The sequence below is a fragment of the Centroberyx gerrardi genome, chromosome 21 (assembly GCF_048128805.1).
Source record: "Centroberyx gerrardi isolate f3 chromosome 21, fCenGer3.hap1.cur.20231027, whole genome shotgun sequence".
Taxonomy (NCBI): Eukaryota; Metazoa; Chordata; class Actinopteri; order Beryciformes; family Berycidae; genus Centroberyx; species Centroberyx gerrardi.
The window spans coordinates 15697478-15769566 of NC_136017.1; the positions used below are offsets into that span (position 1 = coordinate 15697478).

Sequence of the window (72089 nt, forward strand, 5' to 3'; positions counted from 1 at the left end):
ATCACTAAGCAGTCATCCAGCAGTCATTAGTGTTGTTTTTTTGATCTATTCTACACAGATTTCTGACTAGCTAGACTTAGATGAACGATGAGACTGCAGACTTCCTTGTTTTTCATTACCGAAAATCTACATCTGTATTCATCAAACATTAAACAACACAAACAAGCGCAACCCGAACCCCCGTAGCCTCCGACGTCCCTCCAACCCGGCCCGTCGATCTCGCTCCCCCTCTGTTTTTCCCCATCTGTCAAGAGAGGAGACGGTGGCATTTCCAGCCCGCAGACAGCTTCTCCCATCAGGGCTCGTGACTGACGGCTAAACTCCTGTGCATGCGTATGAATGCGTGTGCAGTGATCGACTATTCTTCGCTCGTCCCTCCGTGTGTCCATCAATCCCATTTGACTATCTAAACTGAATAAATATCGGCTGTTTAAAGCAGCCAGCGCCTCGGGTTTGAAATCACCGTAGAACTGTTTAAATCTTTGTTTTTGTTAGAATACATTCAGTTGGTTAATTATTCGAACATAATTAACTGTCTAAACTCATCATGTCTGCACAGTGACTGTTGACTCCATTGGTTTGGTGTGTTGCTGCTGAATCTTGCAGCACATGGCTTAGCAGGCTCTCAAAAGTCTTTCAGAGGAGACTATATCTGCAGATTTTGCACAGCTCCTCGATTATTTTCAGTCCCATGACGTAAGTGAAGGTGCATTACAGTGTAGTCTGAGAGCAAATACTAGTCATGACCTTATTGTGCAGCATGTTGCAGTCTGAATGTGTTTTGAGGCAGAATTTAAAACGTCCACATGGCTGGTTTCCCCCCTCCGCTGATATTCTTCATGACCTTTTTGAAGGCATTGTACCTGGAGAGTTCAGAAGATTTGTCTCATATACTTTGGAATATTTGAACAGGAAAACAGCGTCATTCCCATATGGACGCATAAGACCGGACTGATAAACCCGCAGCCAGTCCGGAAGATATTTGCAGGAAAAGGGTATCATTGGTGGCAGTGGTGGTGAAAATGCCACATGCTGCTCTCTTTAATGGCTGGCAGTGTAGTTTCAGAGGTAGACGGAGTGTGGGCCGTTTTGATGGATTTGAAAGGGAGAGTAGAGCTTGTGCTATCCCCAGAAATTACCTGATGAAACGACACAGTATTTATAGAGCAAAAGAAGGGATCGCAAAAAGTCTTCTTAAGATGTTTTCATGGCTCAGGCTTGGCTCCAAGCATCACTACATTGAACACTAGCCAGGGCTTATTCATAAATATGGTGCCAGCGATTAAATTAATAAGAGAGTATGCATGTAGTAGGCTTGGTCTGGAGACACCATGTATGAATGGATCGAGCGAGTGCTAACAGCCAATGGGCTAATAGTGAATAACTCTTAAGTACAAGCTGCCAACAAATTATGAAACGTTGTTTGACTGTGGTCCGACGTTTTAGAACATAATTTCGCCAAATAGCATTTTCATTGATAGAAGAAAATATAGCGGAGGGATACCATTTAGGAGAGATAGTTCCTGTTTGGGAGACCGGATCTACTACTACTACTAATTTTAGCAAGGACGTGCACAAGGCCGGGCTAAAGTTGCCCGAGCAACAGCCCATTTGCCCTCTTTGGCTGAGATGCCCCTCTGGAGGGAAAAAAAATATATATATTATTTTTGCTGTTGTGGCTGCATAAATACGAGTAGCCCATAATTGTTAAAGTTACACCAAATTAAATTGCCATATCATCCAAACTTTTATTACTTTTTGATAGGCATGCCTCCGCAGGACACAGAGATGGGGCGGCCCAGATCACGTCACGTTAGTGATGCCCTATGCCCCCTGTCATGTGACACTGTGGGGGGGCTCCGGGTGAGTCTTTTGAAGTTCAACCACAAGGCTCCAGACCAGAGAGTGAGGGAGAGCATGCTGAGCATCAGGAGACACATCAGACAGGTACATATGAGGGTGGTAATGGCCGAGTGTGAGAGAGTTACTATAAAAGGGCCATGCCAGTAAGAGTGGGATAAAGAGAAAGATAGATGCTGTGGACAATGGTATTCTTAAGGGTACATTATGGAACTTATGCAGAATTATACTAAAACGTTTCTTTCGGAGACAGCTCCATCTCCGAACTCTCCGCCGAGCTTGCACATACCTTAATAGTGTGATAAGGAGAAAGATAGATCTTGCCTTGAGCACAACAATAATAATGCTTTCATTATTTGAACACTGCCCTTTTTTCAGGTTAGAGCAACAGCCCCTCAAAATGTCTGTGCACGTCCCTGAATTTTAGTATAAAGCAAGAATAAAAATGCAAAATGACGATGGACCCAGCATGCTTTATTGTCTTAAAAGTGGGATCTGTTGTTGAATCCGTTCATGTTAAATGTCAGTTTTCAGTCTATTTTCGTGGTCTCATTCAATTGAATGGGAAGTAAAAATCTGAATGCTACAAACTCGTCCAGCTGCATCCGATCTTGATGATTATTTTATATTCTGGTTTTCATGGTGGTCAAGTGCCAAATAACCCCCATGTTAAAGCAAAGTGGAATATTGCTTTAAGTTTTCGGATTTTGTCAGTTACCTAACTCTATATCTCTGGACTTTGCAGACTGAAGGGAACCACAGCTTTCTCAAGAGTGTTGTACAGCAACGCTGTACAGTACATCAAAACTCATTGATGGTGTCGACTACGGTAAAGGAATGTTTGTGTCCGTGGGACAGGAAGCTTTGCAAACGTGAAGCTTTTGCAGCTTTTGAACAGATCGTCCTTTTCCCAAGATGATTTTTGATTGCTTTTATCGGATAGTTAAAAGTAGAGAGGGACTGGAAAGTCAGAGATGAAATGCAACAAATGTCCCAGGCCAGATTTGAACCCCGGACCAGGGTTATTATAATTTGGGATTTTATTTTTAAATAGTTTTCAATTTTTATTTGCATTTCACATTAGTTTTAGTTTCAGTGGGGGTTTGGTAGTTTTACTTTAGTTCTTTTTTTTTTTCTTCAGTTCTAGCCTTTTTTTGGGTATTTTTGGTATTTTTAACATCTAGTTTTCATCAACATGGTATGCGCTTTTGCCAACTGAGCCTCCAGGATGCCCCTCAGGTCTTTCTTGTTAACGGTGATATTGCCTTTATTAGCAGAGAACACAAATCCCTCTACACTGAACACCTGAGGTCCTGTGCACCATCTGCATGCAACCTGTCCACACAGTGCCAGAACTGACCAAAACATCCACCCTCTACATGCAGAAAGGAAGGTAAACTAGGCCTACTGTCCACACCCAAATGATTCACATTTCTGCACTAAAGTGAGTATTGTATCATCTTATTGTGTATGAAAATGAGCGATTGACTTAAATATTGCATCACAAATGACCTGTTGGCTTTAAGCGGTTGTATTTGTTGTTGGGGCGGCTGTGGCTCAGGAGGTAGAGCGGGCCGTCCACTAATCAGAAGGTCAGTGGTTCGATCCCCGGCTCCTCCAGTTCGCATGTCGAAGTGTCCTTGGGCAAGATACTGAACCCCAAATTGCTCCCGATGGTTGCACCAGCACCCTGCGTGGTTGATTGCTGCCATCGGTGTGTGAATGTAGGTATGTTGTAAAGTGCTGTATAAATGCAGTCCATTTACCATCCATTTGTTGTTATTCATTGGAAACATTGCATCAAAATTGTCCTGTGTGTTTTATTACAGTTTCCACAGGACTGGATTCAAGGCCTAATGTTCTCAAAAGGGTAGTGGATGTTATTAAAATTAATTCATTATTCAGTGTTTTGCTAGTCTCAGATGAGGGCTGGAGCCTAGAGTTTGGTGTTTCACTGAAATTTTCTGAAATGAGCAGAATGTCTGAAAATGCAAATACGTGCTCCATGCACAAAAAGTGAGAGAAATACGTTTTCCCACTACTAAAGGATTATGCAAAGGAGAAACAGGTAGTACTCTGACATTGAAATAGTGCAGTGGAACGTAAGGCTGTTGAGATCAGGGCGGATACATTTACCTTCCACTCCGACGAAACTGCGTACAATTCCGAACTCATTCCAAGAAGACCAAAACCTTACCCTAACCTCAACCAAACTGTTGAAGCCTAACCCTAACCCGTTTAGTTGTCTAAGCTTAACCTAACCTTAACCAAAGTTCTTGCCTAAACCTAACCATTACTTGACCTTTTCATGTGACGAATAGGAGAAAAAAGGATGTCCAATTTGTCCTATTGTCACAGAATCCTTTCGTGGAGGAACACCATCATCTGTGTTTCAGAGTTTGTGCCCAGTTCACAAACTTTTATGAGACTGTTGTACGTCCGCACACGGCCACGTAGATACAGCCACGAAGACGAGCCTGACAGCGCGGCCTCAGCCAGGGGATGGGCTGATGAACATAATAAGAGACAAGTTTAAGCCCAAACTGGACCGTGATTCCTCTGTACAGCACGAGGATCCTGATCTTGACGGGCAGCTCTGCTGTCTCTCGGACACTCAGGAGCTGCCACAGAAGGCTGTCTGGAGAGTCGTTTGATCGGCGAGTGATGCCAGCTCAACTGGAACTGCTGACACGGAGATACTCCCTCGTGTCCGCATGGCTGACCGCCTGCAGAGATGGCCTTTTCATATGAAGGAGAGTGCAAACTTGGACAGGCAAACACTATTTTTGTAAAGAAAAAGAAGATAATGGACAGCCACTTAACACTAGAGAGGCCAAGCTGTGGTCACTCGACTGCTGCTTTAGCATTGAAATATCTCAGCTTTCAAATTGTCCCTCCGTGACTTTTCCTAGACTCGATTTCTGCACAAACCAGTGTTTTGTATTTTCTAAATCATGGAAGGAAATAGTAGTTGTACTTATATTTACTCCTTTCAATTGAAGGCTTGTTGGCCTTCTCTTAGACCCCCAAAACACGACATTTTTGAGGAATATGTCGGTAACCATACATGGTCTCACTGCTTTACCCAAGTGACAGACACGTGGGTGAGGCAGCTGAGGCAGCCGTGTCTCAAAGAAAGCCGGGAGCGCTGGTGGATGGTACGGCTGGAAGGCTTGCTTAAAATTCAAAATGGGGAATTATAGAGCAAAGCTGTCGAGATCGGGATGTGCCGAGGTGTCAAGTTAATGCCGGGAAGAGGAGCAGAAGCGACCCTGACAGCAAGTCACCCCAAAGCAACATCAAGCAATCCAGATGAGCCGAAAGTGAGAGCTACCTGCCCAACTTTGAGGGGAGGAAGGCAAATCAGTGTGGAGCAGCTGAGACTACAGATAGTGTAAAAATAGAGAGGACGGAGGGGAAACGTAGCGATGCGGACCACCTTTGCCCTTCATTGCTGAGTGATTATGAAGGGAGATCCATTGGTGAAGGACTGGTTGGAGAACTGGCCTTCCTTTCATGTCTCTGTCCAGACTCCCCCATCTTTCCTTCATCTCGCCTTTGTAGTTTTCCTGTTTTCTCTTGCGTGTTTTACTCGTTTGTCTTTGAGTGTCTTGAGTGTCTTGAGGTTTATGCTGACTTCCATCGCATTTACGAACATGAACCTATAAAGATGGTTCTTCAGAGCTTGACCATCAAAGACGACTGAAGGCCTTGTACAGGTAGAGGACGGCTGAGAGGATAAACTGAAGTAAAGCTGAAAAAATCTTCTACGCATTTTACTTTTGGACAGTAATAGTCCAGACTCGACTATAACTCTTAATGCTGATCCTATCCAACCTCTGGACGTTACTTCTGGTTTTACGACTTTTATGGGTTCATCACTTAGGATATTCTCTTCTCTCACGAATTTACCCCATTTACCAAAGTCAAAGTACACATTTGGCTGCTTCCTGATTCTTATGACCGAGTCGGCCCACCAGTCTCCTCCTAATGCCGAGATTTTTTTTGTTTTTTTGTTTCACGTCTCCAGCTTGTTAAAATGCAGCAGCTATAGGATTTGAATGGGTACAAACATGAAATCACATCACTTCAACTGCCTGTTAGGTTTAAGGTTGATTTGAAGAATTTACTGATCACTTTTAAAAAGCACCGTTAGATCTGGTTCCAGGTTTTATCACAAAGCTTTTAACCCCGTATGTGCCAGTGCGTAGCCTCAGATCCTCAGTCAGGGCCTTCTGGTTGTTCCAGAGTCAAATCTTAAGACTTTGATCGACCTGCCAAGCAGAATCAGTATCATCTTTTAAATCACTTCTCCAAACTTGTTTTTATAGACTCGCTTTTATGTGATGGCTTTCATCCAATATTTTTTTTCACTATGTATTCTTATCCTTTCATCTTGTGCTGCCCTCTTGTTTTTGTTTGTTTTCTGGGATTGATATCTGCTTCTCTGAAAATCTGAAAAAGTCTTATTTTATTTCAGTTCAAGGTGTTAAGTTTTAAAATGTCTCAAATGCAGTTACAAGAGGTCTTAATTTTTTCACCATGAAATGACAGGTTTCTTTGTGCTGCATGTCCAGATCAGATCACTGCAGAACAAGATTAGTAGTACAATATGCATCCTATGTGCTAAACACTTAATGTCTCTTAATTAATTTACTGTTGTCCTTTTTCTTATTCTGCCCATTTAGTTTCACAACTTTCATTAGCCATGTTCAATCAGAAACAGGCTGCTTTTGCCAGCTTTGTTTTTTTTTTTTGTCTTGAATTCGATTGTGTGTTGCATTAAAAAGGTCTCGAAAAGTCTTAATTTGGCTTTTTAAAACCTGCACATTAGCCCCTGACTAATGATTACAACTTTAAACACACACATACTACAGGAAACACTCCCTTTGGAATGTAGAGGTGATTATGTACTTAATTAGTTAAAATCCAAGACAGGACACCCATTCCAAAAGGTGAAAGAGCTGGGCTGGATGAGGTGTCGATTATTAACAGATCAGAGTAGTTTTCACACCTTCCTCAGTACCTGGGCAAGCCCATCAGGCTCAACCACATCCTGCTGCTCCAATTAGCCTGATTAAGATCCCGGAATTGCAAATGTCCAATTAATGCTGTGCGTTTGTTCTCAAGGCTCTCGTTAAACCTAGACCTAGGGGTTGGGGGGCAGAGAGCGGAGGAGAAAGGGAGAGGAAAGTGACGAGAAAATGCCTTGCGCATGAACAAGTGTGGTGTGTAATATAAAATTGATAAGGTGCAGTATGTAAGTGCAGTATGAATTTTAAGGGCACGTTCACACCAAGCAGGTTTGGACAAAAATGCAACAAAGTAAACTTTTCCAACTGTAGGTATTACTTGGGCTCTATAGATTTCACTTTAATTTTGCAGCTATGCAAAAGAAAACCAAAGAAAAAGGCAAAAAAAATAAAGTTTCTCTCTGTCTCTCACACTGTTCTGTCATAGTTCACATGCTATTGTCTTCTACATAGAGACAAACCATATAGATTGAGCCCCACAACATGCACACACACACTAGGTAAACAGGTAAGCATGGCTCCAGTTGCCACTCTATAGACATGAGGAATGAAAAGAAAGCCTTCATTCTTTTGATAAGATTCTCCCAAACACACCTGCTGCCAGAGATGCCATTAGATGTCAGCCGTTTGTCCCAGACTCGACACACACACATTTGTTTTCTCCCTCTCACTCGGAAACACTGTTCTAAAGTCATTGGACTGGAAATAACCCAGCATTTCTTTTTCCTAGATTATTTTAACGGCATTTCTGCTTTCTTGTACAGTATATCATAGAGAATAAGGGGCGACAGAGAAGGGATATCATGAATAACGTACTGTAATATTCAGCAGGAGCTACACTTGCGTTCGCAGCTTGGCAAGTACATGATATGACATGAGAGTCTGTCTTGAACAAAGCTCGTCTATTGCGATCGCTGTTGACGTCTTGGCTAGCGGGAGCTGAAATGGGGTAAAGTGCTGTCCTCACGGCTCCGCTGTTCCGTGAAAATTGTGTTGTTCCAAATGTAGCAAACTGTCCTGTTTTTTACTTGACTTCACAATTTTCGTGACCCTTTTTACGGGTTGGACATGTCTCATGCCCATAGGAGCCATGACACCCACGAGGAGAGAGAAGCCATGTGTGCTTGATAGTGTAATAATCATTGTACTAAATTTCCCTAAATTAAATGCAATAAAAGTTGCCATTATTGTAATAACATTTTTGCGGTTAACATTATTACTGCTTTATTGGGTTTTATTAGGAAAATCCCAGCCTCAGATACTACACTGTTACATATCAATCTGTGGTGTTCAGTGCATTCCAGAAGAAGTGTTGCAATTTACTTTTTTGTCGTACCCACTTTCCCTCAACCTGCCTCCTCTACTTCTACTTCAGTTAGGGATTTCTTACATTTCCCAGAATGCCTTTCGACATCCCCAAGAGAATGGGCGTTGCACTCAGCTGTGGGTTTTATGTGTAGGTGGAGAGAGCGATAACAATAGCTGCTGCAGGTATAATACACCACCAAACAACAAAATGGGCCCAGAAATGCTAAGTACATCGCCAATAGCTGTTTTTCTTACAGTGTTAAAGTGTTTCAGGGTGGAGTGCAGTTTTTTATTTTTTTTTTAAAATTGTAAGCCATTTACAATAATCACCTAAAGACCTCTTCCATACATATTGAGATGTAGCACCATAGCCATGTTTGTGAATGGGTGACAGTTGTTGATTGAAGTTGACTATTATAAACTAATACAGTTCAGTTATTATGCTTTTGAAAACGTAAGATTTCAGCCTTCTCTGTAATGTAATAATTCTATTTATTAATTTTATTGCACCATTAACCACAAATTGTTATTACGTTAATGGGACATGCTGTATGTCCACTGAACACCAGACAACACTAAAACCCCCTGCCTGGTAGGAAAAGGTCAGTATTGCAGTGTCATTACACTAATTTGTAACTGAATGAGATAAACTAGGCCATTAACATATTTTCCACATAACGTGATTTACCCTGGTTCCACAGTTTTGGTTATCTTTGACCCTGTGGTGGTCCTCAGCATGAAGCCCAATAGGTGGTTTCAAGTTATGGCTGCTAGCCTCACCTTGGTAGCCACAACCAGCTCACAGGTGGCCACGCCCACAAGAAATGGTTTACACCCCAAAACCTTCCCAACATCATTGAAAAGCCAATTACAGGCAAACAGGGGGACTAAGGCATGAACACACAGGGTCACACACTGATAATGTAGAATATATCCTATTTATTCAGTGTCATTTTAATGTCAAAAAAGTTCCATATTGCAACTTTAAATGCCTACACTACCTTACCAACCAAAAGACAATTCCAATGTTTACACTATTGCCTACGATTTTCATATGAACAAACACAGTAATAACATGCTCTACTTCACTTAGACCAACAGGCCTTGAGGTTGATCAAAGTACAGATGTGGCAGCCAGGAGGCAGCTGGATCTGCATGTCAGGCATTACTGAAGGTTCACTGCACTAGGGTACTGGACTAGGATGGACACTCTCTCTCACACACACACACACACACTTGAAATAGTTTGTGTGATTAAATTGAATTAAAGTGACCTGGGATACGAAATGTTGGGTGCTTTTGTGGTTGATTTTTGGAGCGTCCATTAGTCCTATAAGACTGTAAGCAAGTTGGCAAAGATATCCAAGGCTGCCAAATATCAGGACCATCAGATTACAAACACAACCAAGACCACTGGTACAGGCAGTAAGAGCTGATACTGGGTCAGTTTGGCTTGTTCAATAGAAAAAGTCAAAAGGGCAAAGCCATTTCTGCTGAGAAAAAAAATGACATCAGGGCTGCTGGGAATACTGGGAGAAATATCTTGAGCAACTGTGAACCATTCTGATATCACGCATGAATGCACCGACGTAAACAGCGGTTACACCTCTCTGACAGCTGTAGCATCCACATCATCATACACACACACACACACACACACACACACACACATATATACTTTGTCAGGACAGAAATAAATACACTCAGACAGAGAACATATATAGAAAGAAAGACAGGAAGAAAAACAAAAAGTGGAAAGTCTGTCTGTTCCAGCTCAGCAGTCATGACTCTCAGCCTCTTGGTACTCCGGCTTCCTAAATTGACAATTTTCTCAAAGTGTTATCCTCAAAGACAAGAGACGGCTATATATAGGCCTAGAGAGATGGCTCTGAACAAACAGGCATTTACACACACACACACACACACACACACACACTCTCACAGTACACACATGCACAGACAGCAGTGCACTAAATTGAATGAATGAATGAATGAGTGAAGGAGTTCTGAAGGCAGACAGAACAGATTTCTTGCATATGAGCTGGTAGAAACAAAGCCTATGCATTGTGTGTGTGTGTGTGTGTATCAGGACTGCCAAGGAAAAAAACAGAACAGTTGGCTGGATTTCCCTTGTTTGTCCAACTAATGACAGTTGCTATATTTGCAAAAGGCATCATCAGTGTCTATAAGCACTACGACTGATTTTGTAACGCTCTTGAATACAGCTTATGATTGTATTGGAATTGATTATGTCCATTGGTTGTTTGTAATGTGGACATACATGATTGAAATGTGTGTGTGAGCGGATCTCTTAAAGCTGCACTAGGCTAATTTGCACGTTGGCGGCCCCTAATGGCAGCAAGAGGCGACTGTTTGAATTTGGAGGACTTGATTACCCAGAAATCCTGTAAGGCGATGTCAGTAAACTAAATGTCTTCTTCTTAGTGTGTGGTGGGAGTGGAGGAGGTGAAGAGCTGGAGTGGTTATGTTGAATATATTCTGGTGATTATGGCGGGAGGTTAGGCAGCTCGAGTGCCTCTTGTCATTATTTAGTGCGCACAATTTAATCGTTTGTGTGAACAGATTAATTAACACGTCTCGACAGTTTAATACAATGAGCACCTTTTTTAAAGCATGTGCTCGATTTTAGCTCCTGCAGTGAGGTTCAAACTGATTTCACTCACTTGCCGTAATTATTATTATAATTATTATTCTTATTAACCCTTATCTACAGCATCTCAAGTAGTGGGCATAGGACACTCTTCTCTGTTGCAACCACACTTTGGGATTTAGACTGAGTGTAAGTGTGAGGTAGCTTGGAGTGACTTTATTTTGTGTTGGTTTTGCATAATTTTCTTTTGTTTGTTTTCATAATTTTAATAATATACAGTATATTTGCATGTTTTGATTTACTTTTGCATGTCTTTGTTAACTTGTCTGGAGTTATTGTGTGATTTCATTCTGATTACCTGTTGTGTGTGTGTGTGTGTGTGTGACAATTAGGCTGCTTTATTCCCCCCCGACCCCTGCCTGATCAGCCTAATGCTGAGCAGGTGCGGACTCCGGGTTGACCAATGGGAAGAGGAGGGGTGCAGTATAAAGCTGCTGTCCCCCCAGAGGAACAGGGGGAGCACTCACCAGAGAACTGACACAGCAGGCTGAAGGGCCAGAGGGTCCTGGTAAGGCCCTAGTGGTGTGCTGTGGCAGTGGTTCCAGGACAGTACCAGGTGGATTGACCTGGGTGCGTCTGATGGAGCAGCGGGGCAGAAGAAGGCCTTGACTGAAGTGCAGTTACTCACCAGTTGTTGTTCCCTCCCAGATTTTCAAGCTCATCGACAGAGCCACGCTGCCCCTGGGAGATCTTCCATCTTGGCTGTGCTGAACTTTGCACTGCTGTGTGCGATTCATCTGGGGATACGGATGCTGAGCTCAGTCCGAGTATTTTTAGGGACTCTTAGACTGTTATCTATTTACTGTAATAAATTTGTTGTTTTTAACTTATCTAGCATTTGTCCTCCTTGGGTGCTTGAACACTGCTCTCCTCTCAAAAGGACCAGTCAAAACTAGAGAAATCAAGAGCTCCTAGGGCTCTGAAAACTCGTGTGAACCTCGGCCATTGTTGACATAAGGGTTAGGGTTTCAAATAAAAGCTGCACTCAACACTTAATCAGGCAAGTTGACTAAGAAACACATTCTTAGACAAGCTGAACATGCTAGAACATGGTGGTACAGGAACAGGCAGGTGGTAAAAGCTGCGTGGTTGGACTGCACTGTACCTCTCTGCTGTACAACGGACAGGGGCTTTTATTTTGAAAAGAGCAGAATAGACACTGAGCGAGAACGCATAAAAACGGCCTGGTTCCCTCTGGAAACTTCTACCTGTTAATGTCCACTCATCAGCCTCTTGTCCATGGAGAAGCTCAAGGCGGGTTTAATGAGGCTTCAGTAGTGTTAACTTTGGGCTTTCACACTGCTCACACCTTAGGCTTCCAGTTCCTTTTCACGCCCTACACTTTTCCAAGCCAAATTTATGCATGGAAAAAAAAAAACATTCGAAACACATGCTGCTTTTGCCATTCCTCTTGATACATTTTAAAGGGCAGAGTGTATACGTTAACGGCTTTTTTTGTCAAAGGGGGCAATATCTAGCGAAGCTCTCTGCACCTCTTAGCCTCCGGAAATCTCTAAATGTCTATTCTGCTACTCTCTATCACTGATTGCTATAACACAATAGTGATTCAACCTATATCCAGTTCATGAAAGCTTTTACATTGTCTGTTCTGAACACTTGGTGTCTAGTAGTTCTTTCCTGGAAAAATCCTCTGGTACACAGGAACAGATGCGTTTGCAGTTTGTTTGGAATCAACAGAAGAAGAACTGGGTAGTTAGCATGAGCAGTGATAGACACCATGGCTGAACAGACAAAGGAAAGAGAAACTCAAACTGCATCAAGTGGTGTTGCTACATGGAAAAACACTTATATACTTAAATACTTAGCAGACAAAGAATTCACTTTAACTACAAATATCCAGAACCACAATTGAAGAACAGGAACAAACTCCCTGCAATGAGCGCCTACACCGAATCACAACCTGTGCTACAATGAAGACTATTCATTTGTCACACCGACAGAAATAATGTTGACAATCAAGCAGCTGCTCATTCCACTTGCACAGCCAGTTATTAACATCTGAACAGTAGTTTGAATGAGCATTCACTGTGGTCAAATGGGCCATGCTAAATGGCACTGACTTTGTTTCCATGCACACACCAGTCTAATTACTGCTTTTGCTTTGATTAGAGGAATAATTAGATGATGCTGTTTGCATGCACAGTAGATGGTGTTTGTGTAAATATTCTGGTTTTCATGCAGTCTCATTTATTGTTATATTGATTGAATAGATTGTTATGCCTGTGTTCACCTATAGCTACAAGCGATGTCAAATCTTTTCCCTCCTGTCATAAACAGCAGATTAAGGCAAGAATGCTGAATGGAAACAAAAATTATCTGAATTGGAACTGGTAACACAAACCCCTGATGACAGGGATGACATAATGATCATTTGTTATGACTTTTCTAACTTTGACTCTGCCAAAATTAGCATAATTAGCAAAGGTTTTTGGTGGTAAGGGTTTGATGCGATTTCGAGACGCTGCGCACTATTGAAATGTCTTATGAATCATAGATAGGTAGCTAAGAAATCATGGTTTCAGTTTCAGTGCCACGTTCCATGTGGTGCCTGATGACCCGGATAAATCAGCTAGGGTACGGTATTTTTCGGCGATATTTTGATACCAAAACAAACATGCAGCCCATACAGCTTGCAGCAATTGTGGTTTGTGCTGTGATTTGCATGGAAAAAAGACTGAGAAGACATTCAGGTTTATTTTTCTTTCCGGCCAAATCAGGCTTCAAAAACGTGTGGACACGTAATGTGTCCCAGCCTTTAGTTCCTTAATACCCCTGCTTGGCCATCTGAACTGCATCCAGGTGGCCGAACGATGGTGCTACGTGCCTATCAGTGCCAGTGACCACCTGTTACTGACTCATCAATTATATCCCACCCTACACAAGTCCAACCAATTAAAGACAAACCCTCCCCTCAAAACACACCTTGCCAAACAGTCAAACTAGACATACAGTATGCAACAGTTCACTCAATAAATTGGCAGTTCTTACCTTCTAACCCTTAGTCTCTCTCTCATATCATAATACTACTGTTGAATGGTCTACTTTAAAAAAAAATCTGTTTCTATCTCAGACCACAATGCTAATCCTTTTCCAACCCCAAAATCCCTCATAACACAATGTAAAAATAACCCACTGCAGTCTGTACTGAATTCAGCACTTAATATAGTGCGAGCGAAGACCATTCCACCTGCTAAGCAGTTTTCAAATTTAGCTTACTGATTACAGGTACTACATTATATAGCAAAGAATCTGAATCCGAGATGATGAAGTGTGTGTGCGTGTAGCTGTGTGTGTATGTGTGTGTGACAGAAAGAGAGACTGAGGGAGGAGAGGAGGAGGAAAATGAGACAGCTGAAGCATTACAATGTAGATTAAAGGGGAGAATGAGAGAGATGGAAGAAATGGAAGAGAGCCTGTTGCTCCCTCTAGTGGTTCATCTCTTCCATGTGAATTTAAAGGCACATTTCACCAACAATTCACCCCCTCCGTCATCCATCATCATAGTATTCAAGAAGTCGGACAGTGCCTCATCCCCATCCCCTGGATACCAGTCCTCTTCCTTCCTCTGCTTCTCCCTCTCCACTCTTTCCGTCCGCTTTCTCTCTTCCTCCTCCATTCTTCCTTACATACAAACAAGGCACAAGCATTTATAGTGTCGAGTTAACACAGGTGACTGACAATCAGGTTGATTACACGTAGTCAGAACCCAATCAGGGTGAATCTCATCCAGGTAAGGGCATGAAGATGAAGAAGAAGAACTTAGCCATAGACTGTTGTGAAAAGTAAGGTTTTTAACCTGCTTTTAAAAGTGTTCAGTGTGGGGGCCTCTCTCAGGTCCTCAGGCAGGGCGTTCCATCTACTTGGGGCATAAATACAAAAGGCAGCATCCCCTGCTTTAGAGTTAGTACGAGAGATGGTTAAAAGACCACTGCCTGTGGACCTGAGAGTTCTTGCTGGTTTGTATCTAATTAGCATGTCTTTTATATACTGAGGTGCAAGGCCATTTAGAGCTTTGTAAACAAGTAGCAGAATTTTAAAATCGATTCTAGTTTTGACGGGGAGCCAATGCAGAGATCTAAGAACAGATGTAATGTGTTCAGACTTTTTAGTTCCAGTGAGAACAGGTGCAGCTGCATTTTGAATTAACTGTAGTCGCCGCACAGCTGATTTTGGGAGGCCAGTGAAAAGACCATTACAGTAGTCTAGTCTACTTGTTATAAATGCATGGATTAATTTCTCAGAGTCTGATTTTGATAGAAAGCCCCTTAGTTTTGAAATGTTTTTTAGATGGTAGAAGGCTGATCTTGTGAGTTGATTGATATGGCTCTTAAAATTTAGATCGTCGTCTATGATTACACCCAGATTTCTAGCTTCACTTTTGCTCTCCAGAGACAGAGAACTGAGATGAGCTGCAATTTTCTGTCTCTGAGCCTTTGCACCAAAGATGAGTATTTCTGTTTTGTCTTTGTTCAGTTGTAAAAAGTTCTCTGACATCCATAGATTAATATCATCAATACACTGAGTTAGGGAATGTATGGGATCTAGGTCATCATGAGATAGGGATATGTACAGTTGTGAATCATCTGCATAATTATGGTAATTTATTTAGTGTTTCTGTATAACGTGCGAGTGGGAGCATATAGAGATTAAACAGTAGTGGCAAGAATTGAACCTTGGGGTACTCCACATATAATACCCACTCTGTCCGAGGCAAAGTCTGTCACGGCTCTTGCCGTGACTCTAGTTTTCCTTGTGTTTCTCGTTGTTCCCTGCCCCCTGTGTGTCTCCGCCTCCCTGATTTGTCTTTCTGTGTTTGTCTGTGTCTGTCGTGTGTGGCGTGGGCGTGGCTCCCTCTCCTTCCCAGCTCCTGGGCTCCTGAGTTGCCGACACACCTGAACCTCATCACTCATCACCTCCTGTATATCAACCCCGGCGTACCTACCAGTGGTCGCCAGATTGTTCCACCAACTCCGTGGTAGACACACTCTCGGTCGCTCTGCACTTTTATGTCTGGACTTACCTTGTGTACCAAGTTCTGTTCATGTTGATCGTGTCTCTCCTGTGCCCAGGATTTCCTCCATGAGTCTCTCCACCTGCCCGCGCCACATCTGCCAGCCACCCAGCTTTCCTGTCTGTCCGCCAGCTCGTTACACACCAACCCGAGCTCCAGCCAGCCGTCTTGCTCGCCGGCTAACCCGCCAGCTCGTCAGCTCGCCGGCCAGCCCAGCTCCGATCATCTTCCCTACTCCGGCTGCCTGCCTTCATCTCACCACTTCTAATTCCAACCTCCAATAAACCTCTTTTCCTTTTACACTTTGTCCGTGTCTGCATTTGGGTCCAAGAAGACAACCATTCCTAACAAAGTCTCCAATGGACACAAAGAACTGCCTGTCCTGTAGGTAGGTTCTGAACCAGTTTAGAACCGGGCTGGATAGGCCGACCCATTTTTCTAACCTCTCTAGTAAAATATTATGGTCAACAGTGTCGAAAGCGGCACTGAGATCCAGGAGCACAAGAACAGATAGTTTATTAGAGTCTGTGTTTATATGCAGATCGTTCACAACTTTCTATGTTCAACAACATAGGCATCAGAACTGCTAGAAAATAGTTCTTTTAATAGTATAGATCTAAAAAAAATGTGTAGATCAACAGATATATCAAAATCATTAATAGATAGATAGGGAACAAATGATAACTCTTTGTTAAGGAGAGATAGATGAGAAGAATTAAAAGTCTTACTGGACAAGTTAATTATTTGGGTCTGTTGTGTTGCAGTTGCATGTCTGTGCCCCGTCTGATGCGTCTTGTCGTAGTCTTTTTCTGGGCCCCCCTCCTCTTCCTCCACCTTACGCCACCTTCCTTCTTATCCATCATCCCCATTGCCTTTATCAGTGAAACCACATCACCCCATGCGCTCTTAACAGCCTGTTCCACATAATGGCCCTCCAAATCGGTCAGTGTGGGGTGCAGCCACCCTTCCGCTGACCTCACCGGCTTCCCCTTAACGGCCTCAGTGGGCCCAGCTGGCCAAACGGCCGTTTTAAGCGGGCCCCTGATCCTGAGCCGCTCTGCCCTCGCTCACCAGGTTAGCCAAGTGGTGATGTGCCTTAATCAGCTTGATTTTTGAAGAACCTGGGTATAGTTTTAGATTAAGGTTAGGGTTAAAATTATAGGTTAAACTTAAAGATGAGGTCAGACAATATTCTCTCTTTTTTGGTCTATACTTCTGTATGAAAACCTTATTTTTTTCCTTTTCTTTCTCGTCTTTTTTCTTTTTGTCTTTTTAGGGAACAACTTACTTTTATCTTTATTTATATTTACATTTATTTTTAGTATTTATTTTAGGGATATCAGATTAAGCTCCCAGATCACTTGATCTTTATAGAACCGTAATCATCCTGTATCCCTAGGTATGACCTCAAGTCATATCTGGACTTGTTATCCGATCATATTGATCGCCAACAAGTCTAACGGAAGATCCACTGTTTCCACATGGCCTCTGCCTTTTGTCCAATGCACTCTATCCTCCTCTGTTTTAAACTGCTCCTGCGGGAGTCTTGGAATGTGTTCATCCGCTCGTCTTATCAGAGTAAGTTCTCTCTCTTCGTCTTTTCTTCCCTCTTCTCCTCCTCCCTCTCTCTGTGTCCTCTTCTTTCTTTTTTCTTCGGTCCCTGTCCCTTCGTTTCCTCCCTGTCTTTTTGACCTTCTCCCTCTCCTACCTGCTCCTTCTCTACCACCACATCCCTTTGCTCTCCTCCTTTTTCCTTCTCTTGTCCTTGAATGTCCTTGTAACTTGGTGGAATTTTCGAATTTGTTCTTCCTCTCTCATCCCAGTTTATGGGGCTTGAGCCCTTTTGAATGTGTCATTTGTAACCCTAATTCTAACCCTAACCCTAACCCTCTCCAATCCCATACCCCTACCTCTACCACCCCTCTCCAGTCCTAAACCCCTATCTCCTCCACCCCTCCCCAATCCTATGTCCCTATCTACCCCTAGCAAATCCTGGTCCCACCCTTGCCCCCTTCCAAGTCCTCCTATCACCCCCTCTTCCTGCAACCCTCAATCTCTTCATGATCACCTCCATATCCCCCATCGCACCCCAGACTGCTCCTTCCTTGATCCTATACTTCTTCTTAATCCAATTTATCGCTACCTCCCCAAGCCTCCCTGCACCTTTCCACCTGTAAAGGTGCAGGGAGTGTATCCCACCTAGTCATCTCACACATGCTTTCTATCTGCCTGACATAATGCTCTTCACTGTTCAGCTGACTACTCCTTAATCATCTCACATAATGCTCCTCCAACCCCGTCAGCGTGCGGTTCAGCCACTGCTCTGCCGTTTTTTACCAGCGTGCCCTGAATGGTCTGGTTGGGCTCTGCTGGCCAAATCGCCGTCTTCAACCAGCGCTGGATTTTCATAAATCCCGGAGCTGCTCTTACCCCACTGACCGGATTGGCCAAATGGTGGTGTGATTTGAGCAATCTGTAGAAAGCTCGGACCAGTTTACCGGAATCATCCATTTTTATAAGTACTGCCACCCTAGAAGCCACAAGAAAAACAAAAATACAGCAATACAAATTAAAAATTGGTACATCCACATTTCTCTAACCCATCCCAAACACATTCAACCCATCCTCTCACTATTCCTAACTTTCCCACCTCTTTTTTTGTGTCTGTATATATGTATATCCATTTTTGCTTTTATCCACCATCTATTGTCTAAAACACTTAAGTACTCAATTTTAATAACTATTTAATTACCATTTAGTTAGGGTTAGTGTGTACCTATGGGACAAAATAGATACAGAGTCCTTTAAGTGAAGGGAATAGGAATAGAAACAGGGGTCTGGATGGGATGAACGGGGACGGAGGTAGGGTTGTTGTATTAGATTTCCTCTAACCCTAACAATAGTTTTGGCTAGTTCTCGTGAATGATGGATGAAGAAAAGCTTATCATGGCGGTAACAGCAACATGAGGAACTTCTTGCCGTAGGCAAAGCACACTCTTATTATCTCACATACTTATTATTAGTGTGCTTGCCGTAGGCAGAGCACACTCTTATTATCTCACATACTTATTATTAGTGTGCTTGCCGTAGGCAGAGCACACTCTTATTATCTCACATACTTATTATTTTTCCGCCAAAAAGTTTGGCACGCTACTCCTCCTACAGTTTTTACAGTACATACACATGTGAGACATCAAAACGTGCGGCTCATTGAGGAATCGTGTGCTATTACTTTTCTAAGAGATCCCTCATAAGGTTTTTGAGATATTAAGGATTAAATGCCATTTTAGACGCAATACACACACATTGTAAAATGATGAGAACCATGTGGACTCAATCATAGGATCACAGAGCCAGATTTTTAAGTTTCGTTTTGTCCGCCATCTTGTTTCCCCGCCGAGATCGGGAGGCTCCCACACAGTAGCTGAAGCTAACTGAAGGTAGAATCAGATCAGTATGGATGTATTTGGCCTATTATTCTGTATATTAAAAGTCTACTGCGGAGTTTTTTACCGGCTGGCTTGATGCATTTAGGACAGAGGGGCCATTTACCGGCTGGCTTGATGCATTTGGGACAGATGGAATCGCGCTGCGGAGATCGGAGGTACGTTAGCACGCAGTAGCTGAAGCTAACTAGCAAGCAACAGTAGCATGAGCTTACTAGGCTATACAAATGAAATGGTCAAGCTCATTCATGTCAGTGCTTCGACACAGCCAGCAGATGGCGACAGAGACCATGAGTTCCCCACATGGGCTGGCTTGATGCATTTGGGACATTGTAAAAGGATGAGAACCTGAGAACCGTGTGGACTCAATCACAGGATCACAGAGCCACAAATTGAAGTTTGGTTTTGTCCTTGTTTCTCCGCGGAGATCGGGAGGCTCCCACCCAGTAGCTGAAGCTAAGGTAGAATCAGATCAGTATGGATGTATTTGGACTTTTATTCTGTATATTAAAAGTCTAGTGCAGAGTTTTTAATGGCTGGCTTGATGCATTTAGGACAGACGGACCGCGCTGCGGAGATCGGGAGGTACGTTAGCACACAGTAGCTGAAGCTAACTGAAGCTAAGGTAGAATCAGATCAGTATGGATGTATTTGGCCTATTATTCTGTATATTAAAAGTCTAGTGCAGAGTTTTTAATGGCTGGCTTGATGCATTTGGGACAGACGGACGGCGCCGCGGAGATCGGGAGGGACGTTAGCTGGTTTCTCACACACAGTAGCTGAAGCTAACTGCAGCTAAGGTAGAATCAGATCAGTATGGATGTATTTGGCCTATTATTATGTATATTAAAAGTCTAGTGCAGAGTTTTTAATGGCTGGCTTGATGCATTTGGGACAGACGGACGGCGCCGCGGAGATCGGGAGGGACGTTAGCTGGTTTCTCACACACAGTAGCTGAAGCTAACTGCAGCTAAGGTAGAATCAGATCAGTATGGATGTATTTGGCCTATTATTATGTATATTAAAAGTCTAGTGCAGAGTTTTTAATGGCTGGCTTGATGCATTTGGGACAGACGGACCGTGCTGCGGAGATCGGGAGGTACGTTAGCTGGTTTCTCACACACAGTAGCTGAAGCTAACTGAAGCTAAGGTACACACACAGAGTATGGTGGTTTCTGCGCGTCGGCCGACGCTTAACGGAGCTTCTCACGAGCTCAGTTTTTAAGCTAGAGCGGAGCTTTTTTTATTAACGGAAACTAGACATCCAGACGAATACGTAGGTACCAGCCATGTTATGTAACATAGCTCCAAAGTCGGCGAAGTTTTTGACAAAGGTAAATGGGCATGACTATTTTCAAACGGGTCCCTTGACCTCTCACATCAAGATATCTGAATGGCTCATTAGAACCGCAAGAGTCTTAGCTTTACAGCCATATCTGACATATGTCAGCTACATAGGGTATATGAGCTCCAGGGTACTAAAGACACAGTGTTCTGCATGCAGTGAAAAGATGTTATTCTCGCCTTTTTTTCTTTCCCTATTTCTGCACACTGTGGTACCTAAACAGTCATGGAATTGTAGAAATTGGGTATGGCTGCAAAGCTGAGACTCTTGTGAATCCAAAGAGCCCAATTGCATTCATGTGTGATTAAATATGGCCTCATAGTAACCATTTCAATGTGATGACAGCATTTTTTAAAACTTGACCTTACTGTATAAAATGACATGAAATGAAATGGTCGAGCTCATTCATGTCAGTGCTTCGACACAGCCAGCAGATGGCGACAGAGACCATGAGTTCCCCACATCGGCTTTCTGTCAGCCTCGGCACCGTCTTTGTGATGCGTTTAGGGTCCTTGGAAAGCTGGGAATCTGTAGTTTCGTTCGATACCAAACATGTTGCTGTGCAGTGATGAGAAAAGTTTCCCAGTGCCTTTGAACGCAACTGGCTCTGTTTACTGAGTCTGTCAAAATGCTAACAATTGCAATGCTGCACCGCTTAGCAAAGCTAGTGAACGCCAAGTCTAAGGGCAGGGGCATTGCAAGGGCGGCAAGCACACTTAAATTTTCTTTAGAAAATTTAGCCTTTTCTAGTTATTATTAGTATGATTATTATTCTGTGTTATATTATTAAAAAGCATGTCATTGAATGCCAAATAACATTTGATTTAACTGGACAGTTGGAATATCATTATCATTAGTTTCCCAGGGAGCAAAAAAGCCATGTGAATAGAAATTATATTTATGAGTGTTAAACAAATGCAACGGTTAGAAATTTGACATTCAAACTTTAATTAGGTAGGCCTATCACAAACAGCAGCCAATCAGAAATGCCAAACAAGAAGCATTCTTATTAATTGTTCCAACGGAAAACAAGAGCAGCCTACCAAGGAAAAAGTCTGAGGCTACTGGAAAAAAGCAAAAGGATTTATCTCAACTTTCAAAGGAAATAAGCTAAATTGCTTTGAAAGTTAGTTTGAGCCCTGCGCTTGGTGGTTCTCTGCCAGTTTCTTCACTGCGGGTTGCAGAGAAGTTAGTTTCAGCCGTAGTGCGCCTGAGGCCATCAAGTCCAAGCGATTGCGGTACTTGGACTGCATGTGGAGGACCTGGCTGAATCCCTGCTCAACTACTATAGATAAGTTGTTCGGAAAGCAAGAAGAAGCGACCTGGTCTTCTCCCAGAGAGCCGGCTAACGCTGGGCATATTTGACCCACATGCTGCCCCAGCCAGAGGTGCGGAAAGTAGCCTGGGCCTCGTTGTCGCACTGGATGTCGACAAGATGCTCCTGGATAGCGGGCTCGCATTCGGTCACGTCCGCCTGAAGGGGCTGCACCACCCAGACGGGAACGTCGAGGTTCAGGAGGTCCCTGAAGCGGATCTCCATGTCGGCCTTAACCATCCTCAGGTGGTCGGTGTAAATGAGGAGGCGGTCATCGGTAAGAGCCTCAGACACCTGCAATGAGTATAACCAGCAAATTGTTCTCAGGTGCAGATATTTAGACGATTTTGGTTATTTTATTGCTAATTAGTCTACTAATAAATGTTTCTTTATATTTATAATGCATAGGGATATAGGCCTATATTTTCAGACAATATAATAAACATTACAACATAATGTATTCATAGAAATAAAATATATTAATTATAATAATAGCGGGCCTATTATAGCCTATCTATTTAGCGTTGTTTCTGAACCTTGGTCAACTGTGGGAAATGAGCAAACTGCCTCCTGCCTATGCCCTGCCTGTACAGATCCAGTCTGGAGGTGAGACTGTGAATGACCGCCTTGCACTGGACCAGAGTAACGCCATTTCCTTGGAGGTACATGATGTCGCAGCGGCTGGATGACACCTTTTCCCCGAGAGCTGCATCAACCTCCTCCAGGAACTCCACGATGCCGTCAAATAGCTCACAAAAACGAGCAAGGCAGTTTCCTTTTGAGAGCCAGCGGACATCAGTATGGAGAAGAAGACGCTCAAATGTCTCATCGTTTTCCTGAAACAGCTGTCGGAACAGTCTGTCATTCAGGGCATGGGCTTTTATTTTGTTTATTGCCTTGACTGCAACATTGAGAGACTCGTGGAGAGGTGGACTTTTAGATTTGGCCACAAGGTTGTGGCGGTGCAAGACACAGTGGACTGTGAGGATATGCGGGACCTGCTCCTTCAGCAGAGCGGTGAAGCCATGGTACCTGCCAACCATGAAGGGGGCACCATCAGTGGCGCATGCGAGGATGTTGGTGATTGGGATTGACTTCTCCTGTAGATACGCATAAAGCGCATTAAAAATGATCTGGCCCTTGGTGTCTGTTTCCAGATATTTGGAAAACAAAAATTCCTCAGCCATCTCCTGACTGTTGGAGGCCTTATAGCGGACATAGGCCATCAGCATAGCGTTGTTGTCAGAGGTGGTTGTCTCATCCAGCTGAAGGCTGAATGGAGAGTCCCGCAGGATGGCACACAGCTGCTCCTCTGTATCGGCGCCCATTTCATTTATCCTGCGTGCCAGGCAGGTTTTAGAATGTTGCAGACCACATTCTGCAATGTAGTTGCAAGTTTCAACTCGTCTCATCGTGAATCTTTGGTGTAAACTCACCTTAAACAAACGCCCCCCAAGAACACCTCAAACAAAAAATCAAAAATATTGCTTCCAGCGCCCCCCGACGTTCTCGGAACGCCCCCTGGGGGGCGGTACCGCCCCTGTTGAGAAACACTAGTCTAGAAGATGGACAAACCAATTCTTGCTTGGCTTTTGTAACTCTTTCCAATCATTGTATTGTTTCTGCAGCAATATAAGCTCCATGTTTGGGTGCCATCTTGATTCTAGTGTAGAGCAATCTCCACCGTGCAGCCAAAATTCCAACAGCACTGAGAGGTTGTGTCTGGGATACGGCCTCATCAAATGAAAGTCTTGAGGGGAAATGCTGCATCCCCAACCATAGTGAATGACACTGGTCCAAGTTGTTCAGATCCTGGAAGAGGGGCATTTTCTGGCTCTTGTAGCGCTCTGGCCTGCACCCCTACTCCCACTGCAGAATTGGCATACGCCTCGCCATCACTTGTCCGGCCAAAAACTCCAAACTGTATGACTCGGAACCGGTAATCTGCATCCACAAGTGCTGACAGAACCATGGAGAAAGTACGCTTAGAATTGAAGTATTAGCTCCCTGAGTGGTGTGGTGCTTGGATTGTGATGTTTGCCATCAAAGCATTGAGCTATTTCTCTCCATGCGTCTTCACTTGGCTTGGGTATGTAGGTCTTGGTTATTACCCTCATTATTGCATCACATGTCATGTAAACATAATTGGCTACATTTGCCTATGACAGGCCTAAAAGCCTAATGTTATCAATTAAAATGATTACGTCAATGCAACAGCCAGCCTTTGTTAAGGCTGGATGGGGTCTCTGTAGTTTGTGGTCTGTCTTGTCAGCTGTGGTCCAATGAATGACAGAATATGTGTCCATCTGCTCAGGGTTCATTCAAAACTACTGATGATGGTTTTCACTATCCAAGCGCAGCTCCTTCGCTCCTTCAAGACTTTCTCATGCTGATAACAAAAACATTGTAGCCTAATAGCAGAGAAACCAAGAAAGCTTAAAAGTCTGCAAAACAATTTCAAACCAACAATACTATCCAAGCTCAAACTAGATATGCTACAATTACTAAATGTAACAACTTGTGTTGTTTATGGAAAAAATAGCAAAAACTAGATAATTGTGTTCACTTACCCATAGGTAGGCTAAAATGTAGATAGGCGCAACTCAAACAGCAGACCGTGGTGGAACAAGAACGGGCCTGGTGTAGCCGCGCTGCAACTGGGCCGCAACAAGGTCAGATATGCAAATGTTACACATGCAGGGTGGTTCAGGCGTAAGTCAGTGTTGCACATTTACGGCAATTGTACCCGACCTGCGGAGACAGAATAAACACATAGAAAGCAACACAGAGAATAAACCAATTTTCACCACGATGGTCTCATTTATCAATCAATTTTGATTGTGCAATCAAAACTAATTTGAGAATGATACAGGCTTTAAATAATGAAATACCCATGAAGTGAGATGCAATGAAGTGCCAAGCAATCAAACAAATACTTACTTTTGAGTAAGTTGACTTGAGTAAATATAATTCATAAAATTGTCTATATTTCATATTTAAGTAGCTGTTGAGTAGTCACCTTGTTGCCACCTTGACAAAGGCAATAGCCTATGGCCGAAACGTTGGTATCAGCATTAAATCTTTCTTCATGCAGCTGTTCCTTTAACTCTGCAGTATTGTTTCATTTTCTATAGTTACTTTGTCACTACCAGCACCTTATTAAGACACAGGTGTGCATTTATCTTTCTTTCAATTGAGTAGTCACCTACTATTACTCAACGCAGTGTATGCTAAAGAGTTAGCATGGAGGCTACTGTCACTCAACATACTGTATGCTAAAGTGTTAGCATGGAGCACTGGTGACAATTACTTACCTGGGGACACTTGGATGATTTTGGTGTCTGTCTGTGTTCTCATCATTTAACGGTAAGTTGACCAACAGGACAGTCTCTCAAAACTTGGTGTAGGCTATTCCTTAAATGTGTGCAATGGCTTTAGTGGTAGTAATGTGATATTTGTAGCTGTTGCTTTGAAGTCCTTCCCGCCGCTTGCAACACGTTGAAGCCAAAAGCACAGCTGATATTTCTGGCTTGTTATGGCTTGCTCAGTAAAATTTAGAAATCATATTTGACTCACAAAAAAACAATAATATTTCTACAGTATAAGGATAGCAATGACAACTTATGAGTTAAGTTTTGTCCAAGTGAATTTGTTAGTTTGCTTGTCCTGTTTCCTCAGGCAGGTTGTTTCAGAGTCTAGGGGTGCTGATTACAAACTCTCTATCAGCTTTTGAACTTGAATGCAAACTTTAAAACAGCCAAAAGAGTTCAGTTGATGATTTTCTGACCAAAGGTGAAATGATATTTGGTTCATAAATGGAAGGTTAACCATCATTTCCAAGTGGCTGATGCACTAAAATCCACTAGATAGCCACCTTGCTGCTCAGTAGAGAGAAAGAAAACCCAGAGCCAGTGTTTAACTCACTGCAGATTAAACTCCAACTGCACATTAACACTGAATAATCATAGCGATTGGTGTGAGTTTAGTAATACTTTTCCTTCCCTGTATTTATTCATATCCTCCATTACCCACTATGAACCACTAATCCCTTAAAATTAAAGTAATCTTACATTTACATGAATTTACATGAAATCACCCCTTAATGCACTCAAAACCCCTTAAAATGAGTTAAGAGAGTTATGGATGAAACCCCCCTTCATTTTGACTGCTTACTTTCTGATATAATGGAAAGTTCAGGAAGACGGGACACTTTCCATTAATAACTCATTAAGAACTGTAATCCCTTAATTAATCCCTTAATTAAATATCAACCCATGAATAGATCCCTTAAAACCCCATGATACGAACAAACCCTTACTTTTTAAAAGCTTTGTTATTTTTAATGGAGAATTCATGTTTATGTGATGGAGAAATTAAAGACACATCATATGGCATGTACACCCCCCCCCCCCCCCCCCCCCACCCCCCCCCACACACACACACACACACCCACACACACACACACACACACCGCTACTACTACTACTACTACTGCTAGTTCCCCCAAACATCAAGCAACACACCAAGGATGTTCATTCAAAAAAAGACAATAAAAAAGAGAGTCATGATATGGATCTGTAATGCATTTGTTAACCTGAAGATGGTTTTATGTTTAAAAAGAAATAAAAAAGTAAGTGGAGGAAACCATATGATTTTTGAAGGCTGACATTGTGAAATAGCTTGTTTATTGTTTGTTTTACAATTTGACAATAACAGTATTTTAGAATATTTTCTCTGCTGAGTGCAGGAAAAGGGAGATGTTGTACAGTGTCAGAGCGACCTCTGCTGGTTGAGGAACAGTACTACACCCCACACACAGACAGCTGCGGTCATGTTGATGTTGATGGTCACATAAAAATTGGACGGACTTTATTAGCGTTTATTTTTAGGATCAATGATTTTGTTCCAAACTGAGATTTCCACCGTTTAAAATAAATGACAACCACTCTGAACTTTACCAGAGAGCCAACCACGCCTGTTTCCAGTCTCAAGCTTGTAGCTAATCAAAACGGTAACTGTCTCATCTTTGAGAAGGCTGCGAAAATCAGCCAATCAGAGCCGAGCTCGAGGCAAAACGAAACAGAGGCGGTTCCCTTGAGCTCATTTCATCTTCTAGTGGAGTTTTGTGTGTTGAGTTTCTTGTTAAACTCAAAGTAATCTGCTACATAATGAATACTACTACTACTAGTACTAGTACTAGTATTAGTACTACTACTACTACTGCTACTGCTGTTTCTACTAGGCTACTACTACTACTGCTACTACTACTTCCTTCTTACTACTACTACTTATTTCTTGCTACTACTACTACAACTTCTATTTTTTTGTGATCAAATTTTTATTTTGTTTCTTTACGGTGTAACAATAATAAATCATATACACATACCGCATGTATCACATTCATATGTGTCCATACATCTCCATAACACATTGTTGCGGACAGTGTAATTCAAGAGAGAGAAAAAAAAAAGAAATAAACCTAACATTTTATCCCACCCTCCCCTCCCCACCCTAGCTTACTCCCTTCCCCTCCCCTGGCTGGCTTCGGATAACTCCCTATGCATGCCTACGTAAACCTAGGCATATAGCATAGGAGAAAAATAATAATAAAAATACAAAATAAATAAATAAAAATAAAAAATGAAAAACAGTATGTGTGCACGTACAGTATATGTGTATATATATTAATTAGTAGTAGTCTTATTATTAGTATTATTATTATCATTATTATTTGATTAGATTATTATTTATTTACTACAACTTCTATTATTACTACTACTACTACTACTTGATGAGCTTTGTTTCAGTCTTCATCTCCAGCAGATACAGGTGAGTTATATGAGGATGATGTTGAGAAGCAGGTCCTGCGAGGTCATGTGCCAACCTGCTGTCTGCAGGCTCAGAGACATCTGACACTTCTCTACTGCACTCACATGGACCGTCCCAACATGGAACTGCAACAATTCCCTTGAGCAGTGGCGATTCTAAGACTTTTTAAATAGCGGGGGTCCTTAAAAAGGACTGAGTTTGGTTCCTTTTAAAAAGAACTATAGGTGAAAACAGGCAAAACCACCCCTTACATTTCAGGTCATTTCAATGTGTCAGAGTGAAGTAGTCAATGACATACAAGAAAATTTGGGGTGCCCAGTCAGATTTCAAGAGTAGCCAGTGTCACCTTGGTCCCTTGAGTAACATTTGCCAAATCACATGGTACTGACTGTTATGCATTCTTAGTTTACTTTCACTTTAATTTTGAAGCAGGACCACGCTCCGCCCCTTAATGTGCTTCACCGAGACAAACCAGGAAACAGAGGTTGTTGTTCTTTCTCTCCTCACCGAGAAGAGACACACACACACACATCGAGAGACAGACGATAAGATTCACCTCCAGACCAAACCCACGACTTCCACTGAGGGAGGGCAGCTACAGGAGGGAATACTGGGAATACTGGCACTTCAACTGCTGCTGATTGCACAAAAAAAGAGTTTTAGAGGAACGACGACTCAAAGTGAAAGTAACTTTCTAGAGGAGAGAGCGGTACCACAATTGACTGAATCACTTCCGGTTTGAGCGGTCTGCCCGGTGAGCTTTTAGCTTCACTCAGAGAGAAAATGGCTTGCAGATCAGAGGAGGATTTCTCCTGTCCCATCTGCCATGACATCTTTAAAGATCCTGTCGTCCTGTCATGTACCCACAGCTTCTGTAAAGCCTGTCTGCAGAGCTGGTGGACAGGGAAGCGAATCCACCAGTGTCCACTTTGTAAGAGAAGATCTTCAAAGGATCATCCGCCTGTCAGCTTGGTGTTAAAGAACCTGTGTGAGGCTTTCTTACTGGAGAGAGACCAGAGGGCTGAGCTTCTCTGCAGTCTGCACTCTGAGAAACTCAAGCTCTTCTGTCTGGACCATCAGCAGCCGGTGTGTCTCGTATGTCGAGATTCCAAAACACACACCGACCACAGATTCAGACCCATCGACGAAGCTGCGCTGGATCTCAACGAGGAGCTTCAGGAATCGCTGAAGCTCCTTCAGAGGAAACTGAAGCTCCTTCATCAAGTTCAAGGAACCTGCGATCGAACGGCAGACCACATTAAGGTCCAGGCCCAACGCATAGAGAAGAAGATTAAGGAGGAGTTTAAGAAGCTTCACAAGTTTCTAGAAGAGGAAGAGGAGGCCAGGATCGCTGCACTGAGGGAGGAAGAGGAGCGGAAGAGTCGGACGATGAAGGAGAAGATTGAGGGTCTGAGCAGAGAGATAGCAGCTCTTTCAGACACGGTCAGAGCCGTAGAGGAGGAGCTGAGAGCTGAAGACGTCTCGTTCCTGCAGAACTACAAGGCGACAGTGGAAAGAGTCCAGCGCCCCCTGCTGGAGGATCCACAGCTGGTCTCAGGAGCTCTGATAGATGAGGCCAAACACCTGGGCAACCTGAGCTTCACAGTCTGGGACAAGATGAAGGAGATGGTCTCCTACACTCCTGTGGTTCTGGACCCCAACACTGCCGATCCAGAACTCGTCCTGTCTGAAGATCTGACCAGCGTGAGATGGGGAGAAAAGCAGCAGCTTCCCGAAAACCCAGAGAGGATTGACTCCTACCGGTCTGTCCTGGGCTCTGAGGGGTTTAAGCCAGGAACTCACACCTGGGATGTTGAGGTCAGAGACAATACAGACTGGGAACTGGGTGTGTTAGCAGAGTCCGCCCAGAGGAAGGGAGACATACGATCCGGATTATGGAGAATACTGTTCTTTAATGGTAAATACACAGCGTACTCCCCATCAGATCGAGACACTGTCCTCCCAGTGAAGAAGAAGCTCCGGAGGATCAGACTGCATCTGGACTGGAACCGAGGCAAGCTGTCATTCTCTGATCCTGACGCTAACACACACATACACACCTTCACACACACTTTCACCGACAGGCTGTTTCCATACTTAAGCACTGTAGATAAACTCCCTCTGAAGATTTTACCAGTGAAGGTTTCTGTAACAGCGGAACAGCATAGTTAGAGATGAAGATGATGGTGATGATGATGATGATCTGCAGGGTAGCGGACTCTCTGGAAGTCCGCATGAGAACCATTGCAGACTTTACCAGTGGCGGACCACACCCACCACACCCGACCCAGATACTGCACTGTTTACTGTTTCATAGACTGGCATGACTTTGCATGTTGCCATGCAGAAGACGTTATTCTAAAACATTATATTCTTTCACAATTTTATTAATTTGTTTTTGAGTACAATCAATAAAATCATTAAAAGCATTTGTAGTTGTATCTTTTGAATTTATTTTATTAGAACCCCAGTATAATTACAAGTATTGGCTTGTAATTGTGACAGGTCAAGTCCACTGACTTCAGCAGTAAAACACTTGATTGTGGAAAACCAAACCCTTTAATTTTATCCCTCAAATGTCCTCATTGTCTCATTACATAAACATTAATTAACCATTAAAATTAACATAGCTTTAAAAAAGTAAGGTAGTATCATGGGTTTATAAGGGATTTATTCATGGGTTGGTTCGTGGAGACACTAGTAATTAAGGGATTTTTCATGCCTTTTGTGCAGGTTTACAGGTTATTAACGAGTTATTAATGGAAAGGTCCTGCCCCCCCGAATTTTACATTAAATTAGAAAGTAAGCAGTCAAACATTAAGGGGTGTTTAAGGAGGTTTTGATGGGGTCTCCTCCATTAATAACTCCCTTAACTCATTTTAAGGGGATTTTGCATGAATTAAGGGGTGAATTCATGTAAATGTAAGGTTATTTTAAAGGATTACTGGTTTGTAGAGACCTTTGTAGTCTTTGCTCTCCAACATACAGCTCTGCTCTTTGTTTCCCCTCAGGGATCAATAAAGTTCATCAGATCATCTAATCACAGGCTTGTGATGGCACGTGTGAACCAGCTGTGGTACTTTGTCAGTCTAGCTTGTAGTGTTAGACTGATATGATGGAGGTTCTTCCCCTTTTTTCCATTACTATGGCTTTCAATGGAGAGTTTTAGTGTCCCATGATGGTCTAAATACTGTTTCAGAGGCTTTTCCACCCTGACAAGAATACAAGTCTTGGAGAAATGGGGGAATACTTGGAATTTTTGGGGCATGAAAATTGCCAAATTTAAAGAGATTTGCACAAAATACCAGTTATCAAATCTACAAATATCAGTATCGGCTTTCAAAAACCCGTATCAGTCGAAATTGCAATTCAAGTACAAGTGCAGAACAAAGCAAGGTGGAACAAAACAAAGTGTTTTGGCTAGAGCAATTTGTCAATATCAAATATTGAAACACACACTTATTTAAAAAAGGTTAATTTATTAAAGAAGTGACCGGATGGTTTGTTTCCATATATTCTATACATATGTGCTATACAATGGAGAGGACAGAGAGAGAGAGAGAGACAGCATTAATCAAGAATTCCAGCATAGGACTGCTGACCCAGGATCAGTTTTGTCTTTTAACACGCCGTTTCAGTTTAGTAGAACAGTTTCATTTCTTCAGCAGACGTGCTTCAATAGGAGTTCAGGCAGCACCACTTTGTTCCATTAAAAAATAAGTCTGTAAATCCAAGTTTAAGTTTACCCAGGTTATTAGATGTCATTGAATGCACCAGGAAACACAGTGGAGCCCAGGGCAAAATGTATGCTGCTTTATGAAAATATTCTACAAAAGTGAAGTATAGCTTCCAACGACAATTCCATCAAAATTCTTATAGTTTTGTTGTTCTGCAGAAGTAGACATTTCCCCAAGAAAGAGGTTTTTCTTTTGAATTTTGTGTTCTCAACATCAAGGAAAATGCAGTTTGTTGACAGAAAAATTATGTGGACAGAAATTTTCCTCTACCTTCACTAAGCATCTAAAATTATGAAAAAAGTAGATGTTTAATGGAGATACAAGAGCATGAGTGAGGTTTGACAGTTGTAGGATAGCATTTTCTTTGATCTTGAGACTGTTTAAAACTCAAAAGAAACAAAGTTCGCAAATTTCAGGAAAATTTCAACTTTTGCAGAATTACATAAAAGTAAATGATTCATTATGACCATAATGGGGCACTCCAATAACACTGAGGGGCGTACAAAGCTCATGATTTTTGTATGGGATTATTTTAATTTGAGTTTTACAAATGCCAATTACGTTTTTATGGACATTGCGCCTTGAATCCCATTTAAAACCAATTGTATCGTTTCAAAAATGCATGGGTGTCACTGAGAAACTGTCAGTGTTTTTATGTAAAGACGGACTTTCACTTTGAAATATTTACAATATTTCAAGAATCAAGTCTCCTCCAGTGGTTTACGCAACCGCAAGTGATAATGTTGGGAGAGAGACGGCTCATAGGGCCAAAATTGACTAATTACTCTTAAACTATTAAAAGATTTGATTTTGTTAAACACGATCCAACTTTCTTGTTTATGTCTTAAAGGCATAAGAGCAGATACTGGAGGAGGAAGACCACACTTAAATAATACAAACAAAAAAAACTCAATAAAATTCTTTACATCAACCAAAATTCAGTCAAGGAGACATCTGAGTCTGGAGAGCTTGCTCCGTAGTCCAGAAGCCCTACAATTCATAACTGTTCATAACTGTTCATAACTGTTCATAACTGTTTCTCATTTCTGTTAACCAACACATAGAAGATTGGTAAGACACTGGTAGGAAACAAAACTATTCGGTAAAAAAAAAATCAACAAACCATCTAACTTTAGATATTTATAGAAGGATGTAAACAAAGCAGAAGGGCAACTTAAGGTGGACGCTTTGACTGTACAATATGAAACTCTAAGGGGAATTGGATTGGAGCGTGTGTGTGTGTGTGTGTGGGGGTGTTACTCTGTATGTAATTCTCTGTATATTTCTGAATCAAACTTGCATTGAACTGCTAAACTGACAAAACAAACTGTTTTTCTAAGCAGGGGGGTAATGAGAAGTAGGGTTAGACCGATATATTGGTTTGCTAATATTGTCCTTTAATTAAATATCAGATATCAGCCAATCAGTGTCGTCTATCTGTGATATGATGGAGGTTCCTCCCTGACCACAGCTACAGAAAAACATGAAAAACATATTCATTTAACTTTTCAATTATGTTTTCTGACAATTAAAGGCAGTAATGAGAGTTTCCCCTCCACTGAAAAGGCGGGGTGACTTTAAAGAGCTGCTAATTTAAAAGAATTCAAGTCTCAAATATCAGCTTTCCGCAGCTTTAATCCAAAAGATATCGGTATCTGCCTTCTAAAACCCATATCGGTCGAACCCTAGTGAGAAGACGAAAGGCCTGTGTGTTTGACATGTAAAGATGCATATATATACACATACATACATTTGTGCATATATGTACATACATGTGTGTGTGTGTTGGGACTAGTAATTTGGCAACTCTGCAGAGAAAAAAGGCTTTTTTTTCTGTTATTTCATTCAAATGTAAGGTAGCCCTATTTGACTTGGGGAGCTCAGTTCAAAATAAGAGCAGACAGCAGCTTTTGACTAAACTGTTTCACACTTTCCATCATTCTTGCTGTGCTGAATGTGAAGCAGTCTGTTCGGGTTTCATATACTCTGAGATAGATCTTCAAGTCACAAGGTCTGAACGGTTTATGCTACTAGACTGTCTTTATTGTGTTCGCCATCGCACTGTTTGTTCCTCTGCGATGCCATTCGGCGGGGTTTTGGACTCTCGGTTGTGATGTCATCACTTGGCGACCGCCTCTGGTTCTGTCCTCCAAGGCATGACATCATCTCCGCGTGGAAGCGCTTTACTGTCCGCTGCGATGTCGCGACCGCACACTGATGGCGTACCCCGTCCTCCACGTCAATGGAAGCTCCGTCTGTCGGCGTCGTCCGTCGCTCTACCGGTGTCAGATGTTTGACGATCGCCGGCCCCTGGTGGCGCCCAGCGAGGCTCGCAGCCTCGGCTCTCTGGCCCTGTAGTGGAGTTGGAGTGAGAAATTACAATGAATATTCCTGCGAGCGAGCCATCTTCCAAATGCATTTTTCTCTCAAGATTTCTCATTCGTAGTGATGGATTACCTTTACCGACCAAATTCTAAGTCTTCAGTCGTGTTCTATGCTGGCTGGAATTGAATGGGAGTGAATGAGCCCGAAAGGTACTGCAAAACTGATTGCCTTTAATTGTGATGCATGCATGTAAAAAAAAAAACAGTAAAAGTTAACAATAAAGGGATGGAAAATCTAAAAAGTGAACATAAAAATCAAATCACACTGGAATTGTCCTTTAAAGTCATAGGCTTTTTTCTGGTGAGTCTCCACATGAGTACTAATATGTCTTAAGCCCCATTGAAACTGATTAGTTTTACTGGAGAAAGTCCTGTAATTGTGATTATTATTAACAGTAATTTTAATCCAATATTAATCTGCGATGTCTATAATTTTTACGTCTGGAACATAAAATAACTGGAGCAAATTACTTGCCATGTTTCAGCACACTTGGTGGTCATCTGATAATTACAATCCGGTTAAAAATGACATCTCCCTAAAGCAATAATGTGTAATGTCTTTGGTATTTAACAGGACCTAATCCTGGTTTAATCCTGGTCCCAGAGAAAGACTATTTAAGCCCGTTTTGTATTCTGTGCTCAGTGAGATTTGGAAGCCAGACCTGTAGTGCTCGTTGAAGTCCAGTCTGAAGCTGAGGAAACGCAGACTCTCGTCTGAACTGGTCATCAGCAACACCAGGAACTGCTGTACGATGCTCTGTGAGAAGGAGGGGGGTCAGGGAGTGGGGGGGGCAACAAAAGTTGGGAGAAGAAGGGAAAAAAAGAGTAGAAGAAAAATTAAAAAGAAGATATGAACAGCTAGACTCCTTTTAAGGAAGAGCCAGAGTGACAGAAAAATCAAAGAATTTGAACTTTTAAATATGTTGGTTTGAAATGGGAGTGTGCTCAAAAGGACTTTAAAACATCTTTCCAGTCTGCAGAACCTGATAAACAGTTGTACTACTCGTATCAAATGACATAAAACTTCAGTGATTTCAGTGAGTGTAGTAATGAATTAATTATTTGGTCTAGAACACACAAGAAGTGTAAAAAATACAGTAAAAAGGTCAGGTTTGTTGTAAAAACTTCCCAGAAATGGACTAGGCGTGCAAGCTGGTACCTGGTAGAAGTGGGTGAGGATGCGGAGTTGGGAGCGCATCTTTGGTATGGTTTCCTGGAACTCCTGAATCCTCCTCTTCTCCTCTGCCTCCTGCTCGGCCGTCACTCCCCACTCCCCCTGAGTTAACACACAGATGTCAGTTAGCAACAGTACAAACTGCTTTACTGCTGTAGTGAGTGGGATTCCCTTTGGTTTTAGGCCTTCAAGCTATGTTTCATCCATTCGTCCATGCCATTCTTTTTCCATTTGTACTGCAGTTCTAAGTGGTGTATCCCAGAAGCCTCCCTCTCTCCATCTCCATCTCCATCTCCCTTCCTACCTCCTGCTCTCTCTCCTTCTTCTTCTCCTCATACTGCAGGCGGAGGCTGAGCTCCTCCAGTGCAGAGCGGTAGAGCAAGTCCTGGGCGCTCTGAAACTCGATGATCTGGTCAAATATGGCCCTCAGCTGGTTCAACAGAGACTGGACGGACAGACAGAAACAAAGAAATATAGGGAGAGAGGGAGAGTCAAGGGGATTGTAGGAAAGAGGAGACATACGTTTCATTTCGATTGATAACTTCAACCTCATTTACTTCCAGGAACTTAGCCTTTGTGTGTGTGTGTGTTACCCTGCTGTTATTGTCCAGCAGGCATCTAGAGATGATGGTATCCAGGAAGACATCGTGGGCGGCGATGATGTGGTCGAGGTCCTGAGCCTGCTGCACTTTGTTCCACAGCTCGTCCCAAGAGCACTCTAGCACCTACACACACAATTTAGCAATAGCAAATGTAAATTTGAGAAATTTCAAAAATTTCTGCCACCCCAATACGTCATTTTGTTGCCATTATAAACTCCCTCAAAAGCAGTCATGCAGTGCAGTGCTACATCTACTGGACAAAGTAGATCATCTCTGAGCTTGATAATTACTATACTTGGATATCAGTGAATATTATATGGCCTGTGGTAGTGACAGCACTGCTGGTAGCCTGACCTCGAAGGTGATGTAGTACTGCATCTGGTGGATGAAGTGGACCATCTCCGAGGCCAGAATGTGACACTGATGCAGCACACCGGACAACTCTGGAGAAAACAACAACAAACAAACAAAACACATGTAACGTTCTTACAGGGTGTCTGCAAGTTTCATCAAGTTAACTTTAAGACTTTTTAAGACCCCAAACATGCCAGGACATGGGAATGTGAAGAAAACAAATGTGAATTTACAGTAAACGTACTGTATGTGCAAAATCATGCTCTAAAAAAAATCTCTCCTGGCCTCAAGAGCATTCTCCGAGAGCGTGTGTGTGTGTGTTTGTTAATGTACCAGGCATGGTCTTGAGCAGCTTGGCGTTGCACATCTGTCCCTTCCAGATGTCGGTCAGTGTGTATTCCATCCTCTTTGCCCTCCACAGGAAGTTAAACACACGCAGGTAGTGGCCCATACACTCCCGCGTGAACACCTGGAGCCCACGCACACACACAGATATATTTATATATGCAACACATATGAACAACACATATAAACACTCACTCAGAGAGACACAAATAACCATACAGGCTGACACACACATTGCCACATACACACAGTGGTGATGCCTCTTCAGCAGCTAGAACAGCAATGTACAATATGGTTTGATTTGTTTGAGACAGCAAGTGTACGTGTGTGTGTGTTACCGTAGCGATAGGTCCATCCACATGGTAGTCCAGACTGAAGACATCCCAGCCTGTATCACCAGGAGACACCTAGAGGCAACAAACACACAGATGCCAAAACATGAGGACATGTTGAAGTCTGAATTGCTCGCTTTGTCTAACCTTTCTTTCCTTGTGAGGACAGTTGGCCACCGCTAGAATAGAAATGCAAGAACACACACACACACACACACACACACACACAGCATTACCTCCAGCAGGCGTACGTCCAGCCTCTTGAGGATCTCTGCGTTGTCATACTGGGCGTTGGTGGCTCTGACTGCCGTCTCCAAGATGCCAGTGAGGTTGTGCTGGTACAGAGTGGTGGCGGGACGGACCAACTCCGGTCTGGGACAGATAGGAAAAGATGAAACTTTATTGGTCCCCATGGGGAAACTGGGTGATAGAGACACTGGACACAACCACAGTCTACCAAAGTGTGCTAATACCATTCCATAAATATTACACTCCCCAAAATGACCACTGACTCTTTATACAGTCATGTACATGTTTCTACCTCGGACGCCTTATAAAGGAGCAGACGTCTTAGGAGTTGTGTGTGTCCTACTAACTTGAGCAGGTCCATGAGGTGCCTGATGAAGTCCCCCTGGCCCAGCAGCAGGTATCTCCTCATGGCCTGCAGATGCTCCAGCAGCAGGTAGTTGTGGTTGAGGACGTCCAGCAGGTATTTGCTGGTGTCGAAGTAGGCGGCGTCGATCTTGCCCTGAAACGCCCCCTCCAGGTCCGACAGCAGCTCTGCAGCTAGGGGACCATTTGTAGATGTAGAGTTTTTAATACGGTTTGACTGATTTTTTGCTGTTTTTTTGCCTGTTTGTAAAGCAGTTTGTAACTTTTGTGTTAAAAAGTGCTGCATAAATGACTGTAAATCCGCTCTAGGTCCAACAAGACCTCTGCAGTTGGACAGAGAAAGAGAGAGAGCAATGCCCTTCAACACATAAAAGCTAAAGATCAAGCTCTGGTAAAATGAGGTCCTAAAGATTGTGGAATCAATAGAATATGGCTAAATATACCTCCTTCCTCTCCATAATCAAAAGGGTAGAAGGACGAGGCCAGTGAGCGGTAAGAGCATCGATCACTGCCAGTCCACTGGTCTATATATCGATGTAACCATATCAATACGATGGGGAGGTAGAGACTGGTGGCGATACAAATGGAACATCCGGGAAGTGAAAGCGTGGGGAATAGAAAATGGCTTCTTGTTGGTCAATAATAATATTAGCGTGCTTGAATCAGCAAAAAGACACCTAAATTCCCCCTGACTTACTCCTATTATTTATTATGATTAGTGTGCTTGATTAAGTGAGAGCACAGTCAAAAAAGAGAGAGAGACCTACCATCTTTGGATGTGTCTGCAGACTTGGACGCTGGTGTGATTTTGCCCGGCGGCGTTCTGTCGTGACAAACCTGATGCAGGAAGTTGATGGATTTACCGATCAGGAGAACCTAGGAGAGAGAGAGAAAGAGAAAGAGAATGTGAATCATATGAGCTGGAAACTGAATTCATCAGCACTGGTGAGACCACAGATAATTGTCTTGGAGCAACTTTCACTATTAATAGTGCTATATCAGCAGCACTATTGCGATGATGATGTCTGTGGTCCTGTGTAAGGTTCGACTCCCTATTCAAAATGTATGCACTCAATGTACTGTGAGGCGCTTTGTATACAAATGTCCACTGGGGATGCACCAATCAATCAGCTGCTGGCCGTAATTGGCCGATAGACATTCTAAATTGGTAATCAGTGATCGGCCGATTACCAATTCAACTGCCTGATCACATTATAAGCCTACATTCATTATTCATGCCTGTGTGCCATTTGACAGTAATTGGATAGGGTCTTTTTATTTGCTCATAGAGAATGTGCATGTCTGTTCTTTAAATGGCTTTGCTGTTTTTCATTTCAGAAAGACCTGGTCATTTCATTTCACTCGATTATTGGATTTATTCACTATTTTCAACCATTAATAAACAATGACAGCTCAAATATATTCATTTCTGACATTATATATGATCAGAAACATTTTAATGTATTGGACAGTAGACATATCCTTTTTCATGTCCAACTGCTGAAAGAGGTGAGTAAGATCTATGTTTGGATAAAAACTGATTTATTTGCATGTGGTTAGGCCAGCAATGTCATACAGCCATTAGATGAATGTGGCAAACACAGTGCTGCGTGTGTGTGTGTGTGTGTGTGTGTGTGTGTGTGTGTGTACCTTGCGGGCCTGGTCCATGGTGATGAATGAGGGGATCATCGACTTCCTGAGGGAGTACTTGTCATGCCACAGACGGTCCGTCTTCACGTTGGGGTCCGACGCTACGAAGAACTGCACCACACACACAGTTAAATGCACAATGTGACTTTCCCCACTAGGGTTAACATGTATTGAGCCAGAATTGGCCCTTGATCAAAAGTCAGATCTGATCTAGTCAGTGTGGTTCACCTCTGATATGATGCAGTTTGATTGGTTACATATTTACTGTAGAATTGATCAATACTACACTGGTTGTCTATGGGAAGCTTGAATTGATTCTAATGAGACATTTTGATCAGAGTACATACAAGTATGCATGAAGTTTTATTATTGTTTTTAACATGATCATCCTGAGTTTCAATGGAGAGCTTTAGTGTCCCAGCTACCACCTAATACGCTGGGAACAATCCTACATTTTACACTTTGGAGTGTATTGTAACGTTACAGAACATTATGTGGCTGAACACCCAACTAGGGCTGCAGCTATCGATTATTTTAGTAATCGAGTATTCTACCGATTATTCCATCGATTAATCGAGTAATCGGATAAGAAATACTTTTGCTTTATTAAAGAGCAATAGTAAATATACAAAAGAGAAAAGCTGTCCGCACGAAGCTGTCCATACGACACTGTGATTTACTGAAAACGAGGTGAAATAATAATTATTATTGATATTTATTACTAGGCCTAAATATCATACAAGTTCATAAGACTGGCTAATGTACATTTATTTACTATGTTGAAGGGTTGCCCTACACCTGCTGACCCTACTCACTGCAATCAAACTAAACTGAATATACCTGCTGTATTGGACTGGTGCATTTTAGGCTCCAATTGCTACTTACACCACCTGATATTTTGCTTTCTGGGGTATTTTATGCATCACTGTGAGGGGAGTAGGTGTGTGTGTGTGTGTGTGTGTGTGGGGTGTGTGTGTGTGTGTGTGTGTGTGTATGTGTGTGTGACTATCATAATAATAACTGAATGAAGCTCAGGCTTTCACAAATTGACTGCAGCATTTTATTTTCTGTGGTTATTTTCTTGAGCAAAACTTAGCTAACTTAGGGACATCATAACTAGCCACCATATTGATTTACGTTCTTAACTAGCCATTACATATAGCCATAATTAACGTGCATTCTTTACTAGCCTTCATCTCATCCCGTTCTAATATTAAGTGCTGACTCCGCCCACCCGGGCCAGTTTCGGCGTACGCCGGTAGCAATTACAAGTGGACCCTATCCTACAGTCCCTGCTCTCAGCGGAGGGAAGGAGCTACGCTGTGTGTGGGAAGCGCTGTGACCGTCAGACCTCTCTGGATTAGACAAGCAAGTAGAGAAAACCGGCATCAGCCGAACCAATTTATTGCCAAATGCTTTGGGATTCAACACATTAACATTGCTTCCCATGGTCAGAAAAAGTCGGCAGATTTGTCGCTAGTCGCTTTTGAGAAATAAAGTCGCCAGGGGGGTCTGAAAAGTCGCTAAGTCTAGCGACAAAGTCGCCAAGTTGGCAACACTGGATCCGAAACTTTGGACACTTTCTGTCGTTTTCTCTGGCCTGTCTCTTCTCTTCGCCCCTCGCTATTTTCTCTCTCTTTCTCCAGCGCGTTGTGCAACAGTAATAATCATCCGTGCGAAACACTGAGCGTGTATATAGTTATATGGATTAAACGAAGCTTCGATGCAAAGAATTTGCATCGATGATTTTTAGTAATCGAGTTACTCAAGTTTCTCGAGGAATCGTTTCAGCCCTACACCCAACCAATTGTGATTTTACGCATTAACAACACACATCAAACGCGTTTGTTCGCAAAATGTATTTCACACATTTGCAAATACCCATTTACAACTACAAAGTACATCCCAAGTTTGGAAATTGTGTCACACACACATTTTGCTTTTCACATTTTACAATTAGTAAATCATGCTACAACCTCACATCTTATAATACAAGTACAATTTATTTTGTCAGTTTCTCTCCAATAATTATGAGTGTTATTGAATGCATGTGTTAGTTAGGGTTAGGGTTGAATGGCGTAATAACTTTTTCTCTGTGTTCTTGAACGCAGCACTTTAGACTGGAACCCAACGATAACTACTGGTTAATGCTGGACACATTAATAGTCTGTGTGTGTGTGTAAGAGAGAGGGAGAAATAGAGAGAGGGAGGGAGGGGGCAGGGAGAAATAAAGGAGAAGCATCCATCACTCGGCTCTCCATTAGCCTCCTCTCATCACTCCTCATTTAAGACGCTGCCACCCCCTCTCTGTCCTTTCCTCTCTCTATTTCTCTCTCTCTTCCCTCGTTCTTCTAAATTCCCCCAGGCCCCCAGCAATGTTCTCTTTCACTGGGGTCAAAGGTCAGTGTCAGTTGAACAGTACAATGTTCCGGAAATGACCAGAACGTTCCTGCTGGTTTCACGCATGGCGGTCATTTCCCTCTATAGAAGACAACTGGGATAGTGTATGTGCCTAAATATTCCATATGGGTGGAAAAGATCAAGCAAACACTCCACAGGGCCACAGAGTCACTCTCCCTGCCTCCTGTGTGTGTGTGTGTCTGTGTACCTCGTGGTAGGTGTCTTCTAGCTCTCCGTCATAGATCCACCTATAGAGGAAGTTGAGGATGGGGTGTGACACCAGGCTGAGGATGTGTTGGACCAGCGCTCTCATCTGCGGGTCTCCGGTTTTGCCGTAGGCGTGTACCGCCGAGGCCAGCTCGCCTCCCTTCCGTCCTGGACACACACACACAGTATTTGAACAAACAATGGCAAACATCAAAGGATTAAAATATCAATCCTTTTATCTTAGCAATTAAACATTGTGTTGCACCCAGCCCACCCCTCCGCCACACACACACACACACACACAACAATCCACATACCTTGGCAAAAGTCGACGAGGGCAGCCAGTGTTTTGAGTCGCACTTTGGGGTCGTATGTCCAGACCAGCAGCCTCCTGAGAGTCAAACTGCTCTCTACACCCAAGTTCACGCCCTGGTCATCCTCCACCTGCAGCTACAACACACACACATACACACACACAGTCAAACAGATGGACACAAGCAGAAGCAGGGAGGGAAATGACGTCAGATTGGAAAGCTGCCATCTTAAAGCACTCTGTCGCTGGGATTGAATCTGTTCTGCTGCTGTGTTCAGGTCATATGGGAACTGTCAGAACAACATGATGGTTAAAAGCGATGACTTGGAAGTGTTCACGCTTTTGAACTCGCTAAAGCTGTCAAGATGCTTTTCTGTAGTTTTCTGTAGACTTTTGTTGCTCCTGATCAGCTTTTTCATACCTGCACAACATTGAAATGTCAACCACAAAGCAAAAATCCAGAAATTAGTTGTGTCCTGCAATGGCATTTTAAGAGTTGTGATCACAAAATGACTTGCGTGATGAAAATCCTTAATTTCAGTGATTTTACCTGAAGCAAATATATCATTCCCTACACTTGACTACAGGTATTTCATTGTTGGTGATGTCAGGAAGTCAGAGAAATCAGGGTTCATCCACAAACCCAGAGTTCCCAAGTAGTATTTACCATCTGAAAGCTGAGGTGAACACTATTTTCTAGTAGAATTTACCAGCTGTAACATGAGGTGAACAATATTTTCTAATAAAGCTTGTATCTAACATCTTTTTCATATGACCTGAACTCCTGTAAGCCAGTCTATCCCTGCAATCACCACTCAAATCCATGTGTTCAAACTGCATTTTAAGTGCAGTTACCTGGGAATGGAGAACAGAGAGGAGTCTGTAGTACTCCTTCAGCTCCTGGTGGAGCGAGGCACAGAAACTCTGGAGAGAGAGAGAGAGAGAGAGAGAGAGAGAGAGAGAGAGAGAGAGAGAGAGAGAGAGAGAGAGAGAGAGAGAGAGAGAGAGAGAGAGAGAGAGAGAGAGAGAGAGAGAGAGAGAGAGAGAGAGAGAGAGAGAGAGAGAGAGAGAGAGAGAGAGAGAGAGAGAGAGAGAGAGAGAGAGAGAGAGAGATATATGTGTTAGTGGAGGCTGATACACACACATATACAAGACAAATGAATACATGTGGTAAATGAAGCAGTCTCCACACAGACACATACCTGTCCGACCAGGCCAAAGGCTCGGTCGAGGCTCCTGGCGTCGGTGTACTTCCTGACTTTGTTGTGGAGCCAGCCCAGCTCGGCCAGCCGGCTGCTGGTGTCCCTCAGGGACTTGCACAGCACCACCTGGTGACACACAGCACACATTACAACATGAATGCATAGAAGACGGAGAATAGGAGAAAAACTGGGAGGATGTGACAGAAACAAATGGGAGTTAATGTCAAAGAAAGAATGAAAAGCTGAAAAATCACTTAACTAATGTGTACATTGAAAATGCATTGTCTCCCACACGTTCGATTGACATTAAATTTTACTGCACACATCCAGCCATCCATGCGATACACATTTGCCTCCAAGGACCATCAATGTATATGATAGTAGATTTTCTGCCATTTTGAATTTCCTTTCCTCTATGGCATTTTCATTTTTTGACCCATCAGCACCAAACTTCATACACAGCCGAAGGAGACAGATACACCAACCCCAATACTAAATATACTCTGTACTCTGCATCGCTGCTTGATTATAACTGTTATTAAGGGATGACATGGTTCTTATTGCCCTGTTGTTTGAAAGGCATTTTCTTCGACTTTGCATTAAATGATGCAGTACATTTTCAGCGGTTTCGCTAACATGCTTATCCAGAGAGGTTTACAAAGAGGTTAAGTGGCAAAAGACGAGTCCAAAAATATCCCCATCATTGACTAATGTATCACTGGTCTGAGCAGCTCCTTGTCCATCGGCCTGGTCACAACAGCTTGGCCATAAGTCTATGTTTAGCACAACTGAGAAAGTAGGGGACAGGTCTTCTAATGGAAATATTAGAGCAAAGGCCTTCTTATCAACACTAAGAGAGAGAGGAGTGTGTGTGTGTGTGTGTGTGTGTTCAGAGAGGGGGGGGGGGGGGGGGTGAAAGAGATTGACAGGACAGACACAGAGAGAAGAGAAGAGAAAAGAGTGGTCGATGTGGCTGGGAGCCAAAGAGCTTCGTATTGATCTGTTGAATCTTTCTAAAGCTTTTAAAGCCAGATCAACAACGATGGTCTTGATATCAAATTTACTCTGGATGTGTGCTTTTGTGTGTGTGTGTGTGTGTGTGTGTGGGGCAGCCACTGTGTCAACACTGCCTCATGAGAAAAGCTGTCCGTCATGGAAACAAATTCTCTCCAATAGATCATAGCGAAGGGGACAATCAACATCACAGTAGGATATGAAAGGACTGGCTCACAGCAGTTTCGGTCCATATCTATTTAGTAGAGCAATAAAATGTAAGTGGCTGGAGAATAAAAAAAAAAGCCTCCATCTCCACAGGTTTATCTCAAAACAACGCGCTGTGTAACAATGGCCCTGGCACTTCTTCATAATGTCAAACTTTCCGTCAGTCAATTTACCATTCATCACATATGAATGGACTATAAGGCCGATTATAGCCACGATTTGGTAGCATGATTGATTTTCAAGATTGGAGCGAGTAAACGCTGGTTTGTGGCGTCATACAGATGATCTAGTAGTGTGTGAGGGTTCAGGACTTTAATCTCTGGCCTCCTGATCCAGTCAGGACCATCACCATTATTTCAAACATGATTTTTACAAGTCGAATCTGGAGTCTTGACGTCCTCCTGTAGTATGCGCTGGTCAACGAACGGTGAAGTGATCTCGGTTTTGTGCCGTAAAGCAAGCCAGCAGATTTCCCGCTAAATCCCACCCAGTGGCACACAATGTAAAATGCAGTGTAGAGGCTGGTAATGTTCTTGGCGGGGGCCTCGTTTGGTTGCGGACATTATACTAACGTCTCAAAATGAATGTGGTAATGATTTATTGATGTTGACATGTTACACGTAGCATCTTTAAATTAAATGGTTTGGATGGGAATCTATGAATTGGCGATGAGTGTTTTTCCTGCTTAGCTCCACCTATCCTTCTGTAACCATTAACAATGCTATGACTGCCAAGTCAGATGTTCTTGTATGGTCCCTGCATCAAGCCTTGTGATTACACAACTAAAGATGAGGAACAGGTATAGGTACAGGTTTGGATTAAGATGTTAGGATTAAGTCATGCTCTAGTGAGGCTGAGATCTTGCATCTCATCTGGATGGATGGATGGATTAAGTCTCATTTGCTGGGTTAGAATGAAGTCAGGTATAGTTTTGGTCACAAACAGTTGACTATCTTTCTGACCTTGTAAATTTTACCTGTGCAATTTTATCCTCCCTAACTAGAATTTAAATGGGGCAGTGATGACAATCAGCATTTCCATGGCCAACATAACCTACAACTGTGGTTAAGTCACTGTAGTCTTTCTAGCAGTTATCCTTGATGATAAAGTATATTTAACGTTACTGGTTTAGAGTCAGGTTAAGGTACTTTGATGTCAGCGTCATTAGCTGTTCTGGAACCTGATCTTGAATTAATTTAAGCCATTTTCAGGCACCGATTTGAACCCTGCTTCAAAACTATACCTCCCACTGCCATTTGGTCACCTTGTTGTCTGTGTCGCAGCAGTTGTTCTGGGATGATGATGAGAAACTGCACTGTTAAGAAAATATGCTTGACTGTCTGGGACTCCTGCTGAACTGATAAAGGATATTAACAGCTATACAAGGTGAAGTAGGTTGGGGCCTTGCTGGCCTTACCTTGCTGTCTATTTTGTAGCAGTTATCCTGGGCGCTCATCTTGATGAACTTGCCATCGATGCCCTGGAAGACGTAGAGGATGTCCCGCACCAGCGACGCCTCGCTCACCTCCGCTGCACCCACAAAGGACAAGGGAATAAAAATGACAAAGAGATGGAGAGGATTTACACCTGGCTCACGCTTAATGCTTTCAATGAGTTACTCTGAGATGGAAGTGCATTCGTTTTAAATGAGAGAATCTGTTACCGCTACATCATTATGTTGCGAGTGTTGTATACATTGAATGTATTCTACTTATGCATTGATGCATGTGTTAAAACCAATGCTGTTTGGTCCTGTTTTTTCCTACTTCTCCGGGAAGATTTTTTGCAATGAATCAGAGCTGCAACTAAACTCAAACATTTCCACAGTGAATCAGAGTTGCTACCAAAGTTTATGTTGTTTATAACTCAGGTTATCTGCAGTTTTCAGAAAAACAAATTTAAAGCTACACTAAGCGATTTTTTCTGACCACTAGAGGGTGAGAGAAACTGCAACACATTTGTAAACACACAGCAAAACTACTGGACGGAAGCCCCTTAAACGTACCTATGGAGAAATATCGCCGGTTACCAGTCATGCTTTGCCAGATTTTTCTCCCGCTGAAGGTTACATGTCCACAATGACAAGTGAAGAGGTAGGTAGCAAGTTTACTAGTTGAAAACGTTTACTCACTCGCTTCATCGAGTCGCCATTACCCTGGCCGACAACAACACAGCTGGTCCGTGTGTGTGGCTGTTTGTTTATATCATAACGTTTCACAGAAATCTCCACGTAGCACACTTTAGTTTCAGGATTGGTTACAGGCTCTGAAATCGCTTATTGCAGGTTTAATATTTTTTTTAAGACATTTTTAATGCTACCTAGAATTCAATTTAAAACCAATTTAACACCAAAGTAAAGAAATAAAAATCTGTCAAACAGCCTTTTTCAAATTGAACAACAATTGAACAAGCAGATGCAATGAAGACAAAACATGCTTGGCATACTGTATTAACCCTGTTCTGTCGTCATCTAAGAGTGGACATGCATGTGGATTAAACGTACTGACCAAATGTAAATGCAAGTAATTTAATACAACAAAAGAAAAAAACTACTACTGGTCCCATTCACATCTTTTAGAAATACACAATTCATGGCATTTACCTTATTTTGTTTGCCTTACTTTCCCAACTCTGCTTTAACCAGATGACACCAAATGTCATGTCCGACATTTTAATAATTGTTAAGGCCTTAAATTTAAATCATTATTTTTTTAAGGACCCACAGAAACCCTGATACTACAACTGATAACCACGTCTGATCAGTGTCATGTCAATACGTCTGAGTCACAGGATCCTTACATAGCACTCAGTTTGCAGCAACACAAATGCATCACGGATCAAGTGCGACGCCAGCGTCAACACGGTGGATTGTTGGGAGTCGACAGCTGTAGATTTAGTGAAGCTATGGAGAACTGTTGACGCAGAGTTGGGGCAGATTACATCTTTAATGACACAGAGGATCCAGTCAAAACTTGGCTTTTCACTTTTTCTATATTCACCACAGTGGCTGGTGGAATAAAACAAGGGATGTAATTCATTCATATGAAACTACTGATGTGTCAATTGGTGCCTCTGATTTCTGACTAATAGAGCGGCTGGTAGAGGAGAGAAACTTTCCCAGCTACAGACACTGAGCAAGATGTGGAGTATCTGCAGTTTTAGGTCAGATAATGAGAGAACAAAAGGACACAAAGGTAATGGGAGAGCAGTGGACAGACTTTGAAATATTTCTAGTTTTCCACTGCTAATGAATTGCGTTCACTGTACGAAACATGCTTTGAAAATGAGGCTTAATTGATGGGGTGTGCATGGTTGTACTTAAAGGATAATTCTAGTTATTTTCAACCTGGGCCTCAGTTTTTGCCATCATGCCGAACAATTCTGGGAAAAAAAAAATCTAACTTTTTCTACGATGTTTGCAATTACTTATTATAATGTTTGTCCCTGTATGTTGCTGACTGTTTGACTGCTGGAACTGAATTATATCATGGATTTCATGAATGTGTTTTTTGGTCTCCACTCTGGTCTCCACTAACAAATCATCTCTGTTCACTAAATCATGCAAAAAGATTCCCAAAAATGTTGTTTCAGGAAGTAGTTTTGTGGGAAAATAATGACTACTAATGCCTCCCTGTTGAACTCAAGCTAACGTGCACAGGCACCGAGAGAATCAACCTAAGGTAATAACCCAGGATGGATTCGAATAGCTTTTCCCTTAGCTGCCATTTAGACCCAACTAGACCCCATTAGAGCTGCGCCGATCCGCCTGGAACCTGCCGGGGCCGCGGATGGTTTGGGGGCAAAATGAAAATAAATGAGAGGGAACGGAGCGGAGAAAAAGCCAGGCTGCATTTCGTACGGGCCTAAATATAACTGGGGACCGGGTCTGTAGGTGAGACTCACCGTTGGCGTCTCCGTCTCGGCGCGGGCGGAGGGCCCTGGTGGAGAGGGCGGGGGGTCCGAGGGGGGGCCTCGCGGCGGGCGGAGCCAGAGCGGAGGACGGGGAGGAGCCTACGGGAAGAGCCCAGGCCAGACGAGAGCCCAGGGGCTGACCGCCGGCCGCTGCCGACTGAGGGGGTTGTCTGAAAAACACACACACACACACACACACACACACACACACACACACACACAGAATTACTATTGAGAGTTTGACTGACATCGGGCTGATATTGTCCTTTTACTAAAAAATGTATATGTCAGTAGTCAGTGTCATCTACCTGTGATATGATGGAGATGATGCAGTTTGTTTGATTACATATCTATTGTAGAATTGATCAATATTATACTGGTTCACTATGGGAAGTCCTATCATTATTATCATCCTGGATTTCAGTAGAGATTTTTAGTGTCCCATGGTCTAAATGCTGTTCTAACCTGACAAGAATACAATTCTGGTGGAAACACTGAATATAAGGAATGTTTTAGCTATAAGCAGCTTCCAATCCAAAAATATCTGTATTGGCTTTTAAGAAACCATACCAGTTGAAACCTGGTTCCTAGGGATGAAATTCAATATATTGCAATAGACAGGTAAGTGATGTGAAATCATACGCATTTGAGAAGCTAAAAATTAACTTTCATATCGAGAGTGTGTGCGCTTGTCAGATTTGGCCAAGGTGTCTGGAATTGTTCAATCTTTGTTAATAAATTCAACAAACAAATCCGTGGAAAGTTGTGCTTTGGATTGAATTTTTCAATATGTGTGAGATTATATGTGCAATGAACCTTTTGCAGTGAAGAAACCTCAAGCTTCTCTCTGTTTGTCTTGGGACTAACAGTTTACACTGTGTCTAAATCTGTCAACACGTGACTCCTAGCTATGTGTTGGACAACACACTCAAGATGGTAAGGAGCCCTTTAAACGTGCATGTCTATGAATAATTAAAGCCCAAGTGGGCTTGTTGAGATGTTCCGATACCATTTTTTCCTTCCCGATACCGATTCCAATACCTGAACTTGCGTATCGGCCGATACCGAGTACCGATCCGATACCAGTGCGTTATAACCTTGAGGTCAAGCACATTGCAGGCAAGAACAATAGTGTAGCCGATTCCTTGTCAAGAGGTTGAAGAGAGTTGCTTAGAAATGGTGGATGAAGTTGTGTAATCCTGTTCTAATTAGGAAGAGAATTCTAATTAGGAAGAGAATTTTAGGGTTAGCCTACATGATGGATTGTAGACCCTTGTGAGGAATTTTCTCCTTTAGCTTTGAGTGGGCTTAGTAAGTGTTTTACATGGAAAATAGGAAAAGTGATAAAGTTTTTTGAAAACGAGAAAGAAAAAAAAAAACCTTGTAAATAAGGATCATTAAATGTTAGTCTAGTGTCAAGTTTGTTTTTTGTTTATGGGGGGAGGAAATTTCACGGCACACCATCTCCCTATTGGCTGTCCTGCATGGCTGTCAGGCTAAGGGGGGATCTTACCTAATCACGGAGCCGGTGGTAGTTTGAAAGGGGGAGACTCCGAACAGGTGTGGGGTTCGGGTTTTTTGAACGGCAATTTTGAGTGTCGTGACGGAGACGGAGGGTCCGTCAAGTTTTCCCCTCTCCTAACGGAGTTTTGTTTTCAAGTATTGTCCGCGTGTTACATGTCTACAAATGAACTGTCAAGTGAGCACCGAAGCCAAACGGTGTTGAACCACGGAGAGCGAGCTGGCGAGTGATGAGCACCGGATCAGTGCCGGGGCTGCGAGGCAACAGGTAAGCCCACATACCTTACCTTTAGCCTGGCAGCCGAACGCTCATCTCTGGGAATCACATGCACAGGCGACCAAGCCCTGGAAGCCCCAGACACGAGTGTTAAAATCCTGAACAATAACAGTATGTTCCCAGGGTTGTGTTTGCCGTGACATAATTGCCGCTCTAAAACAGTAACGTTAGTTGCCAGTGGCAGCACAGCGCAACTTGTTGTGTAGGCTACTGTTTTAGAGCGGCGAAGAAGAATTGATTTCCGGGAAAACGGCCGTTTTATCTGGGTGAAACTACTTTAAAGTTGATTTTTTTCGGGGCTAATAAATGACGTGATATCGGATCAGTGCATGGACTCGCGTACTCGCCGATGCCCGATCCAGCATTTTAGGCTGTATCGGAGGCATTTCCGATACTGGTATCGGTATCGGAACAACTCTAATTTTTCAGGATCTTTAAATCACAATTCAACGCCATTAAACCTTTTTTTATGTTTGGGTGGAGGATTAGCCCTTTCACAACTAAAAAGGTGAGCCCAGACAGCTCGACGGTCATCTGTAAGTGGAGGACTCCTGCATTATTAATGTGGATAAATGGAATGAAATGCCCTTCTAAAGCTAAGAGCTTCGTAAAACAGGTTTATGAGAGGCCAGGCTCAATGACAAACTCATTTTCTAGTGCTAATTGATGCCTCCTTTATTTAGCATTGAGTGTTTTTACAGGCCGAGCATGAAATAAATAACGCTGTTCTCCCCAGAGCCTTTCAGGTGAAGTGTGACTCAGTAATGAAGAGGTGGGTTTGGTTCTGATGAAAGCATTTTTTTAAATTTTTTTTTTAAAATGGACAGTGTGTTGATATGACTGTATTATGACACAACACTTTCAGATGGAAGTCAAAGAAACTGCTTTAATAAAGATGACAACTCAGAGTTCGATCACACCTACAGTTTATTTTCTTTGGACTGAACCATAGTGGAACAGTTGACTCCGTTGCATTTTTGTATTTGGTTTGTTTATGTTCACACTGTCCAATTAAAAGTGAACCAGGGCTTGTAAACAAAAGTCACATGGACTCACAAGAAGCTTGTACTGGACAGAGTTTTGGTAACCTGTCATCCTGCCAGGTTAGAGATTTTGGCAGCAGGTGGGTGGCTGAAATTTCCCTTCTCTGGTGTTCATACTAGTTAAGAACATAAGAAGGAATAGCTGAATATGAGCATCAGTCCAGACTGTGGTTTGCCCTCAGTTAAGTAATTTAGTGGTAGTGTGGGAAACCTTCTGAAACAACATTCAAATCATGGGACACTATAATTCTCAACTGAAACCCAGGATGCATATTTGTGTCACATTAGAATAAATTCAAGTTAAGCTCTTCCCATAGACAACCAGTGTAATAGTGATCAATTCTACAATAAATATGTAATCAATCAAACTGCATCATATCCATCATATCAGAGGTCGACCACACTGAAAGGCTGAATCTGATTTTAAGAGGCCAACATCAGCCACAGTGTGTGTGTGTCTGTGTTTACGTGCACGTTCTCACCCAGCCAGCAGTGACTGTGGCGTTGGCGTGGGTCCGTTCAGCGTATAGACTCCTAGGCTGGAGACGCCGCTGGTGCCCATGCTGGCCGTGAGGCCCCCGGTCCTCTCCCCGTAGCCCAGGGCCAGGCTCTGGGGCCGGGTGCAGTAGAACGGGGTGGAGTGGGCGTCCCTGGGGAGCGCCTGGGCAAAGAGCGCCCCATAGCTGCCAACCTGGGAATCACAGGGACAACAGGAGAAGAGATCTATGACACTTCCAGTACAACAACTAGAAGGGCACTCGGAGAGCGCAGACCTCCGCCAAGGTTCGTGCTATTATTGCTTGTTTGTGAGTCGGATCCGGATCCGCTCCAAAATGTAATGTATTCTTCCTTGGCCCATGCTACACCCTTCCACGAAGTTTCATGAAAATCGGGCCAGTAGTTTTTCTGCAATCCTGCTAACAGACAAACAAACAAACAGCACTGAAAACATAACCTCCTTGGCGGAGGTAATAACTACAACAATAATGATAACAGCAACAACGATTGCTGTTATTGTTATCATTATTATTATTATTATGATAGTATTTACCAAAACAGTTATAAAGCACTTAACAAAAAAGTAAAAAAAAAGAGATGAAAATCAACAGCAAAAGCAATAAACGCAAGGTAGGAAAGATGATATTGACTCTACTATTGTAAAACAGGCTTATGGACACAACTGCACATTAAGCCTTTTTCTTTGTAAAGAAAAGGTTTCCCTTACTGCCAACAAAAAATCATCCAAGACTAAGGGAGAGAGATTGTGTGTGTGTGTGAGTGTGTGTGTCCCACCCTGCTGGATGGTTTGCGGGGGTCTTCACAGAGGCTGAGCAGCAGGTAGAGGACGGACCAGCGATGTTTCAGAACGCCCTGTGGACAGGAAACACAGCAGAGTTACATCAGCAAAACTCACACTTCATCCTAATCTGAGTTGGTACGCTACATAAATGATGGCTACATTAACAATATACAGATAATAATAACATAATAGGGTTAGACCAATATATTGTTTTGCCGATATCGGCTTTTTATTAAAAACCTTATTGCCAATATTCTTCGTTGATCACACAAACATACACACACATAAAGCTCAATTACCAACCTGAGTCTGAAGTTTTCTATGAAGCTCTGAGAACAGAGCAGCGTCTCCCTCTCTCCTCTGCTTCAGCACTGCAACAAAACAAAAATCTATTATCCCTTTTACTGGCAGGTTTGAATGACAACAGGACAGCAGGAGAGGACAGTTTCTTAACGTCTCCTGTGGCAGGACTACCAGCCTCTTTTGGCAGATGAATACTTACTAAGGTTGGAAAATTGTCACCTACAGCAGGGCATCTGCAGGTTTCAAATATAATGCTTCTCAAGTCCTTTTTAATCCTACCTGGAATTGAATTTAAGACCAATTTAAAAACCTAAACAAAGAGAAAAATCGCCAATTTACAATTTGAAGACAACTAATAAAAGCTGTTAAACTATAAATGGGCAGAAGACTGTACACGCAGCGCAAAGAACCTGTCATTGCATGCTGAAAAAACTTCGATATTTTAAGACCTTTTCCAACTTTTTAAGGACCCAGCGGTACCCTGTTCCCATTTTAAAAGGCAGGTAAAATGGTGCTTTCACCTCCTATGATTACTGTAAGACAGAGTGCAGAAAACTACTGATGGGACAGGAACCAAGCTTTCAGCTCATGTCATCCATCACACCTGCTGTGTTGTCAAATCAAGCACAAGAGAGACTGTTGGCCTCATGGTTTAACTTCAGATCAGGGAAAACAGAGACTTAAATGATTTGCTGGCATTTGCTGCCCTCACTTCAGGCCAGAATGGATGAAGCTACTGATGACAAACAGATATCAGTCTCTCCCCAAGTCACAAAATGTTGTTTAAGTAGTGTAAGAAACTGATCATTTGTCATTTTGGATGAAAAACAGATTACAACAAACAAGTGCAGACCCGTACAAGCTTTGCCTTGGGATTTTTAGCTGCACTTCAAACTAATATGACCAAATGATTAATTCAATCCCCTCAAGCACCGTCATAAAAATCGAATATGTGTGCGCATGAAGGCCAGACACACAAACATCTAAAAGACCGATAAGCCTCATTGATCAGCATAATATTTACCAGTCTGGATTACCATTTAAAAACCACAATTGTGCAACCCTTCTTCTGGTAAAGTCCTTAAAAATTCATTTAACCAAGTTCCAATAAGTCCAGGTCAAGTCCTGAGCTAAATAAAGATAAGTGCTGCTCCTTTTTGTTTTATTTTCTACATCAAAGCTCGGGTCGATATTTTCTCACTAATGGCGCTACTTTGGCTACTATGAAAGTCTACTGGGATTTTCTATTATGGTGCAATAAAGGTTAGTTGCCAACAAAACTTGTTTTTTGTGTAGAGGCTCCAACATAAAAGGAATGATTCTCCAGCATAAACACTTAGTGGTAAAGTGCACATGGTGAGCACATAATACAAACAATACACACATACACATACACATACAAATCCACCTAGCAACATCACAGACTGACTAATTCTGCTATTGGATCGAAGAGACTGGCTTTGAAAATAAATAGGTGCGGTGTAATACAATTTGTCTTATGAAAATCTAATACTTGGGCATCATTTGATAAACATCACTATACACATTCATTTCATTAATATGACCAGGGGGAGGCTAAAAGGAGCGAGCGTGGCAGAGTTCCCCTACTGAAGCCTTATAAGCCTAAGGATTTCCCTATGGTGAACTAGTAGAAATGAGTTTCCATGCGGATTTAGATTTGGTCTATCAGACTAGAAAATACTCAGAAATACTAGAACATGTCCTCCTCAACCTCATCTCACTCCAGTCATTAAATACTGTACCTTCCAACAGTTTTTCAGCCAGTAGAGTGAGTTTTACCAACTTCCTCACTTCAGGTAAACACAGCCCAACAACTTATATGAATTCAATGGAGGATAGTGTTAGTCCACATGCTACTCACACTCTTTTTTGATCTTCTCCGACACCAGGAACTCGTCCCGTTCAATAGTGGGAGCGTAGTTACTGCCAATGACTCGCACTGCATACTGGAACTGGTGGGCAACTTCAGCTGGAGACATAACATAGCATAACAATGATTAAAGGTCATGGCACATGGGCAGCATTTTGAGGTAATGTAGAAATTGCCAAAAATTATGATCAGCAGTACTTTTCCTTGTGTGTTTGCTCCTTTTAACCCACTACTTTATCCACAGTCATCTTGTGCTAGTTGGGATATTCCACATCAAAACTGCCTCAAAAAGTTTCCAATGTACAGTATACTTAACAGTGAGGGGTGAGGGGCGATATTGCTTACTACGGAGGTATAAATTAATACATGGGACAAAATAAGTGTGGATAAAAGTATGGTATAAGATTAAAAATACTGTTGATAATACTCTCTGGCAATATTGCCCATTTACAAAGCTTCAGAGTCTTTCAAATATATCATAGGCTTAAGGCTACAATGCTAAATTTGCAGAAAAATACATAGTTGGGACGATATTTTACCACTTGTGCTGCTACATGCAATACTCAGACATGCTAACCTTCCAGAGAGATGCTTGCATCCAGCAAGGGCCTGCAGCTAGCAAGACACAACTACAGCCACAAGAGGCAGGGAAGCAGTGTGGTGTTCAGCATGAGAGCTAACGGTTTAGCAAGCTTACAATACAGTTAAATTGAACAACTAACGTTAGCTACTGACGGGCAGCTGAAGTGCAAACCACGGCTAAAAGAATGAACACAATGACAACTGGAACAAACATGAAGCTAACGTTAACCGGGGGTTTGCACTAGCTAGCCGAGCCCATTGGCTGTCAGCTAACGCGGACCTAGCCTCATACGTGCCGTCCTCTCTTCCATGGATAGAACGTCACGCCAAACTCCATTCATCTCCATTCATCAAAAAATTGGCAGTTTCATGTGGCCCTGCTTATCGGCAAACGTGCAAACCTCGTACAACAAGAATTAAGGCCTTGTGCGATTCGTTAAGATGCACTCTTCAATTCGGCATACATCCAAAACACCACGCAGCACTTATTTCACTAAAATTTAAACTTTTAGAATTGGTTCGCCTGTTATTGTTACAGTCTTCCTGTACCAAAATACACCGTTGTAGGCGGGAGCGAGAAGTGTAAGCCAATTCTTGTTGAAGTTGAATTTTATTTAAATACGAGCTGCTTGGTGGTGGAATTATACGCCGAATTCACCATTAGACCATAATGATAATAAAAGATCTTCAGTTATGTTCTACCACATATACACGTTTGTCAGTAAGCAAGACAACGTTAAAACTATAGATTTTTGAATGGCTATTGACGTGACGTTACCTACATACAAGAGAATGGCACGTATCTGGGCTAACGCGAACCATGCTAGCATTAACTGATGTACCTTCACTTTTCCCTGTTATTCTGCAGCAGAGGCTTTGGAGAAGCACGTTGGGTGATTTCTGATCCAGAGTCGCCATGGTGTCCGTGGCAAACGTTTCGTTTCTTGGTCAGATAACGGAATAAATGCTACGGTTTAATGTGCACTAACTCCACTCTCTCACTCCGAGCAACGCCATTTTGACAAGTTGCGTCAAGCTAGCAAGAAATAGAAAGATTATGACCAGAACTAAGGCGATTTTGACTTCAAAGTAAAAGCATAAAATTTGTAATTTCTTTTGCGTAGGCATTTATGACTATCAAGTAGAATGAATGAATACTATAAAATGAGTACTATTATTTTGCTGAAATTTTACTTAAGTATAAGTTAAATTACTAGTGTAAAAAAGGTAAAAGTAAAAAAGAGTAGAAGTAAAAGGTAGCTCATTTAAATGTACTCAGGATAAACGTTGTTACATTAAATTTTGTACAAATTGTTACAAATGTAATGCAAAACAGATGAGAATACAGAATGTTCAAACTAGAATATTTTAATGAAAGAAAAAACATTTATGAATTAACGTTCATAATCAAGTAAATACACATTTCTCTTATTTCCTCTTCTCTGCTGACTGACCATTAACAACTAATGGCATCACAACTGGCCACTTTACAGTTGGCCAGTTTCTGGTGCAATGTTTATGGAGAACCTACAAAATTTGTACTCTGCAATGGATGCAATTTAAAATGTAGTTAGGCTAAGTATAATTTGTCAGTCAAAACATGCTTCAGTAAAAGTAAAACAACTAACTTACAAAATACTCAATTACTAAAAAAATAAAATACTCAAAAAGCACAAGGATACAAAAAAGCAACTCAATAACAGTAACAAGAGTAATTGTAATTTGTTACATCCATCTCTACATGCCATTCAGGCCTATTATAGAATTTGCTGTGAAAAGGACATTTTGCAAAAAAAACCAAAAACAACAAAAAACAAAAAATATATATATATATTTTCACTTACAGATTCCTCTTTAAATACATTCTTTATTTTCACTTCTGTACTTTGAATTTCTCCCAAAAAAAACCGTTGAAACGCGTTTGTCGATTAGGGTTTTATTTTGAAGGTTACAACAGGAAGTGATGTTTATTACTTTGGCAAGCTTGACGCTGGTGTTTTAACAGAACCCGCCGAAAAGCGTCTCCAGGAAACACGGAATGGACAAATGAATGAAAATATTTCCCCCCGGAAACACAGCATCATGGAGAAAGGTTCTGACTAACTTTTACAAACTAATGCCAATATTTTATTTATTATTTTCATTTTCTGCGGCAATAATTTATAACACGTCTTTAGAATAAAATGAAATAATTACAACGTGGTGTAGCCTACTGAAGAAGCGGACATCAGATGTGAGAAGAAGAAAATTAAGTTTTTATTCTTTATCGTCTTTTTTATTACCAGTACAAAGTGATTTCTATTTTTCAAAATCATCTGGTCGTGTGATTCTGAAGAAAATATTGTAATTTTGCCTTGTTACTGGGGAAAAAAGAATGATTCAGATCAGATGTCTGTTTTTTTTTAATGATTTCAGCACCATGTGGATGGACAGCACCACTGGGTTGTTGGGGTGCCTGGACAGCTCCCCTAAAACACACACACACACACACACACACACACACGCGCGCGCGCACACACACACACACACACACACACACACACACACACACACACACACACACAGCAACCACTGTCTTCCCAGGGCTTTATTTGCTCGGCTTTCTTAATGTTACTGTTCCTCTTGTATGTTATCCCGTCCTAAGCAGACTAATCACTTTCCTAATTAACTGAAACATCTAATCAATTACGCCCTCAAAACACTAGAGTGCGCATGCGCTCACCTCCGGAGCCACCACCTGGCTCCTCGTGACGTAAGATGAAAGAAAAGCTCCTTTGGCCGCAGCGCGAGACAAGAAGATTAGTACACGCGCAGGGAGAGGGAGAGAGAGAGAGAGAGAGAGAGAGAGAGAGAGAGAACGCGCGCGCGAGAGAGAGAGGTAGAGAGACACTGACTAGATATTAGTACGGTCCCAATCACACAGGAGGAGCGCTTCACTTGTCTCTGCCTGTAAGAACTGTACCAAAACTATAATTAAAACCACACAGCTACCACGCCTGTTACTGCTAATGCCTGTTACCTTATTTTAACTGCCGGTGTAGGTGAATAGCAGACACAGGACTACATTTGTCGGGAGTAGTGTTTTTGTCGGACAAGCCTTTTAATTTCAGGAAGAAGAAAAGGGGGAGAAAAAAGTCATGGAGAAAAGAGGAGAATTAGAAAGAAGCTAGCGTCTACAGTAAAGCAACCATTGGAAAAACGACCCAGAAAGAAGAAGTGTCCCAAGAGGGAAGAGGAACAGGATGGGGATGGATTTCAGCACTCTTCGGACCCTCATCAGCAGATATGTAAGTTTTTACAGCGCCTATATACCACTTATGTGTCCAGGTCGCCTGGTTTATACCGGCTGCTTTTAGCCGGCAGTCCATGGCTGTTAGAAATCTTCTAAGATGAACTGAAAACATTTGTGAGCCTTTATCATTATAGGTTTCAAATTGCGCAAAGAGGCAGCTACTCATCCGGCTTAAGTTTCACTCGTGAGAAAGGGAGGGGGAAGAGGCGCATTGGGAAACTACCTGACGTTAGACACTTCCAACCATGCCACTTTTAAAGGAAGTTATAGTTTTGTCGAGCCGGGGTACGTGCCGTTCTCTTTTGAATGGAGAGAAGCGTTACGCCAAACTCCATTCAAAAATCTGCCAATTTAAAGTTTCCTTGCTTATTGGCAGTTACATGCCTCATAAAATACGACCCAGGGCCTGTTCGAATCGTTAGGGGCTACTGGTAAATGCGGCGTACAAGTGATCCACCAATCAGCACTTTTTTCAACGAATTTTCAACTTGATTCGCCTATTATTCAGGACCATCCTCCCTCAAAATACACCGTGGTGCGTGGAGTAGGGAGTGTGAGCCTATTCTAAAAGTTGAGATTCTATTAAAATAAGTGCTGCTTCGTGGATTATCTATATACCGAATTTACTGTTGGCTCCCTTTTATACGGAAAGTATCTTGAGTTGTGTTCTATAACATATGTTCTTTTGCGAATAAGTAAGAGAGCGTTAAAATGTCAGATTTTTGAATGTAGTTTGGCGAAACCTTCTCTCCGCACGAGAGAGAATGAGACGAATCGGGGCTAAATTTTGTGTATTATTTTACCTAGAGCACACGTTTATCTGGATCGCATTTTTGCATGGCCTCTGAAGACTTTATGCCAAAAGAAAGTTATGGCACACTATGTATCGCCATTCATCGATAGGCAGTTCAGAAATACTTTAATAACACTTTAATAAGTGCAATCACTTGCAATGCAGGATTCCGGAGATTAAATATCTACTCAAGACAGAACATGCCGATAGATATACACTGCAAAAATTCTAATCTCTCCATTTTAACAAGTCATTTAGTCTCATAATCAGTGAAATCTTGTTTTTGTTAGAAAGTGAAAATTTCTTCCAATAGGGGACTTTCACTTGTTTCCAATGCAGTTTCCCTTGTTGCAGGGGTTTTCCAGAAACAGGTGTTAGCTAGCTAATAGCTTAAAACATAGCAGAATAAATCATATAACTGCACTAATAACTGTAGATTCAATATCACTCTTGAAACAAGTGGCTCTTCATTGGAAACAAGTGAAATTATTTTACCACAGTGGCAGATTGCACAGTAAGACTTTAATCCTCAACACTGGATTAAATCACTCCTTTAGATATATATTTTTTGCAGTGTAGAAATGGAATACTTCAGCTCAAGTGAAGCAGCTTGTGTCCCATTCGCTCTCATTTCTTTTTCTCCCAGCTGAAGCAGGACTACAAATGGAGCAGTCAGTCACATGAATTATGTAATCCAGTTGTTTTCCCCACTTTCTGGTCAAATCGATGGGCAACCGTGGAGCCCTGGGCCGGCCTATATGGCTGTGGCTTGCATTAGGCTCCGCAGTAATGCGTTTGGCAATAATCCAGACAGAGCAAGCGCTGCTCACATGAGAGGCCCAGGTTTATATCCCGGCTGCATGCTCAGGGAGGCTTAGACACGTCCTCCCAACTGTTGCAAACGGCTGATTAAATAAAGTCCCTGCTGTGTATATGGCCGGCTGTAGAGGCGTATAGTGAGGAACATGCAGAGACAGGCCTCTTGACTGTAAGATATGGGGTGCTGATGAGGATCACAGCTGTAGACAAATGGTGAAATTGATTGTATTGCTTCTGCAAAGCCTGCTGTTGCAGCCTGTGAGAACGTGTGAGGTTAAAAACACTCCTGAAGAATACTGTAGATTAGGGTTAGACCGGTGTATCGGTTTGCCAATATTGGCCTTTTATGAAATATCGGGTATCGGCCGGTCAGTGTTGTAAACCGGCGAGATGATGGAGGTTCCTCCATGACCACAGCTACATGAAAACAGTCTGGGAAACCTGAAAAGAAATTTTATTTTCTCTGCACTTTTTGTTTAGTCGTGTAATTGTTCAATTCTGGTTTTGGTCTAAATGCTGTTTCAGGTGGTTTTCCACCCTGACAGAAAAAAGAGAGAAACACTGAATACTTGTAATTTTTGGCATGAAAATGGGCAAATTTAAAGATATTGAATATCAGCACAAAATCTCAGCTATTGGCAACAGAATGAAAATATCTGTATCAGCCTTCAAAAACCCTAAATGCTTTAATCTGATCTGTCAGTGATTTGTCCTGTTCAAAGGATTTTTTTAGTTTTGCGAGTTAAACTTCAGTCTTCACGGCCATGTTTTCAAATGTGGTTTGTATTTTTCTCCCCACAAGTTTGTCGCATTTTTAAATTTAGACATGGCTCCCCTCCAGGAACTAGTCTGCTTCGCAGGCTGACGGCCATAAGGCGTGTTGAGATTTGTGTTTTCTCAGCAAACAAACTGACTTAACAGATAGCCGTGATTCATGGCCAGCCAGCCTTGATAGAGTGATAGATGGTACAGGTGAATTCACATTAAACCAACAATAATAGAACAGAACAGAACAGAATAGAATAGAATAGAATAGAATAGAATAGAATAAAATAGAATAGAATTAACATCATTTAAACACCTTTTAGGGCTTTTTGGCATTCTATAACTCTATTTTCAATACACAATACAAATGATAAACTCTTTGTTTCCACCCACGATAGTCAAATATTCAGATTGGACAGTGCACTTCAGTTAATGTTTTGTTGTCGACAAGGTCTAATATGGATGGAAAAAAAATGAAAGAACAGATTGTCAGCTTTTAATTATGGGTCTTCATTGTCCTCCATGTTATATTAAAGACAGCAAAAAGACAGAGTTTATCTCACTGTCTCCTTTTAAGTTCCATGCTGTCAAATGCTTTTCTTCAGAGTTTACATGCTTTGTCATTCTTCAGCACAATACACTAAGAAAACAGTGAGTGTTGCTATTAGTTAATACACTACAGCATGCCTCCTCGGTTAAACTTTGTCCACACAAATGGTTACAGAGTCACAGTCATTGTCACATGAAAAGTAGTGGGTAGTGTGTCGTCACTACTTCAGCCAGTCCAGGGACATAAGGGAAGGGAAACCCATCTAAACTCAGTTTGCCCTTTTCATTGGAGAGATTTATTCGAGTTTAAAACACCATTAAAAAGGAAACGGATCCTGTACACCAGCCTGTTAGGGCATCGAACCTTAAAAAGGACATTAAGAAGCTGAAATAGTAAGAAAAGTGAAGACAATGAACGTTAAAGCAAATGTTTCAGCATCACTGCCCACAGCACTTTTCATATTACACTGCACTTTTAATTGTCTTTGCCCTTTTTGAGCATTTTTATCAACAGTTTATTCACATTTTCATCAGAATAGTTTCCCTACATTAAGCAAAAATGAATCCTTTTCTGTCGCTGATTTGTTATTAATAGCTTTTGTTTTCCGACTGGAGGTCATAGTTCACCCACCTTTTTATTTACCACCATATCACTGATATGGTGGTAAATAACACTGATAACACTTTACATTGACGTAGATTAGATTGGAGACTATCAGAAGTCAGTTGTATGAGACAAAAAGAGTGTGAGAGAGAAAGAGAAAGAAAATCTGTATATGTGGTGACTTGGTGGTGTGCTGCCTAGGATGTGAAGAGGGAGGAGGGAATAAAGTGGGAGGAGAAAAGTGAGGACAGGAGGAGAGGAAAAGAGGAGAGGAAGAAGAAGCAGGAAATAGATTTAACCCAGCGGAGTGGCTCTGTCATGCCACTATATCGCTGTCATGTGATATGTAAATTGGAGAGTTCTAGTGTCTCATGATGGTCTGAATGCTGTTTCAAAAGCTTGACAAGAATAAAATTCAGGGGGAAACACTGAATACTTGTAATTTTTTAAATATTTTTTTGGCATGAAAATGGTCAAAATGAAAGATATTGACTATTAGCGCAATATCGGCATCTTCAGCCCAAACGTAATTCTTTTAATGTGATTATGAGAATACTCTGATTAAGCCATGGTTGATGCAAACACATGACTCTAATTAACTTTAATGAAGTTTGTATTGGGAGTAGTAATATGTGGAGTGCTGTGGTACCAGTTGGAGGGTTGTTTGGACTTGTAAGCCCGTCTCTCCAGTCGCTGCCATCTCTGGTTAGCCACAAAGGCAAAGGACGTTATATAAGCCTATAGCTATCTTTTAAAGCCTTAACATGTAGAGTTGTAATCTTCGTGGCTGTCGCCCCTGTCCCGGCCCAACGAGAACGAGATGAAATCGCAGTGACATGCAATAGCACCGGGACTTAGTGTACTTTTACTGTATTCACTCTGATGGCTTGCTTCCCTTTTTTTCTCTTCTGTCAGTGTATCGCAGGTCCTGAAATAGTTTGAAAAAGTCTTTAAAATGTATAAGGTTTTAAAAAGTACTAAATTGTCTTATTCACTATGTAATGACAGCACTGCATGTCCAGTCATAGATGAATATAGAACAGGGTAACAGGATTAGTAATACAATATGCATCCTATCTGCCTTACTAAACATGGTTGAACTTTGTGCCCCCTAACAATTAATTCACTGCTGTCCTTTTTCTTATTCTACCCATTTATAGTTTCATGTCTTTCATTAGCTTAATTTCAATTCCAAATAGCATTAAAAAGGTCTTAAGAATGTAACATAAATTTGGATGTCTAAACCCTGGAGATACCCTGCTTATCATTTTTTTCACTCTTTAATCATTTGACATTTCTGTCACTTCCAATGAAACAATCTCATCACAATGACACTGACTTTCTATTCCTCTTTCTACTGTATTTTAACACATAATGTCTCGTCTCTCTCCTCTAATTATTTTCTTTTTCTGTTAAAGGAATACACCAAGGTTTTAGTAGGTGGATGATTTTGCTGTCTGTGTTCTCATCAAGGCTAGTTGACCAACGGGACGATCTAACAAAAACTTGCTGTATTCCTTTAATCCCTTTACAACCCTTTGATTATAAACCTGGCTGATTGTGGCAGTGAGGGAGCAGCTGGTTCCTGATTTCCTGATTTTAGTCACAAAGTCACTACAACACACACACACACACACACACACACACACACACACACACACACACACTTAGAGGCATGGGGCAGAAGTGAGGTGTTACTGGTTTCCTGCTGGTTTCTCATGTGTGTGTTTTCAAAATTGTGACCACATGTGTGAAACAAGCAAAAAACATGCATGTCCACATCAAGCACATCCAGTGCTAAATGTGCTTGATGTGCGACGAATATCTGATCAATTCAAAAATACCAAAACATTTTTTTTTAATCAAAACCATTTTCTGTTTTAGAATAATATTTATATTCTGATTTGCTATCAATCACGAACGAATCAAACTAATTCAGTAAGAAGAAGAATGGCCTCCATGTTTTATTAAGAAATCAATGGTAAGAATGATAGCCAGTGAACCTACATTATATTATTCTCCCACAAAATACAGTTAAATTCATTCAAGATTCATGCCGATTTGATTATTATTATTTTTACATTTTGAATAGCTTAATCCCTTTCGTTTATTGGTCTGTCATAGTTGACAGATTACACAAAAAACAGAGATTTTATTTTAAGTTTTTTTTATGAATTTTGAAATGTTGAAAAATGTTCTGTTCTTGAATATCCGATGCTAGATCTGCTAAATTATTTAAAAATGAAAATAATCAATAGTTGCAGCACTAGTGCATGAGTCAAGCAGGAAAGCAGTGACGTCATGTGTGCTGTGTGTGTGTGTGTGTGTGTGTGTTGAAGCAGCCAGTCAACATTCCTCTGCTGCTGACTAATCTGGATCTCTGGACAGGAAGTGCCTCTCCTCTCTCTGTCTGGCTTCCTGTCTTCCCATAGAGGATTAAAGAGTTACTGGCTACTGTATGTTCACCCACATAATCCAGTTTGCAGCTATACTTTCAAAAGCTCAACCTATACCTCTTATCTCCTACTGCATATATATTTTTTTATACTAATTGCTGTGATGTATGCTATGAATTGAGGTCATAAAGATTTATGTCCATCTTAAAAAAAAAGGCGAGTAAACTCTAAAACTGAGTTGAGATGGGTTTAACTTCCACTATATCCCTGGTTACAGTACAGCAGCCGGCTGTGCATGAAGCATCATGATGTAACACCGAGTCAAACTGATCTGTGCGTCGGACGAGGGAAGAATAAGCGTTGAGAATAGGTGAATAATGGGCGGTGAGTGTATTGTTGTCTCTGTAGTATTACTGTTACCTCATGGCTATAGCTGGTAACATAGTAGGCGGAATACAGTAGTAGCCGGGTGACGCAGAGGGCGGCGGATCACATGAACTCCCCGGCTCTGTCTGCTTCTCAATAATTCAGAAGCAAGGCTGGCTGCCATCTGTGTAGCGTGTTATGGGAGTCGTCTACAGCGGGGTTTCTCAATGTGGGGTTCAGGGGCACCCAGGGGTGCCTGAGGGGGTTCCAGGGTGTCCCGAGCCAAATGAGGAATAGTTTAATTTCACTATTATGTAAGGTTTTTAGAAATTATCCCAACTACAGAATGTGTAAGAATGACTATTTTAATCATAGTTTTCACTCTAACCACTATTACCTCATCCAAATACAGTGTAGACTAGTTCTACAATCTTCTTCCCTTAAAAGACCCTATGCTAATATAGCTTACGTACTTACTGTGATGTATACTATGAATTTATGTCATTAAGATATATGTCAGCCTACAATAGGTGGTTAAACTGAGTTAAGGTGGGTATACCTTCCACCACATCACTGCAATTCAATACTAAATCAAAAAATCTTCCTAGATTGGAGACAAAATAAGATAAGACAAGATAAGATAGCACTTTATTAATGCCCTTGGGGAAATTCAGGAAAATCTTATCAAATGGGGGTTCATGACAAAAACATTTGAGAACGCCTGCTGAAGACCATTTTCATGTTATACACTGTACATGGTGAGATAACAGTGGTGAGCAAAAAACCTAGGATAGTAATAGTCTTTCCTATACATTCTCTGAATTAGATTATAGTGCAAGTAAACTATTCCTCATTTTGCTGAGGACCCACTAGAGCCCCCTCAAGCACCTACGGGTGTCCCCGGACCCCAGTTTGACAACCCCTGGTCTCCAGAGAGGGGGATGGAATGAGACATGGTAGAATACATAGACAGATAGGTAGAGGGATAGACAGATAAACATGACTACTACTTTGTCTAACTCGTGTCTTCTGTGTCCGATCCTGTTCAGAATAGCTCTCAGTTGGCAAAGTGGGTCTCTTAATAGCTCCCCATATTGATCTAACCTCAGCTGACGCTCTAACTGATTGGAACAGTGGAATCCAAATTCAAGTGTTTCCACCACAACTACAGAAACAGATTTTTCTTACCTGTTTTTCATTCATATATTCTATTTTTCTTACCTGTTTTTCATTAATATACTCTACTTTTCTTAAACACTAAAACACTTCATTAAATCATTCAAGTTTCATCCAATCCAATCTAACATTACTTGTACAGGAATACTGCCAGATGAAAACTTTGTGTAAAAACTCAGCTTTTCAGGAATCAGGAAAGGCAGCCTTTTATTCTGAAGGACAAACGTGCCGTGGGGTTTTGACGTGTGTTCATGTGTCTGCCAGCGACTCCAGGCCTCCTGTCAGCCTCATGCTAATCAGTTAACACCCTGCCGTCCATACTGTCGGCCATCCACAAAGTGCACCGGGGTTAACCTCTTTACCTGAAGGATTTACAGGCTCTCACTAAGCCATTTGGTCTTGGTATTGTTCCACCTCTAGTCTGACTGCTGCTTCACTTTCCAGCCAGAGATTTAGCAGTCACTTGTTTTTGTTTACGTGAAGCTGCAGTACGAGCCATATGTCAGGTTCTGCACTGACAATGACGGAGAACCTCATGTGCCTCTAGTTAAAATCCATAACACAAGTAAATATCTATTTTGCTACTCTCAATCTCTGATTGATATAACACAATAGTGATTCAACCTATATCCAGTTCATGAAAGCTTTTCTATTTGCTGTTCTAAACACCTGGTGTCTGGTAGCTCTTTCCTGGATAAAATCAGGAAATTATGCATTTTTTGTTTCAGGTTTTCTGTAGTAAATAGAAGAATGGTGTAGTTAGCATGAGCAGTGATAGCCACCATGGCTGAACAGACAAAGAAAAGAGAAACTCAAACTGCATCAACAGAAAATCCAAGGAAAAAGACGTCACAGTACTGGACACACTGTTTGATTGACAGGTGATCTCTGGGAGCAGTGCAGAAACACCACAGCAATGAGCGCTGAGCACCAAAGACGGAGACAAAATTGATTTTGAGGATTACCACTTCAAGCCATGAATTTTAAGGCTTTAAATGGTAATACTGTTAGATCAAATATGGTATTTTTATGGCCCTGGGCTGTCTAATCAGTATTTATCAATATGAACATTTCTTCCTTTTAACTAGAAACTGAAGAACTAAATGCCTAATTTGTGATGGGGCAGTGGTCCAAAGGTCACCGGTTGGGAAAACTGGGTGGAAGGAAGTGATTGAGTAATCTCCTATTGCAAAAAAGAAAAAAACAACATTTCACAAATAGCCTAGTTCAGGATGTTACATAAATTAAACTACACAAATGTTTCAAAATCTACAGAAATTGGCCAAAGATATATTTGTAGATGACAAATGTTGAACACTAGAAATACATTTTTGTCATATGAGCTGACAATATATATATCTAGTTTTGGTCACACAAAATATATTTTGAATGTTGAAATGTATTTTTTTTGCCACATGGGATGCTGATGTGTGGATCCCTTACTCAAACCTGAAGCTGCTTCACAGACGCCGATTTTTTTTTCCTCTCGTATCTCCTGTCCACTAATACATAACAGAAATAAAATTCAGTACTCCTGCCTTTTAAAACTCTCAACTCTTAGTCACACCGTCCAAACAGTGTCTGGTGGAGAATGCGAGCTCCATTAAGGGGCTGTATCACTGTCGTTCCAGTAACATTAACAGTGTATTACAGCCCATTGAACAAGGGAGACAGATGATGGATAGCCCCGGGTTAATGGTGCGTAGAGGCCTCTATCGAAAGAGGGAGAGGGAGAGACAGAGAGAGATGTTGTTTGAACTTGGGTCATCATCATAGCGTTGCTCTGGGTTGCCAGCGAAAGTGCTGAGGGGGGCAGGTACACTTTAATGTTCTCCCTGTCTGAGGGAATGATAGCCGGGCCGACTCACCATTCCCCATGGTCCACAGGTCAGGGATGGAGAGAGAGAAAGGGAAAGAGAGAGAGAACGGAAGAGAAGCGAGAGTCCACCTTCCCCCTCTTCCTAAACGCTGACCGTGCACTCAGGAGACTTCATCCCCCTCTCTCTTCCATTTGTTCAGCCCTAACATCTCCCGCTTGCCCCCGCTCTTTGCTTTGCTTGAGACATTAGAAGGAGACCATTAGGACACTATTGATTATCTGGATTATTGGCCAGTAGCGCCCACCTCTGACCGTACGTTCACACAGGAAGTGAGGCACAATTGTGCCTCACTTGACTTGCATGAAATTGATCACTTTTGGTTGACATCTTCCTATAGTCCAGCCATTATGATCAGTGGTTTTGGTTGACATCTTTCTTGACTTTTATTACTTGAAACTTTTAGCTTGAAGCTAGAATCTAGGTTTTCTAAACTGGTCAGTGTTACTGGTCACAAATACCCAGTGGACATTTTTCTTGCTGTAAATACTAGGTGAGGGGAAAAATCTACAGTCCTGTGTGAAGCTGATTGGCTTCCGCTTAATGTGTCAGGCGAATTTCTGGCTGAACTTGAACAATTTCAGCTGGAGTGCGCGCATTTTCGCCTCAATTGGCGCTATCTAGAGTGAAGTTGCATCCATCTTGCTCTGTTTGCCTCCTTCCACTGACTTTGCATGCATTTGTGCTGCCTCTTTTTCCGTGTTTGCTCTGAATGTTGGACATATAGCAGACATGTACCACATTTGCTGTGATGGATTTTGAATCCTGCAAAGTCCACTCCGGACAGAAAATCCTTAAGGAAGCCGATAGGAAAACATAAAAAGCACATTGGAAAATCCATCCAGCATTAAAATTTCAAATTCAATCAATGCATTTTTATTGGAGTATTATTGGAGTTCAGTTCAGTAGTCCTAATGGGTATCCAATAGGATTTTACTTTTCTTAAACCCTGCAGAACTTCTCAGGGTTTTCGGATTCCCTTTGTATAGTTCTCGGATTATATTTTTTTACATTAAAATCAAGTATCAGAGCATCAGTAAAAAGTTAAACTTGTTGTCCAGTACTTTGTTTTTCATTGGTAGATCATTGGTAACTTTACTACATGTTCTGCTGACAAATGCAGAGAGGGAAGTAAATCGACTCATTAGACAGAGTCACACCATGCATTCCAGTTTGACCTGCCTCTTTAGACTACTGCCAGGCCAAAGAGTCATCTGAATGAACATGACAATTTTCTTTCTTTGATGTTCTGCTTTGATTTTGGTCACTAACCAGGCAGAAGCATAGTCGGCTGCATCTCTGTAGCGTCCGCACAAGACCCCATTCAACTTTGAGCCAGTGAGAACAATGTAGCACCAGGCCAGAGTGAAAAATACTTGGGGCTTGCAGGAAAGAGCTAGAATCATCCCTGTTTATGTGTACGTTCATCTTGTCTTTGCTGTTTGAGGATAATGCTGACATTTGAATGTGTTTTCCTCTACAAATGGCCCATTGATTACAGATTAAAGGGCTACTGCAGCTCCTCCTGAGACAGAGTTAAAAGCTTTTCAATGGCATCCAAAGGGAGCCCTTCTGAAGCCACTTTTGCAGTTCAAAGCCTTGTAGCGAGTTGCTGTACACCAACTTTAAAAGATCCAGTTGCTTCTTCCAGACAGTACATTTGTTGCCAAGCAACGTGAGCTAAACCATTATTGTCTGGAATTGTAGATGTTGCAAGGCAGTTAATTGCAAGTGAACACTGAAGTATGTAATGGAAACTATTGAAGGCTCAAGCTCAACTCCTACACATGAAACAATGTTGATTATTCTATAATGTCCAGCGTACTATGGCAGCCACTGTGAAGGAGATAACCATGATCCTCCCTAACCATTTTGACTCTACGACTGTAAGGCTGTCTGTCGTCCCAGAGCAGAGCAGCACCCAGTGACATAACACTGGACATATACAGTACACTTCGCTGCACACGGAAATGTCTCTGGTAGAATTGAGATGGCATGTTGTCACATAAGAGCCAAAATGGGCTGTGTGGATCTATTCATTTTTGGTCTCCACATGACTAGACTACTAGTATTTTTAAGATTACATTTATCCAATTTGGAACCTGGGCTCAAAAAGTTTCGGTCAAGAAGTTGAGAAACCTCTTTTATTGGATTCAAAGTGCCTCTTACTCTGTGGTATGTAGCATTTTAGTATCAATAAATCATTACTACTTTCATTTTGAGACATTAGTATAATTGCTGAGAAGATCATCAGCCTCTACAAGCCTCTACACACTGCGTTTTACATTGTGTGCCACCTGGTCGGATTTGGCGGGAAATCTGCTGGATTGCTTTACGGCACGTAACAGAAAGAGGGCGCTGCTCTTCCAGAGCAAACAGAAAGCTATTCTAAAGCTTTCAGAGCTTCTGGAAACGGCAGATGGTGGAAGGAGAGAAAGGTTGATGGAAAAATCACTTCTAATATGTTTATCCTCTTCAGTAAAGACAAAGAGAAAACCTTTCAGTGAAGAAGCAAAGATCCTCTTTGTGATAGGAAGCAACAGGGTTTATGGGAAGTGTGGTCTTAATTTGGAGAAACACCAGCAACAAAAAAACTGGAGTGAGATAGAGATTGCCAATCGTCTCCACCTTGGTCTCATTTGTTTGCGGTAATTATACCAAGGTATTCCCCCTTTAAATGACTAGCAGTGGGATATAGGAGTTGTTGGGTACCAACGGTGCATGAAGGTGCTTCCTGGGCTAGTAGACTGGTGGCAAGACTGGAATCTGTGTGTGTGTTTTTTAAAGTCCATTCCGTTCAGTGAGTGATTTAACTTTGTTTCATGATCAATTATTTTGCCCTGCAGCTCCTGGATCATAAAACATTCAGCGCATTCAAAAACAGCATCGATAAAATTCTCTGCAGAGACGATTAAAAACATGTTGTAGAGTTCACATTTCATCACCTTCTCATTCCCCGGGCCAGCGAGAGCGCTCTGACGCACTTGAACTTACTTCAATGTGAACGGTTGCAAAATGTAAGGATCCCAGAACGTCTAGGAATCCATTTCCACCATAGCACTTGGCTCTGGTCAGGTGACGGGTCTCATGAGGGCCACATGATGCCACAAAGGTCCCCTCACCCCTCTGATTTGCCCTGTGGATTTTACTCTCCAGCTAAGCTGCAATGCTGGAATTCCTTCTAACATTCACTTAAAAAATTGATAATGAATTCCGACCTTAATCCTGAATTTAATCTCACTGGAGACTTTATAACTAACCTCAGCAGTACTGCATTTCAGCTCTGACGTATGTTATTGGTGTGCCTTTAGAATGGACCAGTGTTCAATAGTGAACATTCACTAATGACACACCATGGCCAGAGGCAAGACTAGTATTGCTCCTCCTAATCTGTGATGTCAGACAAACGTACCCCATACTGTTCTTGAATTCTTCCAGGGGGATGATAGAATCCCACTTGTTTCCAATGTAGTTGCGGGAACATGAAAGAAAAGAAAGGGACAGAGATGTAAAGGCAGAAGAGTCAGAAAGAGTGAGATGGAGAGATGATGAGAGAGGGAGAGAGAGAGAGAAAGAGAGAGAGAGAGAGAGAGAGAGAGAGAGAGAGAGAGATGGTTAATCTCACGCTTAATCTCTGTCAAGGAGATAATGAACAAGAAGAACAAACTGACCATATAGTATTTTATCCCCTCTCTCGCACTCTCTCTCTCTCTCTCTCTATGTGTGTTTGTCTTCCTAGGTGATGTGGAAGGGCAGCAGGATTCATGGGGGGGCATGCGGCAGTGAAACACCATGAATAGCACAGAATAGGACAGAGAGCAATGAAACAGAACAGAGTAGACTAGATCAGACCAGACCAAAACCAACCAGAATAGAAAAGAACAGAACAAACACGAACAGAGCAGAATAGAACGGAGTAATGGAACAAAATGTTGCATAACATAATAGAGCAGAATGTAATTTAACAGAACATAATGTAATATAATGTAATGTAATGTAACTTCACACAGTGTAATAGAATAGAACATAATGCCACATAACAGACCAGACAAGAACACAAGAGTACAGGACAGCAGTTCAAATCAGGACAGGATTTGGTGCGATGATCGGCTTTATGGACGGGCTGAACGTTGTAAAAATAAAAACAACAGTACTTCAACAGTGTTTTTGAATTTTGATTTCAATGGGGAAAATACAATCAGCATCTCTGAAAATATGCCAGCTGACAACAATAAATAACACACAGTGATA

At 42.0% G+C, this 72089-nt stretch overlaps 3 protein-coding genes across 6 annotated transcripts in view; 2 read left to right on the forward strand and 1 right to left on the reverse strand.

Annotated features, from left to right (window-relative positions):
• Positions 1–28362: 28362 nt before the first annotated feature.
• Positions 28363–30236, forward strand: LOC139919254 (E3 ubiquitin-protein ligase TRIM39-like). Its single transcript, XM_071908936.2, has one exon. It carries the CDS (start codon positions 28623–28625, stop codon positions 30009–30011), a length of 1389 nt encoding a protein of 462 aa, XP_071765037.2. The 5' UTR covers positions 28363–28622; the 3' UTR covers positions 30012–30236.
• A 1081-nt stretch (positions 30237–31317) lies between these two features.
• tubgcp3 (tubulin gamma complex component 3) lies at positions 31318–56195 on the reverse strand. 2 transcript variants are annotated; one of them, XM_078291190.1, is made up of 23 exons: positions 56044–56195; positions 54611–54718; positions 52729–52796; positions 52419–52496; positions 51608–51816; positions 48276–48454; positions 45790–45902; positions 43152–43277; positions 42805–42873; positions 41954–42086; positions 41638–41804; positions 39030–39140; positions 38147–38255; positions 37364–37553; positions 37004–37139; positions 36774–36842; positions 36424–36559; positions 36091–36179; positions 35728–35859; positions 35439–35579; positions 35120–35236; positions 34618–34717; positions 31318–33939 (listed from the first exon to the last, which is right to left on the reverse strand). In XM_078291190.1, exons 1-23 carry the CDS (start codon positions 56117–56119, stop codon positions 33599–33601), a joined length of 2997 nt encoding a protein of 998 aa, XP_078147316.1. In that variant the 5' UTR covers positions 56120–56195; the 3' UTR covers positions 31318–33598. The 2 variants fall into 2 exon arrangements, with proteins under 2 accessions (XP_078147316.1, XP_071765035.2); XM_071908934.2 differs by having other exon boundaries at positions 33750–33928; positions 34623–34717.
• Positions 56196–58050: 1855 nt separating this feature from the next.
• The window catches only part of atp11a (ATPase phospholipid transporting 11A), a 57163-nt gene continuing 43124 nt past the window's right edge, over positions 58051–72089 (forward strand). For all 3 annotated transcript variants that reach the window (XM_071908937.2, XM_071908938.2, XM_071908939.2), the window contains exon 1: positions 58051–58488. In XM_071908937.2, coding sequence (XP_071765038.2) covers positions 58444–58488 — 45 coding nt within the window. In that variant the 5' untranslated portion in view covers positions 58051–58443. The remainder of the gene's footprint in view (positions 58489–72089) is intronic.

Coding starts and splice junctions, on each gene's coding strand:
- tubgcp3 (XM_078291190.1), bottom strand. CDS start 56,119: ATGGCGACTCTGGATCAGAAATCACCCAACGTGCTTCTCCAAAGCCTC. Junction 42,087..42,804: donor TCTCTGTTCTCCATTCCCAG/GTAACTGCACTT, acceptor TGTGTGTTGTAG/CTGCAGGTGGAGGATGACCA. Junction 36,560..36,773: donor TGGATGGACCTATCGCTACG/GTAACACACACA, acceptor CGTGGGCTCCAG/GTGTTCACGCGGGAGTGTAT.
- LOC139919254 (XM_071908936.2), top strand. CDS start 28,623: ATGGCTTGCAGATCAGAGGAGGATTTCTCCTGTCCCATCTGCCATGAC.